At 41.1% G+C, this 72,089-nt stretch overlaps 2 protein-coding genes across 3 annotated transcripts; one reads left to right on the top strand and one right to left on the bottom strand.

Annotated features, from left to right (window-relative positions):
• Positions 1–2,497: 2,497 nt before the first annotated feature.
• GTPBP8 (GTP binding protein 8 (putative)) lies at positions 2,498–16,950 on the top strand. Its single transcript, XM_045851207.1, has 6 exons — positions 2,498–2,855; positions 7,543–7,641; positions 9,253–9,383; positions 10,282–10,381; positions 11,926–12,044; positions 15,211–16,950. The coding sequence occupies exons 1-6, from the start codon at positions 2,520–2,522 to the stop codon at positions 15,281–15,283; spliced, it is 858 nt and encodes a 285-aa protein (XP_045707163.1). The 5' UTR covers positions 2,498–2,519; the 3' UTR covers positions 15,284–16,950.
• A 220-nt stretch (positions 16,951–17,170) lies between these two features.
• NEPRO (nucleolus and neural progenitor protein) lies at positions 17,171–36,081 on the bottom strand. Of its 2 annotated transcripts, XM_045851205.1 has the most exons (9): positions 35,894–36,081; positions 30,987–31,141; positions 28,329–28,408; positions 27,832–27,963; positions 26,592–26,669; positions 24,902–25,263; positions 24,511–24,572; positions 21,956–22,215; positions 17,171–19,857 (listed from the first exon to the last, which is right to left on the bottom strand). In XM_045851205.1, the coding sequence occupies exons 1-9, from the start codon at positions 35,994–35,996 to the stop codon at positions 19,398–19,400; spliced, it is 1,692 nt and encodes a 563-aa protein (XP_045707161.1). In that variant the 5' UTR covers positions 35,997–36,081; the 3' UTR covers positions 17,171–19,397. The 2 variants fall into 2 exon arrangements, with proteins under 2 accessions (XP_045707161.1, XP_045707162.1); XM_045851206.1 differs by lacking the exon at positions 30,987–31,141 and having other exon boundaries at positions 35,894–36,024.
• Between the last annotated feature and the right edge of the window lie 36,008 nt (positions 36,082–72,089).

Raw genomic sequence — 72,089 nt, forward strand, 5'->3', positions numbered from 1 at the left:
AAAGTAGTGACCCAGTGTCTTCATTAAAGTATCCCAAAGTCCCTTAAGACACCCACAAACACACACAGTCCTTCCTTCCCCCCTTTGCCCAGTTGGGGGTACCATATCTCAGGAAAAGAAATAGAAGTCCATGGCTCAGGCAGCCCCCAGTTCTCCCCAGTAATCCATCTGAGCTGGTAGGCTGTCCTCAGTTCCTGGCACCATCAGCTGTGTTGCCAGGATCTCTGCTAAAGCCAGGTGGTGGTTGCCCTTACTAAAGCCGAAGGGGTCCCCACTCTGGCAAAGCCGCATGGTTCTCCCTTCAATGGCTGCTGAGTCTCCCTTTAAATCCCAGACCATCTTCCTCCGCAGCCCCATTTCCAACTCCTCCCACAATTGGCTACACTTGCCAGGACTCCCATATCCTTCCAGTTTTATTGGGCTGCCATAGTGAGTCTGGACAAGCGTGGGCCCATGTCATGGAGCCAATCTTCTCCAAGCTCCCACACAGGTGGTGTAACTCAGGGGAGTTGCCTCCCAGTTATATCTTGGGGGCAAGTCACTTCCATCCCCCTGGCTCACAGCATGGCCACAGCTATTTAACACATATATGCAACCAGTTAAAGGCTATAGATATGTTAAATGACCACACCAGAGGTTAGCTACAAGGCTGTTGCTATGCAAACTAACTCTCAAAGACCCTGCTCTAGGTGTCTCTTCCCCAGCTCCCGCCTGTGGGGGAATGGGTGAGGACATCCTAATATTTCCTGGACACCTTGAGTTCTGGACCCCATTCCAAATCCCTATTTGGGGCCCCCCTCTTGGCTGCACCCTGTTACAAGAATACATAAAAGACTGTTCAGTTTGGCTTCTTACAAATTAAAAATTGGTACAACCAAAAGTACTATTAAAAAGTCAAAAGATAAACAAGTTGGGGAAAATATCTGGAGATGAAAGATAAGAAGTCAATGTTTTCCATTCTCAATGATTCAAGTTATTATAAATCATTTTTGAGGTGAATAATCTAATAGAAAAACACTGTTTACAAAAAAAGAAATGCAAATGGCCAAAAATGTCAAATTATGTTCACCTTCCCTAATCATCACGAAAATATCAATTAAAACAAGAAATAAGATTCTTTATGTTAGATTAGTACGATTAGGCAACATGATAACACCCTCATCTTATAGCATCTGGGTACTGTAATAATTTATTATTAGGCAGTAATTTGGGACAATTCCTCTAAAGAATAAGTTTTCAATAGAGATATGAAAAATGTAAGTGCACATATCCTATGACCATCAAGTCCTCTTCAAGAAATTTATCCCACTCCCCTAAATGTGCAAAGGTATCTATTTATGAGTATTAATTGCAGCATTGTTCCTAATAACAAAGCCTAATTAGTGATCAATAGGACTATGGGAAAATAAACAGAATAATACACTTCCATTAAAAACAATCATGTAAGTCAGTACATACTGATATGGAAAGATTTCTAAATATACCATGCAGAACAGTATTTTGAGTTAAAGCACATAGACACAATGCATGTATCCAAAATATCTGGATGTTTACAATACAGTGTTTTATCATGGGGGATACTGGGGGCGGGGGCGGGGGGGGGGGGAAGGCTAACGCAAAGATAAGGTAGCCAGCAGGTCAAGCTACAATAGAAGTCATTGGTCCTTGTCATTGGTCCTGTACAAGAATCGCCCTGATTAGTCACTGGAATAACCTGGGGAATAGCTCGAGAGGCTGAGTTAAGATTGCTCTTCTGTTTTGTGCTGATGTTTCTGAAGATCTATATAATCTTTAAAGCAGGAATATCTTTTAGTTATTTATTTCATCATAACACCTGTGTCTCTCATTCCGGCGCTGATGAGTTTGAATTGCTTTGAGAATAAACTTTTGAAATAAGTTGTCCTTACGTAACTTCCATGAAATAACGAACAGAGTTGTTTCTGTGCAAAACTGTTTTTGCTTCTATTGTGTAAGAAATCTCTAAAACTCAATGACGGTTCCTGAAGCTACAGAGAAAGCATTTCTATAAACTGTCCCTTCTCTGTAAACCAGTTGCCATTCAACCACATTTCTCATCAGCTTTTTTCTGCATAAATGTCTTTCCTAGTGATGTGTACATCAACGTCAAAGATCCGTGAGACAACTATAAACTGTTCAGAGTATGCTGGCCTGAAATCCAGTCGAGCTTCACGTTTTCTCCTTCCCTTGAAACTTAGAGGCCACATAGGCAGGTATGCCTTTTGACCTCAGGAAATCAGTAAACAGCCTCCCCACAGCGACAAACAACTCAAAAGCCGTCATCAAGGGCAGAGTGTGGAAGGAATACAGCAGCGCGCCCCCCATCCTGTCCCCCACGTCCCCACCCGCTAGCCTCCGGCTCACTACAGGTGAGAACCTTAGAGTAGGAGCGGGAGAGCAAAGGAGACTACAATTCCCAGTAAGCTTAGAGGGAACGGGACCACGCACGCGCGGCCCAGAGGCTGGGAAAAAGGTCTTGCTGCAGCTTCTGAGAGAGAAAAATGGCAGCGCCCATGTTGCTACCTGGCCTGGGCAGGCTCTTTGAGATGCCAGCGGCGCTGGTGCACGTGAGCCGAGCTTACAGCAAGCCCCAGGCCTTCACGGAGGTTCTACAACTGCCAAAACGGCAATTGACGAAGTTTGTGTTCCCATTGCAGGAACTTCAGCGGCACCTCCTTTCCGACTCCACATCCGACCTTCACCTGAAGACCTTCGACCCGAGCCTGGAGGACCTCGCGAGGGCGGAGAGCTTCTTTACGGCCACTACGGGGAACCGCATCGAGTACCTCAGTTCCGCTGTGCGTCTGGACCACGCCCCGGACCTTCCCCGCCCTGAGGTGAGAGCGCTACTGCTGGCCAGCGGTGAGTGCTGGGGAAGGGGTTTTGCTTTCACCTATTTGTTGTCACAAAACGAGTGAGTTTTTCTAACTTATCACTAACTTAAGTAGAAAGTAAATCTAGTTTTAAGTATTTTGGTAATGAATATAGAAGACGTTACAAAGTTTAAAAATCTAAGGTAAGCATCCAAGATATTATGCTTTTATTTTTTTTCCTATTTAATTGACGTAGGGAAAACAAAGTGAAGACTATGAAAAGTATGATTTTCACAAACAATGTGATCTTTATCGATATGTAATTTTCACCGTATCTGAACTTCCTATGGTGTAAAAAGAATGATACATAGATGGCAGTAATGTAGATTTTTAAAAACTTTAGTGACATTCCATGATTGTACATTTTATGTATGTACAGCAGTTTACTAACATTTTGTTCTAAGACTCGTAAAAGAAACCTCAGCTCTTTACATACAGTAAGTTCTCACATATGATAGTTTCTTGGAAACTGGGACTGAAAGGGATATAACATAACCGAAATCAATTTTACCGAAGGCTAATTGATACCAACTAGTTAAGTTCCTATGGCTTTCTTGGTCCCCAAAACATCGCGTAACATCTAAATAAAGACCCCCCAAATTTATAATATTAAACATTGAAATGAATGTGAACTATACTTACATTTAAGATGAATAAAAACAAGTAAGGTAATTATTTTCCAATCCATTTATCCCAGTTTAGGGTATTGAGCTCTCCTGGCAGCTCAGAGCAGAAGGCAGGAACCAGCCCTGCACAGGAGCCATGCAGGGCCCACTCGCACACACCCACACTCACTCAGAGTGGGACTGTGGAGACTCGCAGGTCCACCTAACCATGCACAGCTTTGGGATGTGGAACTACCTGGAGAAAACCCACACATGGGGAGAACATGAAAACTCCACACAAACAATGGTCCTGGCTGTGAATTGATCCCCCACCCAACCCCCGCATCAATGTTATAACCAGACGACGTTGAACAAAAGGATGTTATTCAAGGACCTGCTGTTTTTGTAGTAATTGCTCCACTGCACTGAAAATTTTCCTCTACTATATTTAGAACTGCTGGAATTCAGAAACATATATATCATTTAGTGATTGTGACGTAGCATAACTTTTCGATTTAAGCTTTTAAATTACTGGACATTTTGTGTAATGTGTTTTTTAAAATTCAGTTTTATTATCTATAGATTATCATTGGATTTAATCTGGCAGAGCATTTGAAATTTATGCAGGCTTCAGATCAATTCATTTTGAAGGACTGACCCCAATTTTGCACAATATATAGCTTCCTGGCCCCTGCCTACTACATGCTACCTGATCATATTGATAACCAAAAATTTTCTTACAGATTTGCAAAACACGCCTCAATGAGTAGTACTGCCCTCATTTACAACCACTGGTTGGTATTGTACCACCTCCAATACCATGTTAAAAAGCAGAGGCATATGTATTGGCAATTATTACGAAGACTATTTTGTTGCTTTCTACACTGTAGAACAGCAATTTTTTTAATATATTTTATTGATTATGCTATTACAGTTGTCCCATTTTCCCCCTTCCACTCCCCTCCACCCTGCACTCCCCTCCCACCCACATTCCCCCCTTTAGTTCATGTCCATGGGTCATACATGTAAGTTCTTCGTCTTCTACATTTCCCATACTATTCTTACCCTTCCCCTGTCTATTTTCTACCTACCATCTATGCTACTTACTCTCCACACCTTTTCTCCCTCTCTCCTCCCCCCACTCCCCTGTTGCTAACCCTCCATGTGACCTCCATTTCTGTGGTTCTGTTCCTGTTCTAGTTGTTTGCTTAGTTTCTTTTGGTTTTGTTGTAGGTGTGGTTGTTAATAATTGTGAGTTTGCTGTCCTTTTACTATACATTTGTTTTATCTTCTTTTTCTTAGATAAGTCCCTTTAACATTTCATAAAATAAGGTCTTGGTGATGATGAACTCCTTTAACTTGACCTTCTCTGAGAAGCACTTTATTTCCCCTTCCATTCTAAATGAAAGCTTTGCTGGATGGATAGAGCAATCTTGGATGTAGGTCCTTGCTTTTCATGACTTGGAATACTTCTTTCCAGCCCCTTCTTGCCTGTAAGTTCTCTTGAGAAATCAGCTGACAGTCTTATGGAAACTCCTTTGTAGGTAACTGCCTCCTTATTTCTTGCTAAGGATTCTCTCCTTAATTTTAATCTTGGCTAATGTAATTATGATGTGCATTGGTGTGTTCCTTCTTGGGTCCAACTTCCTTGGGACTCTCTGAGCTTCCTGGACTTCCTGGAAGAAAGAAGCATTTCCTTTGCCAGATTGGAGAAGTTCTCCTTTATTATTTGTTCAAATAAGTTTTCAATTTCTTGCTCATCCTCTTCTCCTTCTGGTACCCCTATAATTCATATGTTGGAACGTTTCAAGATGTCCTGGAGGTTCCTAAGCCTCTCCTCATTTTTTTTGAATTCTTGTTTCTTCATTCTTTTCTGATTGGATGTTTCTTCCTTCTGGTCCACTCTATTGATTTGAGTGCCAGTTTCCTTCCCATCACTATTGGTTCCTTTGTACATTTTCCTTTATTTCACTTAGCATAGCCTTCATTTTTTCATCTAATTTGTGACCATATTCAACCAATTCTGTGAGCATCCTGATTATGTTTTTTTTTAAGGTTTTTTTTTAAGATTTTATTTATTTATTTTTAGAGAGGGAAGGGAGGGAGAAAGAGAGAGAGAGAGAAAGAGAGAGAAACATCAATGTGCGATTGCTGGGGGCCATGGCCTGCAACCCAGGCGTGTGCCCTGACTGGGAATTGAACCTGCGATGCTTTGATTCACAGCCCGCTTTCAATCCACTAAGCTACACCAGCCAGGGCTCTGATTACGTTTTTTGAACTGTGCCTCTGATAGGTTGGCTATCTCTTTACCACTTTGTTGTATTTTTTCTGGAGCTTTGATCTGTTCTTTCATTCGGGCCATTTTTTGTCTTGACACACCTGTTACGTAGTGAGGGGTGGAGCCTTAGGTGTTCACCAGGGCAGTGTAACCCACGTTGTTGGGTTATGACGCTGTATGTGGGAGAGGGGTCCAAGAGGGAACAATGATGCTTGCTCTGCTCTTTGCCAACTTTCAGTCACTTCCCCCGTCTTCCACAAGCAAACTGGGCCCTTCTGGTGCTGATTCCCATGTGGGTAGGTTTGTGTACGTTCTAGGACCCTGTGGGTCTCTCCAACGAACTTTTCTGTGAGGCTGGGAGTTCTCGCTCCCCCTTCGTTTCACCTGGTGTATCTGCATGGGAATTTGGGACCACCTGCTCCACCAGCTGCGGCCTTGCAGAGAGTCCTCTATGCTCTATTTCCCGCTGCCTGACTCTGCCTCTCCTACCAGTCTGGATGAACGTGTCTTCTTTAACTCCTTGGTTCAGACTTCCATACAGTTTGATTTTCTGTCAGTTCTGGTTGTTTTTTGTTTTTAAATTGTTGTTGTCCTTCTTTTGGTTGTGCGAGGAGGCATGGAATGTCTACCTATGCCTCCATTTTAGCCAGAAGTCACTAGAACAGCAATTTTCAACCACTGTAACCACAAGATGCACACTGGTATGCCACAAGAATTTTAAAGCATGCAAACCCTGACTTTTTACTCAGGGCCACTGACCTCTCTTCCCTTAGATTGTTAAAGAAAAAAATTACAACAGCCAACACAACAAGAGACATCCGATGTAAATGAATTATACCTATTTTTGTGTCAGATCAGCAAAAAAAATATTTTTGGTGTGCTGCAGAATTTTAGCAATTAGTTTATGTGTGCCATGAAATGAAAAAGTTTGAAAATCACCGCTATAGAGGACTAAAGGAGAAAAGTTCAATTGGAAGATGAGAGTTCAAGAAAAGGGAATAATCTCTTACAGTGTACTCTGCAAGTTTGTGGGGAAATGTGGGTCTAACTTAAAAAAGCAATTGTAAATATAGAATGCTTAATAAACATTGCAGATATTCTTAAGTACATGGTGTAATTAAAAGCACAGATTCTGAATATAGATGTCTTGAGTTCAAATTTTTAACTCCTTCACTTTCTAGCTGTTATTTAACCTCTTTCTACCTTATCATCTGTAAAATGGGGATAATAATATTGCCTATCTCATAGGGATGTTGTAAAAAGTAAATAAGGAAGTATATGTTAAATAGTTAGAATAGCACCTGGCACATTGAAATGATTCAGTAGGATAGTAGCTATATATTAGAATTTGAGGTTTGACTAAGTACAAGTCACTTTTCATGGCTAGGCAAGACCAAATAGTTTGACAGGTTTTTGCAGCTAATATATCATTAAATAAATAAACAAACAAATAAATAAGCTAGTACTCAATTATCTTTTTTCTTTTTAATTTTTATTGAATTTATTGGGGTGACATTGGTTAATAAAATTATAGGTTTCAGGTGTACAATTCTATAACACATCATCTGTATATTGTGTTGTGTATTCATCACCTAAAGTCATGTCCTTCCATCACTATCCCTTTTACCCTCTTCTAACTCCCCCTTCACCCTTTCCCTCTGGCAATCACCATACTGCTGTCTGTGTCTATGAGCTTATCAGGTTTTTTGGGTTTTGCTTAATGTCTTCACTTTTTTCACCCAATCCCCCTTCTTTTTTCTTTTATAAGGTGTGTTTTATAGGCAGAAGCAATGTTGGAAAATCCTCTCTAATAAAGGCTTTATTTTCACTGGCTCCAGAGGTTGAAGTCAGAGTCTCCAAAAAACCGGTATGTTAAAATAAAAAATCTGTATGAACTCTCTCTGAATTGACTAAGATGAATAATAAGTGCTGGGAAGTACAAGAAATCATAATTGCCAACTTCCTAGAAAAGTGATTTCTTTTAAACAAGTAGTAAAGGAATACATTTCATTAGTACCTGTGTATTTCTTTGATGAAAGGCAAAATACATTTAGATTTATTTTAGTAGTCTTGCCAGTATCTTGAGGAAATCTTCCTTGGTCTAAATTTTTTCCAAAGAGTTGTTCTGATGTTATTCTATAATTGCTTCTCCGAATGATCATCTTAGTTTTATACTGATTTCAGGGGAAACAGTTTTAAAGTATTTTTTTCCTCCTATAATCTTTTATACCTTGCTAATTGATACATATATACCAGTTTACCTGGGCCAAATTATGTGCTTATTATCCCAGCCAGTCTCCTGTAGTTGCTTTCTTTCATTTTCTAATTTTCTGTACTTCCTCCTCGATGATGCAGACTCCACCAATATCTAAGATACCTTCTTTTCAAAATTTGCCCACAGTTCCCCTCACCCTATTGCATATTCATGGCAAAACATTCCCACCAACCCAATGCTCACTGTCCCCTTTCCTTGCATTAGAATTCTTCTAGGAGGCTTCACTAGTCCTTTCTTGCTGTCCACTTCTTCATTTAGTTGATTCCCTGTCTCTGTCACTAATGATTGTTGTCATTCATTAATCCTCCTGCCCTTACCCCTGCCCTGCCTCACCAAGTAACCCAGCTAAACTCTCACTCCTAGGTAGCGTGGTTCCCTTCCTGCTTTGAGAGGATGATGCAAGGAATGTATTTTTGACATTCCTAATTCTAAAATCGTTTTCCTATAGATAGACACATAGCTGACTGGGAACCTAAGGACCATCTATAAAGTCTTTCCTCTGAAAATACTTGTTCCAAGTTCCAAACAACTGACTTTTTAAAAGTATTTATCTTAATCTTTCCTTGCCCGATTAGTGTCTATGGACACAAAATCATGAACAAACCACTTACCATCTGTACATCAATTTTGGTTGCACAGATATTTCATAATGCTGTACATACTTTTTAGAAATGGTTTTGAAAACCCATCTAATGAAACATGCAAGCCATGTTCATTTTAGGGATGCAGTAATCTAGGTATGATAAACTATCAGGCTTTGCACCTGGGTTGTATGACTATATGACTAACAGTAAGCATTTAGTTTAGCTTACCTGCTCCATAATTCATTTCTTCTTAGAAATATATTACTCATAAGAGAATATTGACTAGAATAGTCACACCATTTAGAACAGGTTAACTTTTTCACTGAGAGAGAACTAATGAAATAGGGAAGACTCCAAAATATTTTGCCTACATATTTCTAATATGGAATCTAAAGTTCTTAAGTCATATTTCTCTTAAAATTATGAATTGGAGAGAAGTAGTATCACTTAAGCCTATCTCCAGCCACTTCTGTCTTCTTTTCCTAGTCATTGTCAGCATAACTGGGATTATATACATAATACTTACACATGCTAATAAGTGTGCCTATACAGAAAATATTTTGAATTATGAAATATAAAGGACATATTTTAAGGAAGCTTTCATATTTCCATTTATCAGGGTCACACGAAGAAAATGAATTTTTTTAAAGTCGGAAGATATTTCACATTGGTGGACATGCCAGGTTATGGCTATAGAGCACCTGAAGATTTTGTTGATATGGTAGAGACCTATCTAAAAGAACGAAAGAAGTAAGGAAAAAAATTTTTATATTAGTTATACATTTAACCCAAAAGCCTATTTTTATTATTCTCATAATGTTTTACAACACAGTATTTAAAACCATGGTATTTTCTGCTTGCTTTGTTTTTCCCTGTAAGTTGGCTTTATCTTAAATTCAAGTGTTTTTCTAAATTGAGACTACAAATAGTACTTCAGCAGAGTTTAAAATTTTTTTATACCGGACTGTTAGATGGCGGCTAACTTTGGAAATGAGAACTGTTGGTTAATGTGGCATTTACCAAATTCAAATACACTTCTGTAAACTCCAATCATTCTTAAAGTACTCCTGACATCACATCCTCTGTAAATGTTATATATTTTTTTTGTCTCCCTAGGTAGTCAAATGGTAGCTGTATGTTTCAAGCTTTGCACAGATACAGAAACATTTGTTAAATTTTTGAAGTATAAAAAAGTGTTAGCAAGTATCTTTTTTATTGTGGCTTTATATAGAAACTAAGATGAAATATTTACACAAGGAAATACAAAATATAGTGTGTCTGGTTTGTGTTATCTGTTAGACTTAAAATGATATTTGTTAATTGATATTTTAATGAAAATATAGTTAATTGGGTCTATGTCTCTTTCTCCCACTAGAGTTCAAGCTCTTAGAGGAAGGGGCTCACTCACCTTTGTAACCAGTCCCAAGTACATTGTCACGTTCAACTCATGCTACTGAAATAAATGGATATTTAATGAACTTAGTTAACTATTGGACTGTAGTACGGACTTCCTGGTGAACTGAAAGTTCCTTCTTATCTAAAGAAATTTTTAAATTGTAGATTGAAAATTAGTCAAAGGAAAGTGAGGGTTGGGGAGAAATAAATGAATTTCATATTGCCTTTCATCTTTATTTCTGCATTCTTACAGTTTGGTGAGAACATTTTTGTTAGTGGATAGCGTTGTCGGAATTCAAAAAGCAGACAGTATTGCCGTAGAAATGTGTGAAGAGCTTGCGTTACCTTATGTGGTAAGTATTTCTTTTGAATTATGGTTGCAGTTAGAAATACCAGTTCTCTGTGTGTGTATCTGTCTTTTTAATGAATAAATAGGTCTTACCTCTTGAAGAGATAAAGGAACATCTTTTTAATTGTTTGGCCATTGATAAAATAAGTTCTGTGCTACTTTTCTCTAAGCTCTAAGTTTTCAAAATTATAGTCAAAGTAAAGTTTTTTAAGCTATTTATTTAGTGTTTATAGGTGCTTTTATGATTTTTTTAATGGCAATATCAACATTTGTCTAAAATGTGTTAGTAGCTCTTTAACAGCAGCTTAGCAGATAGTACTTATCAGTATGTAAATAAAACTGCAACTGAAAATTTGCTAAGCTAATTTGGAATTTTAGAACCATTATAAGAAGATAGTAGGCTCTAGCACATACAAGTAGGATTCTTATACTGTATTCTTAAAGAAAACAAAATTTCTTCTGGATATATTTTACTAGTGTTCTTTCTGTTATTTGCTCTAGAGTAGAATATAGATTAGTAGGTTGGTATCCACATTTATTTTGCCTTTTGAGTTTTCCAAATAAAATAGCACTCTTAAGGAAAAGTGGAGAACTCATTGACTATAATTTTGTTTTTAAAAAATGTCAGAAAACCGCTAAAATGTAGCAGTGGAGTGTAATGAAAATCAAACCATGTTACTAGTCAGCACCTTTTTTATGTTCTTAGAGTTATGGAGTTCTTAAGGTTTGCAAAGCCCTGTGAGGCATTAGTGATAACCTATAGTTATCAGGAGCCAAAGGGTTGATAAACATAGTCTACGTAGTACACATGCGATGAGTCAGGAAGTTTCATTTTATAGAAATTCCCAGGAAAATCTGATAGATCAAGGTTTTACTTTTTAATGGATTTTGTAATCAAGCCACACCTTGACCCTCCTCTGGAATGTCATTGTCTTTGAATAGGTAAATTTTAATCAGAGTAATTATTTACTAGTAAACCTAGAAAATTTGAGGCTTAACTTGGAGTATAACTGTGTATAACTTGGAATCATGGATACAACCTACAAACAGCCTGATTTCTAATTTTTCCTTTAGATTATTACATGTAAGATGGAACCATTTTGTTGATCAAAAATAATTATAAGTTGGCAATTTTATATGAATCAACGTAATCATGCTCATTTACATATTGAATATCTTCAACCACAAGACATATAGTGATCATATGAAACATTTGGTTTATGGTGGTTACAAATATGGCTCCAGGGTCCTTTTCACTGGTTTTGAATTCAAGATACTATAGTCCTGTGCAGTTCAAGCACCATTAAACAGCAAACACATAGTGCATGCTTTATACATTGTACACACAGGACTATACAATAACCTATTTAATCTTCACAGTAACTCATTTAGCACACATTGCTTTTATTTTATAGATGGGGAAACAAGTACAAAGAGATTAAGAAACTTAAAAGGTCCCCTAGTTATTGAGAATTTGTAGCTAAAATGTGTAAAACTATATATTAAAAATACTTTATTTCTAATGCTTAAATATTTGTTTTCTTGCAGATGGTATTAACAAAAATTGACAAATCTTCCACAGGACATCTTCTAAAACAAGTGCTTCAGATCCAGAAATTTGTTAACACTAAAACACAAGGATGTTTTCCTCAGTTGTTTCCTGTAAGGTAAGAGTTGAATTGTTTTCATAGCTTCGTGTACTGACCACCTTTATTATTATATCAGTATTTCTTATCACTTCTTGGCCTTTTGGCTAAGATCAAGTGCAAATCAGTATTCGTTAAATTGAGGTATCACTTAAATGAGGGAAATTTGGAAGACTATGTATGCACTTAGTTATGGTTTATTGGTACAACCCATCAGTACTTTTATTTTTCTCTTCCCTCTACTCTTGTTTCCTTCTGCAGATTTTGCTGTACCTTCGTTCTCTTTCCTCCTTAGCCTAGCTCAGCCCTACACCACAGCAGAAGTGAAAACTTTGTACTTTTTAGAATCAGCTAAATAACAACCACAATAAAGGTACTACCATCCCTTTCTCAGCTTCACAGAAAAACAATTTATCTTTATGGTAGAAAACTCATTCAGGCTGTGAGGGATAAAAATGTTCCTTTAAAAGGACCACATGTAAAGAAGAAGTACTTCATATAAATTAGAATTAAGCATTGGTAGCAGATGGAATGGTTATATCCTGAGCTGGCAGTTTTTCAGATATTAGATGTGGTTTAGCAATGAAGCATGAGTTTTTACTTTCAGTATATACCTTGGACACAGTAAGTACCTGTATTGTTGCAGAGACAGAGTGTACTCCCCTATGATTTTCTTATTCTAACTTCTTTGGGAAAAGCACTATGGGCGTTGCTATGAAAAATAATGAAACCAAGTAACAGATACGAAACTGTTCATTCTACATCCTACCAATGCAAATCACATTTAAATTGTTTGTAATTATGAACATGCCTGTCAAAATCCCTCTTCATCATTCCTACAAAATGCTCTTCTCCTTTTACTACTTTTCAAGATACAGAGTATGTATCCTGTTCATTTGTCTGTGTCCCATATATACAAGAAACTCCTGGGGGCAGGAACTAAATCCTTATTCTTCTTAGAGCCCTGAGCATTGTCATAGAAAAACAGATATTTCTTTTAACTATTTAATAATAAAGAAGTGATACTTCAACTAAAAGGCAATCAAACATAAGATGTGCAAATTATGCCTTAATAGCAGCATTTATTTAAAAAAAGTAAGTTTTAGTTGATTGGAAGCTTAGTTTGAATTAACAGTATAATAAGGCTAGGGGAGAACCGACAGTGTTTTCTTGAGCTACAAGTAATGGAATTAGTGTTTAAAACAAGGGAATAATCAAGCAGTAGTCATACACTGCTGAGCTGTATGTCACCAGACTAATCAAGTTAAGGTCCTGGCTCCACATTAAGAACAACTAGAGCTATCTGATGGTCTTAGGGGAGGTTATGTCACTGGATCATTCAAAGCACTTAACTGATTCTCACAGTAACATCCCTATTTCATGGTTACAAGTCAGAGACGTAAAGTGAGTTCAGAGAGGTATTGGCTGTGATAGAAAGAGCATGAGCCGTTGAGTCAGGCCATGGTTTTGTGTAGTTCTTCTACTTATAGTTTTTAAAGCAACTTACTTCATTTTCTGAGTCTTTTCTCACTAGTAAAAATGATTGTTAGAAGGATTAAATAAAATGTATTGTGACTGATGTACTCATAATATAATAAATGTTAGTTTCCTTCCTTGACAAAGGTCAGTCAGTAAATGGCAGGGTCAGGCCAACAATTCAGAATATCAGGTTCCTAGTATATCTTAGAGGCATTCCCTTCTTTAAATATGCCAGCATTCTCTGCTGCATAACCCTGGGAAGACTGCTGCTATGGACTACTCACCTTAAGTGACCATGGCAGTGTAGAAGCCACACAGCACTTAAAGGCTAAGAACTGAGACACAGGGGCCTGCTGACTTTCAAGAACACCAGTGTTCTCTCTACCACCGTGACCACATACAGGAAATCAGCAGGCTGTACTCTGTAGTTTTCAAAATCCAATTCAGAAAGTAGAGTTACATTAATCCTTGCTTTTACTAGCATCATTAAACCCCAGTCCATCCCTCCAGATGGAGTGTGGCCTATTCACAGAATTATTATAAAGTAAGTTAGCTTTTATTTCCTTCTCTTCCTGTATGATCTTGATAGGACAAAGGTAGAAATGTGAGTAGATATGTAGTCCAGAGAAGTTTGGCCTCTCAGCCTATAGGCAAAAGTTAAGTGCTAACCTTCATGTCTGAACTCTACCCAAGCTGGGTGGAGAAGTATAAATGGTGAAAGGCTTCTAAAGATTGATGCTGGGATCAGTCTGTTGTTATAAACTGTATAGGGTAAGTATGTAAGTAGGCACAGTATAATTGCTTCTGTGGTTTTCTATGTAGTGAAAATTTCCAAGCAAATAAGAACTGATCATGACGACAAAGAAAATTATGAGTTGACAGAAATATTGCAGATGAGTTCAAGGTGTCACAGTTTGTGTGTAGACTATCTAATCTGTAGCTCTCCTTTAAACTCTATATGTATAACTTCATTTATAGTCCAAGAATCATTATGGGCTATTCTCGAGCAAACAGGTTTGGTCAAAAAGTCCAAAATGCTGTACCTTATATCAAGGGAGTCAGCAATGCTATAGTTAATAATACTGTATTGCATATTTGAAAATTACTAAGAGAATAGATCTTGAAAATCCTCATCACAAGAAAAAAATGTGACTATGTACAGTGATGGATGTTAACTAGACTTTTGTAATCATTTTGCAATATATACACTCACTCATTGTGTTGTATACCTGAAACTGGTATGTTATATGTCAATTATTCCTCCATAAGAAAGTTAAAAACAACTTTTCAACTGGCAAAAAAAAAGTGGTAGATGTGGTGAGATTTTTAGAATCATGAAGGAAATAGAGCCGATAGCGCAGACCACTAGATTTAGAATACCACAAGTGGCCGAGAGAAGAAAGGAAAGGCAGGACAAATTAAGATGTTGTTTCATACATGGAACCCACAGCTCATAAACAATTTTTTTATTTTTTAATATATAATCTTTATTATATTTTTGTATTACCATTAGGTCCCTTTAAATCCCCTTCTCCCTGCAGTCACCACACTGTTGTCCATCCATGTCCATGAGTCTTTTTTTTTTTTTTTTGCTCAATCCCTCTACCACCTTTCCTCCCCCATGTACACAATTGTTTTTAATTAGGTGAATTCAGATGTTACTGCCTCTGAAGTACAGAAGAAAATTATTTTTCTTTTCTTTTCACAGTGCTGTGACCTATTCTGGAATCCATCTGTTGAGATGCTTTATAGCAAATATAACAGGACATCTTAAGACTTAATGGTGTCTAGTTGAGCTGAAGACTCAAAATTTTTTATGCCAACTGGAGCTAAACACCTAGAATTTCAGCATTGTTTTAAATGTTGCATGTCTATAATCTGCAGGGGATCAGTTCACCTCTTACCAAAGCAGGAATGAATTCTGTGCCTGGCAGGGGGGTGGTTTATAAATGATTGAATTATGCCTTCATTAGAACAGGTGCTAGCAGTTTTTCTTATTTTAACAAACTGACAAGAGCGGCATATAAAAGTCCATAAGGTGAAAACCTGTTTACTACTGTGTAGAGAAGGGTTTCCATGTTACTTATTGGGCTCTGTTTTTTAAAGAAAATGTCTATTATGCATATTTTTAAATATTAAAATGGAATAGGTCAAAAAGGGGTTAGCTTTCTGTTAAGGACTGATAGGTAAATCGAAGATAAATGCTCCTATTTGTATGCCTATAATTTATCTATTTTCTGAATCCTTATTTGAATTTTTAAATTATTATTGATAAAATTTTAGTCAGTGCATGCTGGAAATACCAGTAAATTCAGTCTGGGGTCAGTTACCTTCAGCTTCACAAGGGATTCAGAATCAGAAGACCAGAATTTAAGTTCCAGTTCTATTATTTTTTTTATATGCTGGACCTTGATTTCTTGAGCTCCATTTGTAACTCTAACCTCACAAGCTATGAAGATGAAAGCAGTGTATGCGAAAAGGACATTTTCATATTCTGCATATTCATAAAGGGAAACCAATCCAAGAATACAGCTAAATGCACAGGTAGATTTATCACAGAAAATATCTTATCATGGAGGAAGCAACATTTTCTCTAGTGAAAAACAAAAAAACAAAAATAATAGTTCTGAGAAAACTGGTTTGCAAAGCATGAGAATAAAGTTGATGGGACTATTTAGAATCAGTACATTAAGATTCACAATGGGAAGATAAAGCCTTAACTTTGAACTAAAGTTAATGGAAAAGATTTTTATGAAGATGCTACTGCCTTTTCATATAAGTGGCTTAGTTTTTCAAAGTGAAGCTGAATATTATAACGTTGTAGCAACAGCTCTGAATTAAAGAAATTAAGACTGTAAAAATTTTGTGGCTTTTTTAGAAAATTCAATTTGAATATATTTTCAGTTTTCTAATTGATAGCACTGGTCTTTTCTAACCATCAGCATTTTAAGCTTAAAAAACACACACACACACACAAAAAACACTTTATTTGATCATTTGCAAAGTAAAATATATGGTGACAACAGAATTACCTTTCTTAGAAGTCATCTTTCTGTTTGCCTGTGTTACTTTACCGCTTATCCTAGCCTTGGTTCTCCTAAAAGCATAGCTTGAGACTGGCATGCAATAGTTTATTTAGGATGTGATCCCAAGGAACAAGGATGATGGGGAAATGAAACAGAAGGAAGGAAAGCTCATCAAGGATGCACTGAGTTGGATACCACATAAGCACTAGTACTTGATTTTGAGGGACCTTCTGAGCAGCTTATGAAATGTGCTTCTGAATTGTCTTTGAAGGAGGAAAGGGTGACCCCACACCTCTTCCAAGTCAATGCGCCCAGGTGCCAAGAAGTTTCTGCAGCTTGGTCAAAAGCCAGGCAGCAGCCCTGGCTGGCATAGCTCAGTGGATTGAGCACGGGCTGGGAACCAAAGTGTCCCAGGTTCGATTCCTAGCTAGGGTCCATTCCTGGGTTGCAGGCCATAACCCCCAGCAACCGCACATTGATGTTTCTCGCGTGCTCGCTCTCGCTCTCTCTCGCGCTCTCTCTCTCTCTCTCTCTCTCTCTCTCTCTCTCTCTCTCTCTCTCTCTCTCTCCCCACCTCCCTTCCCTCCCTAAAAGTAAATAAATAAAATCTTTAAAAAAAGTGTCAAGATAATAATGGTAAAAGACAAGGTTGCATATGAAAATATTTATTAAAAAAAAAAAAAGCCAGGCAGCAGGAAGTGAGAGGTCCCTGGACCAGGAGGCAAGGTACAGTTGCCTGTCCTATTCCAAATAGGTTGCCATGGCAACAGCTGAAGTAGGATGGTCAGGGATTTCAGGACACATGGGAAGTCTCATCACCCTTCTCTTATGAATGACTTGAGTGTTCTAATGCCAGCAGATGTGATTAAATTGATATTCACTATGATGACACTAACTTCTGATCTAACTTACTAGGTAAGTTATGGTTTTATTTTATCCTTCACTTTAAAAAATTTAAAACATTTGAATTTAAATTGTTTGGAAGAGTAACTGATACAGAATACTACATTCCTTACACATACATATAAATTATCATTTTGTAGACATATCATATGAAGCTTTTTACTGTTTTTCCGAGAATTGTAAGGAGCACAAGATGAGAAAAGGAGATGAAAAAGCTTACTCCAAGGGAACATTAATGAGGCAGAAAAAAAAGCTAGCCTTTAGTTCAGTTAGGGCTTTATAGTTTTACGTCCTTAGACAACTCACTAAACCACTCTGGTTTTTCCAATGAGGGATCATTTCCCACTATAAAAGTTTGATTTTTGGCCACTTCAGGTGAAGGAACCTAGGCCCAGGGAAACACTAGAGCAGTGGAGTCATGGCTATTTCTAGATGTGTCATGAATAAGATTTCCTTGGTATTGCCTATGTTTGAAGGCAATACCAAGTAGCTACTGCCACTTGGTAGGAAGCTAGGAGAAATACAAACAATGAAAAGCCATTCAATATTAAGGACTCAAATCAGGGTGTTCCATCTTGGGGAAAGGGAGCTAAACCAGTGTTTATCCAACTACATTTCAGGCTACTTCTTGTATATCAAAATCTCCTGGGCACTTTATACCCAATTAAAATTGCAGACTTCTGGCTCTATTCCCTGGCTGTGTTTATGTCTTCAGAAGGGACTGGGAGTCTGCACTTCTAAACAGCCCACATGGTGATTCTCAGCCTAAAGTATGAGAACAACTGGTATAGATAAAGGGAAAATATGCAGAAAACAGGGAAAGAACAAGGCCAGGTAAAGGAGTGAAAGAAAATAGAAGAAAATGATAGGGTGGCTGAGGAAAAGAAGGATGCAGTACATATCAATGCATTATTTTTTTTATGTCTGTATGTAAATAAAACTTCAGGCTACGACCTACTTAACAGAGAAGCTTATTAACCTTTCTAGTAAGCTAGAACATTTGAAAAATTACTTCAAACTTCACATCATTTGAAAATCTGTTAAGATTCACCCTCTCAGAACACTTGAACAAGCAACATACAAATGTCAGGTGACAACACCAGTCCCAAATTATAAATTTATGTTTAGCCTCATTCCCTGGTCTATTTTGTGTTTCCTAGTTTTTATTTTTTTTTTCATTTAACTTTCTTACCTACTTCTACTTTGTTATCCTATTGTATTTCATGTGTAACCATGAGTCACCTCATATCCTTTTTGGAACCAGTCACTCATACCCTATAAATAAATAAACCAAAAAAATCCCACAAACTTTTGGAAATTTCCAAAAGCGTATTAATACGCTCTTATGTGAATTAAGGTGAATAGTGATAATGGTTGTGACCAGTCCCTGGTAATATATTAGTGGCAAAACTTTTGAGTTCCTTTGATGATCAATTCTAATACATCAACAAGACAGCACCACCCTTAGAAGCTACAGACCTTGTTGTCCAGAAGTGGACTTGCCTATAACCCAGCCAGTAAGGTCTGAGTGGCCTTTTAGGTGCTTCCTTGCTACTCCCCACTTCCACTCCCCATTTATCTTAAGGCACAGGGTAGGTTTTTACAAACCTAATTATTCAGGTCTTAATTTCCTGGTAAGGCATAAAATTATTCAGTTTTTCTGGGACCTGCCAGCTTCATGAAGGAATTGCATCTGCTTTTCAAGGGCAGGATATGGTAGATTTTTCATCTTAACACAGCATTTAGTCAAAGTCAGATTTGACTGTTTAGTAGTAAATGATTAAATGACACAAAACTACAAATGTTTATTGAACTGAAATGATCAGCTATGTAACGCTGCACTAAATCATTTCTTCTCTGAGTCCACGTGGTACTTTCAGATCTTTGCAGATCTCAGGAGTTTCACTTAAAATAGCAGAACACTGAACTAGTTTGCTCATCACTTAAAGGCCTCACTTATGAGCATCTAAACTCCCATTAAAGCAAAAATATCATCAATATCATCTGTCTCCTTCATGATTCCTGATGTATTTTTATTTACTTGCATCATTGTCCATGAGTCAGTCTCATTTTCATTCCTCCTTATTAGATTTTCGTGATTTTGTTTCTCCTTAGTTTGTAGGACAGGGTTGGAAACTCGGCTACTCAAGGTTTGCTTACTGTTAGGGTACAGATCAGTCCTATGACCTATACAATGTGAGAGTCTCTGTTTGCTGGTTACTGTAAAAGTCTGAGTCTGTTGGGCGGACTGCTGAATTTCCTTTAGAAGAGTTGACTGCAGCTTTCTCTGTGGTTTTCTCTGTCTCGGTAAAAATTTATTCTGTGATCTTCTTAGTCTCAGATGATGCTTTGAAGTTTTGCTACCTGAGCCACGAAGAAGGCATTTGCAAATAGATGTTTTTATGCACTCTAGTTTCTTGGGCAAACTTTAAAGGACAGAGAGAAAGGAAAAATCTGAGATTATTAAAATGAAGAAAAAACACTCTAAAAAACTTTTATCTTCTTTTTACCAACTTCCAACAGAAAATACACAATTTCTGTAAGTCCCATGCCTATGTACAACCCCAGAATCATGGTGAAAGATAAGGAAATAGGAGCTTCAACCCCAGCCTATTTTCACAGCACAGCTTCCCTCATTCAAGATGCAGGCAAATGTGCCCCCCTTACCCTCAAAGTAAAGTAGCTCCTACAACTGCCAAGCAAGGTAGTGCCAGAGCTTTTTCCTGACAATTGCTAATCTGTTCATAATGTAATTAATAGGAGTGGAACTGGAGAAAGGATGTACCTCAGATAGAAAAAGAAAATCTGTGAGAGTGTATTAGTCCATTTCTAGATACAGAACTTTGTGTTGTAGCAGGAAATAAACAAGGAAAAAGAAGTGAAGAGGGAGTTTATATAAGAATGAGAAGACAAACTGACACAAACAAACTGACAGCCTTGAGCTACACACTTTGATTCATTTATCGTCTTCAAGTTTGGGAATTCAGAACTCAAATAGCTGATTACTTTAGGTGTTTCACTTCTGAATAGGGTGCACTGCCACAAAGTACACTGGTACCTTTCAAACTGCCTCACTGTTTGTGCTAGATTTCAAAAAGATTAGCATGGGTCTTTACTTCCTACCCCAACACCCTCCCTCTTCCTTTCTAAACAAATACAGAACTTTGTGGAAGCCCATTATAATGCTAGAAATTCATGATCTGTTTCCAAATTCTTTCCTTGGCTTAATGTAAGTGGTTGTTTTTATGCGGGAAGAGGGTAGGTATATTTCCCAATTGAAATGAAAACAGAGGAATCAGAGGATCTGAACTGACTTCTAAGTCTCCAGCACTCTTAGCACAATCTTTCATTTCCTCATCTATGAAATGGTAATAATACTGCCTACCCCATAGTTACTGTGGACACTAAGTAGATTTAAAATGTACAAATACATTACTGAAACAGCGGAACAGGACAATATGAAAGACCATTATATTTTTGTGAGGAACAAAATAATGGTTTAACCAAATAAACACCCGTTGGTTACCCTCATTAACTTTTAATGCTTATCATCTCTGCCTCATTTACCCCTGACTTTAAACCCAGTTTTGAACAGAACAATTCTCTCCATCTCAGGCAGAGTTTCCACTCTGAGAAATCAGTCATCCCTTTGAGATGACTACAGGCCTTTTCAGGATTCCAGTGTAAATACCTGTCCAGCAACCCTGGCAGGTGTGGTTCTGTTGGTTGAGCATCATCACAAACCAAAAGGTCAGGGGCTCGATTCCCAGTCAGGGAACATGCCTGGGTTGCCAATTCAGTCAGTCCTTGGTCAGAGTGCATGTATTTTTTGAAGGATACATTAAAAACTGTTCAGAATGACTACCTCTGTGAAAGTGGAATAGGATCTTTATAGCCATTTGTGGCTGATATTGTTATCATGGGCATCTATAATTTTCTCAATAAAAATAAAACCCGAAAGTGTCTAACTTTGTGTGTTATTTCAAGTGTACTGGCTCACAATCAAATATGAGCATCCTGTTAATGAATGGAAGAACTCACAGGAAGGGGAGAAATCAACACATGGAGAGTCCAGCTCCTGTGAACAAAAGTTACCTGATCCTGACCTCAGAGTCTGGTGTGCACCCTTGTAGAAGGCAGGCACCTTCTGCTTCTCTCTCACACACTCATCCTGCTGCACTGAAGTTGTGGGCAGACTGGCCATCCTTCCTCCTAAAGCTAAAACGCTCTGAGAGTTCTGTTTTACACACAGTTGTATCCTCAGACCCTTCTAATGCTTCTGAGTGAATGGACAGAATGGTGAAGAGTATAAATGAATAAATCCAGTTAACCAAGTCTTCCTCCTAGTGATGTAACTCTGCCCAACGAAAGCTGCAGACAAAATTGCAGTTTGTGTAGATCCCCCTTTTAGCCGCCCTCGGGCTATTGGACATCCCACTGTAAAGAAAGCTGACTTGACTTGAATATATATTCTCTTCTAAAGGACAACAAAAAAAAGAAATATAAGTTTTGTAATATACCTACCTATAACCTTGGGCTTCCACATGTTTTAGGCGGTTACTTTTAAGAAGTTTGTTGCCCAGAAAGGAAGCCTGAGCCTTGAGTTTTTTGCTCCTGCACCACAGAATCGCCATTTGGATTTCTTCAGAAAGTTGTATGAAAGTCTCAGCCTCTTGGAGTCTTTGCACAAAACCTTCCGCACAAGGAGTTCCTATCACTCTCTGAGAAGAATGTTTGGTTGCTTTTAGGTGGGGCTGAGGACATTCACGCTCAAAGCTGGCCTCCTGAAATATGGAAAGGTAAGAAAAACATATCATGTGTTTCTTATAATAAATATATGACAGGAGAAAAAAATTGACTTACAGCTTACCAAAATTTGAAAATTTATCTTTAAAGAAAAACTTTAGTTCACTGTACTTTCCTTTTTGTCTTAAAAAACTTAACTTGTTATCCACTGCTCCTAACACAAGATGATTTCCCCCATGCTGTGCTGCAGTAGAAACCATCCATAGCCGAATTCAGTCATACACAGGAAACAACATAAATAATCCTAACACATATTTCTTTTACCCACACATAAGAAAAAAACTCCACATGATTAAAAATTTTAAATATTGGTCAAAGCCTAGCTGGTGGGGGAAAAAACACTGAAGAGTCTTTTCCTCTGCACTACTGGACAACCCCGACTTGTTCTCATTTCTGAACCTTCAGTCACCCTCCTGAATGATGGGTTACAAATGCTACTGAAACACATGAAGACAGGATGATTGCTCAACATATCTTAAAAATGCTTAACAGGGCCCCATTTCCATTTCTAATTGAACCATCTTTTCATGGGGCACCTATGTCTCTTCAATCCATCTCTGTATCAAGTCGTTTGAATTTTATCAACTTTTACTATTTATGAAAGTATGCCACCTACCAGGTGGGCTTCTATCCTTCAATCAAAGCTTACCTTTTTCCAAATTTCTTACCCTCAAGAACATGAAAAAGTAGTAAAAATATTAGAGACCTATCAGTGCTTTGTGTTGTTGACTGGTAAAGAAGTCTTACCTAAAAGCAAACTGCATATTAATGCTAATTGCTAAAAATGTGGCAGTAATAGTCATGAATAAGAAGGATGCTGACCAACCAGCTTCAAAACCTAGGAATAGGTGGATGGACTACGGAAGTTTCAAGGGTCACAGAGAGCCATAGTTCTTAAAGCAGCTGACAAAACTATTTTTGGGGGCTGATGCAAAGGGTAATGAACAAAGACTATGAACCAAGCTACCCGCATTCAAATCCCAGCTCTGCCCCGTATTTGCTGTGTAACCTGAGCAAGTTTCTTGTCCTTTCTATGCCTCTATTCTCTCACCTGGAATATGGAAACAATAATAGTACCTATCTCACAGAGCTTTTGTGAGGATTATATGAGTTAAAATGTTTGGAACAATGCCTGGCGAAGAGTAAATACAATGTAAGTACATATAAGCTACTTTATTATTATTGTTATTATTATTCCTCCTTCTGGAACTCACGAATTGAACATAATGTAAATGGAAGCTAGAAGCCTTATAAATGTCCAAGAAAGTACACTGACTTATGAGGAATGATTAAGATTATTAAATAGAGTGGAAGAAATAACCCATAAAGCAAACCAGAAAAAAACAATTTTGAAAAGACAGAGGGTAATATAAGTCAAGCAGTTACCAGATAAAGGAGAGCAACACTGACACACTTATCTGTTGTGAGGTCCAGAACAAACAGAAATTACAGACACTGACTAAGAAGGGGACTCAGGTTAAAACTTGAACCCTAATAGGAAGAAGGAAATAGAAGCCTCATGACAAAGGATGAAGATAATGATAATGACACTGAAAGTAGATAATAATATCTAACACCACTTACGTGCCACTGTACTTCTGACTCTGTGCTGAACACATTACATGCATTAAAACTGGCAAAACCCTACGAGGTACACACTATTGGAAAACAGAAGTATGGACAGATCAAGAAACTTACACGAGGTCACAAAGCGAGTACAGACCAAAGCCAGGACTCAAAGCATTTCTGACTGCAAGGCCCATACTCTTAAGCTACAGTACAATCTATACCTATGATGGATCCTAGAGTCACTTCAAAACTGTAGCAAAACTCTTAATAAAATATTTCTGAAGGATTCTATTAACTGAGTAACTGGATGCACTAAAATCCCTTGCAGTGCTTCCATTCAGAAACACAGACTAAGAACGACAATAATACTGAGCTTACTCAGGGCTACAGATAAAAACAAAAGTAAGATTCAGTCTCTATCCTTGGTAAGTGGCATCTTCTCTACAAATTTGCAGAAATCAAAAGCTATATTAAAATAAGCTAAACCTGGTAAGAACAGATACTACACTTGATCTTAGCCAAAAGGAGGGGAAAGTGGGGAAGGGATTTCAGGAACTATAAAGGACACATGGATATAACCAAGGGTGGGTAGAATCAGAGGAGGGAGATAAGGATGGCTGGGGAGGGGGGATTTTGGGGGGTGGAAATACAGACAACTGTACTTGAACAACAATAAATTTTAAAAAAGAGAAAATAAGCCAAACCTGAATAGCTTTGTGTTTCAGTTGTTTGCAGAAAGCCCTCACATCAAATCCAGATGACTTTTCTGTGGAGATAGAAAGATCAAATACAAAAACTTAGGCACACTATTTTCAGACTAACAAATTATTAAGTGCATGATGATATTTCTTGCCAAATTACTATAAAGGAAATAAAGAAAGCAAGCAAAGAACCATGGAACAACGGCAGAAACAAACAACTTTAAATGTTCAAACTTAGAAAACACACACAGGTATTACCATATCTCTCTGAAGATAATCAATGGAGAATCAATGTGAGTTAAAAGGTACAGGATTTCTTTCTACACAATCCATGATTATACTGTAATTTCAAGTTTTATTTTTTCTTAGTATGTGCTGTATCAAAGCATATTACCTTTGAGGATTTTCTTATTGTTTACTGGCTCTCCAAGATCCACATTATTCTGTAGATTGATCTTCATTTGTTTAGTTTTTTTTGAAATTCTAAGTAAAGTTTCTTCACTACACCTCAGGGATTGCTCTTTTGTTAAGAATAGTTTATTTAGCAATTTAGTTACTCCTTTAGCTGCAAAAGCTGCAGGCATATTTTTCTTAAAGACCTCAAAATAGGGCTGTCCTAAAAATCCAACAATATCAGAAGGAAAGATAAAATCTTTGAAGTAAGGCAATGGTTGAATCCTAGAGACCTCTTGAAGCAATCCAAACAATGGCTCATATAAAGAGATCAGCCTTTTTAAAACACCTTTATAGAGAACCCTAGGGAAAGAAACAGGAGCTCATGAATTAACCAGTAAGTACAATATACAGATTATATAATAAGCACAACAATTCAAAACTGAAAATAAATGCTTTTCAATCTGCCACTACAGATTTAAAAAACTACAGCACATATTTGCAAATAGCAAGATAAATCTAGAATTCACAGAAAAACCCAGTGCAAAAGAAAGTGTTACTTAAAACTAAAACACTAGTTTAGTTTAGTTTTAGTTTAAAACGCTAGTTTAGACAGAAAGCAGTCTCAGAGGATGTGTATCAAAACCCTAAGTTTGGTTTTATCTAGATGGTGAGATTTTAGGTAGTTTTCAGGCTATTCACATTTTTTTCTGGTTTTTAAAACTTGTTAAAATAAGCATGTATCACTGTAATCAGCAAAACTTTATGTTTGTTATTGAAAAGAAAAATGAATGTTTGACATTGAAAATGATGTTTAGTAATTTTAACATTGTTATCTCTAAGAATAAGCAGAATAAAAAACAGTACTGGAAATTGTACTTAAGATATACAGGTAAAGACATCAAAGCAAAGGTTTTAATCTGGACAATTCTGTTTGTTTTTAGTTTTAATTCAAACTAGAGATAAGCATCCCAACTGCCTAAAATGGCCAAAACTGGTATCTTTACAAATATGGGCAGATTCCGAGTCCAGTTGTACATACTGAGCATGCAAGTGAAGGTCTCTGGTTTGCAGCCAGTGCCACTGTTCTTTACACCCACTAACTACACCTCAAGAAGCAGTGGCGTCTTTCTAGACCCCATGCATTCCAGTCCTGAAGCAAAAGAGGGCTCTGTACACTCACAGTTCTTGTTCGCAAGACACAGAAATGGCTCTAATTCATTAAGCAGTAAAGATGTTTAGTAAAAAGGGGGAAAAAAAGCAGTGGTATTTCAGGTGGGGAAAAAAATTCTGGAGCACATAAGGAAGGTCATGACCATTAAGAAGTAGAAACCTAGAGGCAAAAAGAAGTAATACAGCCTGTCCAGGAATACTTTCATTTTAAATGGGCCAGTCACTATATGATTATGGCAACCACTTTTTAATTATTTGAGTTGCTAGTCCTAGGAATTCATATGCTTAGATGTTTAGCGTTGAAGAGTCTCTTGGTTTCAGATTTAAAGCCTAACCTGTTGACATAACCTTCAACATTTAGCTTCCAAATCCACTCCACATAAACTCTGATGAAATGACAGAGTTCCCGCAACTTCAGCATCCCATGGGAAAACAAATTTTAAAACCAATGAGAAACACAGGATGAGTTAAAGAAATAAAAAAGAAATTAAGGATTTCAAAGGTGTGTGTGTACGTACCATAATCTGCTCACCAACCCAACCATTACAAGGTTTAAAATAATGAATTCTTGCAAACCTAGGTGTTTCACAGTCAAGCTGGAAAATTAAGTTAAGTTGGAAAATAAAACCAAAGTAATTTAGATTTTGTAAGTTACACTTATGAAACAACTAGACTGGTAATAGAAAGAATGTTATTGAAGAATTACCATGTTTTTCAGACTATAAGATGCACCCCCCCCCCACGACCAATTTGGGAAGAAGATGAGGGTGCATCTTATACTCTGAGTGTAATTTATCTGGCTAGCTGTTTGGGGAGCGGGGACGGCAGTGGAGCCGGGTCACAGGTTATTAAATATTTTACCACATTTTTTGCTTCAAATTTTTTTTTTTCTATTTTCCTCCTCTAATACCGAAGTGTGTCTTATGGTCTGGTGCATCTTATAGTCCTAAAAATACAGTAATACCTTAAAACATATTCTATTTAACTCATGGAAATTTAAAAATAAAGTAATATACACTCTGCTAGAGCTCTCATTATTAAAAGTAGTTTCTAAGGTTTAGTTTCTTTTTTGTGGTTTTTTATTTTCACTTTTTTTCTTCTTTTTTTTTTTTTTGCTTTTTTTGTTTGTTGCTAAGGTTTGGTTTTTAAGATTAAGAATTTCTAATTGTCAGTGCCCTTAGGATAATATATACTAGAGAAAGTAATCTCTGGCAATGATTGCATCAGGTAATTCCTTGGAAAGAAGCAGAATCTTGGGCAGCGGGGTGTAAGGGGACTAAAAGGTAATATAAAAAACACAATAAAGATTGAATAAAATACAAAAAGAAAAAACAAGAAAAAATTTAAGAATCCCCACAGGGCCCTGGCCAGGTGGCTGAGTTGGTTGGGTGTAGTCTCGTACACCAAGGTGGCAGGTTTGATTCCTGGTCAGGACACATGCCTAGGTTGCGGGCGCATACAGGAGGCAACCAAGTGATGTGAGACATCAGTGTCTCTCTCCCTCTCTCCCCCTCCCTTTCCTCTCTCTAAAATCAATAAAACTTACCCTCAGGAAAGAGTTAAAAAAATTATTATTATATTAACAATATAATAATAATAATAATAACAATAACAATATATGTTTGTTATTATTATTATTATTCCCATTGGTTATAACTCCTATAGACCCCAACCCAAGCTTTCAAACAGAAATACTAAAGTTATCCACACAATTCCCATTGAGAAGATGGTACAGCATTTCAGTTGACTCAAGGATACAGAAATGTCTTGCAGCAACAGTCCAACAAACGAAGTAATAATTTACAGGCTCCCAAAATCTTCACCAGCACTAATTCTACCACTGGTTGGCTGGGGATGATACACACTTTGGTAGTTAAAGGCTGATTTTCACTTGAAAAAAAAATGAAAAGTACATTACTTTCATTATTAAATGTAGAGCACTTATATAGCAGTGTTCAAATGCAGAGCTGCTTTAAGCACAATTTGAGTTAGTCCCACTCAATAATGACTCACTAAAGTGTATAGACACTAATGTTTCAATATAATCTTATCATGTCCCAGATTTCAAGTCATGCCAGTCCCTCCCACAAGCCAACAAAGGGAGATTACCATAAATACCAGGTGCCCCTTATTAAAACAAAATTTGTAGAGCTAAAGTACAACTGGTTACATTTCAACACCAAGCAGGAAAAAAACCCAAAGGGAGATCACAGAGTCCCCACCACTAAGCTCATCACAGAGTAACAACCACTTACCTGGAAGAAAACAACTCAGACAGATCTTGAATTGAACCCTCCAAGTTCATGTTTTTCAAACGTTTTAAACATTGTTCAACCTGAAAGGGGAAGAGCAGGTCACACTCCTGTGTATACAGCACAGGCAAGGCCCCTGGTGGGACCAGCAAAGCTGGAAGTTCCATGACAGCAATATATCTTGTCTACTTCGCCTACCACTGTAATTCAGTACTGAGTACTGGGAAGGCATTTAATAGCACTTTTTTATCCAAAAGAAAAAAATAGTGAGGACCACTCATTAAACAAAACGTGGTAAGAATTCCGTAGTCCTCACACAATACCACACCAAGGGCATCGTGCATGGGGCGGCATCCAGACTGAAGGATGTCAGAATCTGGATGGTCACTGATACTGGTAGAGGTGGTATCTTATCAGAGCTGCATATGTGCTACTAAAAACTCCATCCAAGTTACAGATTCTCTCTTGACAGGATGGTTTCCAGAGCAAGGAGGCAACAATCCCTAAATTCTCTGGGGTCAGCTCTTGATCATTTTCTTAATTCTGGATACCATGCTTTGAGAGAAGTATTGACAAACCAAGACAGTAAAGCTACTAGAAAACATGGCTCAAAAAACTATGGTTCAAAAAAGGGGAGGGGGCAGATTTTTGAGTTTAGCAAGGAAGAGAGAACGTGGAGGACCATGAGAACAGTCCTTATATACTCTTAAGTATTGTCACACAGAAGAAGAATCAAGACTATTTTCTATGCTCCATTGGGGGAACATTAGAGTGAAGCTAACTGTGGTACCTAGCTTTTGAAGGTAGAAAAAAGAAATCTTAAAGTAGATGCAAGTTCTTTGTAAATTGAAATGTTAAGCAGATGTAAGGCAGTAGCAGTAATAGTAACAGTAGTTGCAGCAGCAGCAGGGGGCATGTTCCCTGTTCTAAGGGATGGAGGGGAACGTAAAACAGGTACACAGATAGCTGTACTGCTACACAGACTGTGCCAAATGCCGTAAGACAAGCACAAACAGGAAGCCCAGAGAGCCAAGAATCACAAAAATAGAAGGAGTTTAACTTCACTAATCAGAAAAATACAACTTAAAATGAGATTACCATGATAAATACTCAACTTACCCCTTGGGAAGAAGTTATTACTTCTGGGAAGCCTTGAAATGGGACTTAGAGGAGAAGGCCTTTAGCAGAGAGAGAGGGAAGGACTAAACACACAGGACCAGGTAAGCAAAGGCTCAGGTGAGGGAAAGGACAAGGTGAGGACTCGTGAAGAATTCAGGTGCCTGGAGTGTAAAATAGCTGAAGGCGAGAGAGAACCAGGAAAACTGAAGCAGACAGACCATGGAGGATCTTGTAAGTCAAACTAAGACGTTTCGTCTTCATACATAAGGCGATGGAGAACCACTAAAATTCAAAGCTGTGTTTTAGGATGATTAATCTGATTTGCTTTATAGAATTTGTGAAGATGAAGTAAAGATTAGTTAGAATAGCAAGATGATTAAAACTGACAAGGTCAAAAAAAGATGCAGCCAGAACTAAAGACTGGGCTAGATGCAGAGATAGTTTGGAATGATCGATTGACTAGACGGCAGAGCTACACAAAAGGAAGAAGCAGAGAAAAAGCAACACCAAATTCTTCTGACTGGATAATATTCACAACTTGGAATCCAGGCAGAGAAATGTGTTCAATCTGGAATTAAAGACTCAGAAAGAGATAAAAGTTGCCAAGACAGAAAACTAAGGAAAAGACCATGATCCCAAATCTTTCTTTGATGAAGAAATCATCTTTTTTACCTTAAGGGAGTAGAAAATTAACCAGAGAACATGAGTCTGTAAGTTTAGAGACTGTGTTTTTTTACCCTGTATACCAAGGATCAAGCACAGTGTCTGACACATAGAAAGTTACAAAAAATACTTGCAGAACAGGAGTCAATGAATGAGAATATAAAGAACCCAGCTTAGGAGGCTGTAGCCTTTGATGTAGCTCCAAAACTGGCGGGCCCAATTTTGTCTTAAACTCCAAAAATTACATGAAACCACTTTATACAGGCTGTTATATACCCTTTTACTCTAATATATTGCCAATTAGATTATTTGTTCCACAATAAATAAACAACTTGGTTCTTTTTAGGATTTTAGAATTTTGACCATGCCCAGGATATTATTTCTTTTCAAAAATTATTTATTTATTTATTTATTTATTTATTTATTTATTTTAGAGAGGTGAAAGGGAGGGAGAAAAAGAGGGAGAGAAACATCAGTGTGTGGTTGCCTTTCACATGCTCCCTACTTGGGAACCTGGCCCACAACTCTGGCATGTGCCCTGACTGGGAGTCGAACTGGCAACTCCTTGGTTCACAGCCCGAGCTCAATCCACTGAGCTACACAAGCCAAGGCAGGAAATTATTTCTTAATTTAACACTTTGTCTTGATCAAATCACTATATCCTAGAACTAGGCAAAATCACTGTAACTTATTATAGATTGTGTAAATGAAAAAAACTTCTCATAAAAATTACACACTAGAATCAAAACTGGGAAAGAATTAAAGTTCTTATAAGTCACAAGTAATTCACTCAGTTCCCATAAATAACAAAATATTAAGTAGTGTGATCTCTATCTTCATCAAGTAAACACATTGAGTCTCAAGCACAGGGCATCCTACCTGTTTCAGGGCCAAGTGAGGCTTGTGGCGGCCCATTCTGTAGTGATTGCTGTAAAGGACTGCACATAACACACCTGTTTCCGCATCTAAGGTCTGGCTCTTCAGTGACAGCATAACCAGAGAGCACTCTCTGATTACAGCTGCGACACAAAGGCCTAAAGCAGAGAACTTTAATAAGGCTTAATGTTCATTAAGTGTATTATAGAAAAATACACTGAAAGAAGCATCTTTGCTTTTTTGTTTTATAGCAGCAATTTTCAACTTTTTTAATCTCATGGCACCCATAAACTAATTACTAAAATTACGCAGCTTACCAAAATATATATATTTTTGTGGATCTGACAAAAAATAGATATAATGTTGATTCATTCACGCCAGACAGCTATTGTTGTGTTGGCTTTTTATTTTTTTATTTGACGATCTAAGGGAGAAGAGGTCAGTGCCCCTGACTGACTAGTCAGGTATTGCATGTTTTAAAAATTCTTGCAGCACACCAGTGTGCCTGCCACAGCACACTGGCTGAAAATTGCTATTTTAAAGAAATCAAGAAAAAATAACCAGCCTTAACTGTAAAGGTATAATTAATGATTTAATTATGTGAGAAGTTGGAAAATGGTGACAGATGATATAAAGTCTGGAAATCAAGAGAATGTTAAACAAGTATGAGTATCTTTGCATCACATTTCTATGATTTTAATCTTTCACAGGAATGCTTTTCAGTCAGTCATTGGTGCACTCTTAACATCTTAAATACCTTTTAACATCTTAAATACCTTGATGGTGAGGCACATGTTGTATACTCCTCTGAATCCCCCATTTTGTTATGCACAAAAGCAAGACGCAATGGATAAATTCATGCTCTTAAAAGTCAAAGACACTGTACTTGGATACCACTTCAAGATAAGAATATATTAAGAGAAACTACCATGGAAACTGGAAATTACCTGATGAATGCCTGACTGAATACGGGCTCAGCAGAAAAAGGTAACTGCTTGCAAGTCAGAAAAGCTGTGTTCTGGCCCTGGCCAGGTGGTACAGTTGATTGGACTACCCATACACCAAAAGGTTGCAGGTTCAGTTCCTGATCAGCACACATATCCAGGATTTGGGTTCTATCCCTGGCTGGGGCACAGAGCAGAGATAACCAATCACTGTTTCTCTCTCTCTCTAAAATCAATAAACATGGCCCTGGCTGGTGTAGTTCAGTGGATTGAGTGCAGGCTACGAACCAAAGGGTCACCAATTCGATTCCCAGTCAGGGCACATGCCTGGGTTGAGAGCCAAGTCCCCAGCAGGAGGCGCACAAGAGGCAACCACACATTGATAATTCTCTCCCTCTCATTCTCCTTCTCTTCCCCTCTCTCTAAAAATGAATAAAATCTTTAAAAAATAAAATTTAAAAAGTTAAAAAAAGAAAAAATAAAATCACTAAACATGTCCTAGGGTGAGGATTAAAAAAAATACTAAAAAAGAAAAAAAAAAACCTATGTTCTGTATGGCTCTGAGGACAGCACTTCCATCCTGGGTGGAAATAACACAAAGGCAGATTTCTACACACTTGCTTTTGTCCCAACTACATGAGACCAGAATGGGTTGCCTTGGGGATGGGGAGTGAGTTGATGCATTTCCACACCTGATAGGAATCCCATTAAGGGATTTCTGAATGGAGGAAGAAGGAAGATATTCTGTAAACTGCATAGGACGGATGGATGTGAAGGAGGATGTAATAATTAGATGGATTAAAAGCATTTGATATTAATAATAGCAACTATCATTTAAGGGTTTATTTACCATATCAGGCACTGTTCCAAATGCTTTACCTATGACATTAACTCTTTCATTCCTCAAAATAGGCCAAAGAGGCAAGTAATGTTTTTATCCTCACATGAAAATGAGTTGAGGCACAAAAAGGATAGATCAGCAATTTTCAACTAGTGTGTCAGAACTTTTTTAGTTTTATTTTATTGTTTATGCTGTACAGCTGTCCCCACTTTTTCCCCTTTTGCCCACCTTCACCCAGCCCCCCACTCCCTCAGGCAATCCCCATGCCATTGTCCTTGTCTACGGGCCATGCATAGATGTTCTTTAGCTAATCAATTCCTTCACCATCTTTTATCCAGTCTCCCCACACACCCCTCAAAGGCTGTTAGTCTGATCTATGTATCTATGCTTCTGTTTCTATTTTGTTCATTACTTTCTTAGTTTATTTTGTTCATTAGAGTCCACATGTAAGTGAGATCATATGGTATTTTTCTTTCACTGACTGGCTTATTTCACTTAGCATAATAGTCTCCAGGTCCATCCATACTGCCAAGAAAGGTTAAGAGGTCCTTCTTTTTTACTGCTGTGTAGTATTCCATTGTATAAATGTATCACAGCTTTTTCACCCACTCATCTCCCGATGGGCATTTATGCTGTTTCCAGATCTGGGCTATTGTAAATAACACTGCTATGAACACAGCAGTGCCTATATTCTTTTGTACTGATGTTTCACAATTCTTAGGATAGATTCCCAGAAGTGGAATTGCTGGGTCAAAAGGCAGGTCCATTTTTAATTTTTTGAGGAAACTCCATACTGTTTTCCACAGTGGCTGCACCAGTCTGCATTCCAATAGTGTACCACAGTTCCCTTTTCTCCACATCCTCGGGGCAAGAAATTTTAAAACATGTAATACCTGATTGTTGGGAACCGCCCTGACTGGTATCAGAAGCTGAAACCCCCGCCTAGGCTAAGGCTAAGGGAATACCCTTGGAACTGTAAGCCAGCAAGGAGACAGAAGCTTATCTTCCTGGCAGGAATGCTGCTTCTGCTGCTTTATTCATGACTGAACCCCCAAAAAGCTTGGTCGGTTAGCCAAAGACGGGTAAGATTCCCCACAGGGGGAACGACCTAAGACAGGCACGATCCCTTTGGGAGGCCCCCCAAAAGAAGGACTTGGGAGGCTGCAGCAAAAGGGGGTGATGGACCCTCACTCCTCAGCTTTGACATAGCCTGAGTTCTCATCTTCTGGGAAAAAACCTCCTTGTCTCCCAGTTGCCTTAGTTCCCTTGCTCCACCTAAACCTGAAACAATGACAGGGTGGTGCAGCTCTGTACTGAGAAGTGCAGATTCCCCGGGGGTGATCAGGCCTAAGAAAGAACATGTAAATTACTGTGAAACCTTCTTTGTTTAGAATGCTCTCAGTTGAATGAGAAGGGTCTTAGGAGGAAGTTATTTTGTTTCTCAGTCTTACAGCTCTTTGACCCCCAACTCAATAGACCGGCAGAGTTTCTTGTTTTCTATGGTTCCTTACTTCCCCCCTAATGAGTACTGTACTTTACCTGAATTATTATGCAGAATGAGCCCAATAAAAGCAGGTATGGACTGTAAATCGGCGCGCTCCCCACTAAGGGGGGTGGCCATTTCGTCCCTACTTCCCCACAGAAACTAGTCTGTCTCTGTGCATGTTGTTTTATCTCGCGTATTGTTGAGCCATCCACAGCGTTCCACGGTCACTGCTGGCCGGGGACCCACGCACAAAACCTGATAATTTAGTCAGGGGCACTGACCTCTTTTCCCTTATACAGTTAAATAAAAAAATCACAAAAGCCAACACAACAGTAGCTGTCCAGTGCGAATGAATCAAAATTATACCTATTTTTTTGCCAGATCAGCTAAAAAAATATATTTTTGGTGTGCCACAGAATTTCTGTAATTAGTTTATGTGTGCCACGAGATGAAAAAGGTTGAAAATCACTAGACAATAACAATTCCCAGCAAAGGGAAGAGACACAATTCAAACTTAGGCAATCTGGCTGCTACGCCCTATTGCCTAAAAATGTCAACACCATCATATACTGGTAAAATACTTTAAGAGCACTCTCCCCTTTACTAGACATGGGGTGATCACTTCATAAGTTACATAAATGTCTAATCATTTATGGTACAACTGAAACTAATATAACATAGCACGTCAACTGTAATTGAAAATTCAAAAGAAAATGTTAAACTAATCTGCTATTACGTATTCTGCCAAGTACTTTTTCCAAGTTCGTTTTTTTAATTATAAATATTGATGTTTGCATCTTAAATTTTAAACTGTGTGGTCAAAAATAAATGCTTGTTTATGTCTATTCTAAATATAGTCAGTGACCATAATTTTAAAACCAATAGCGGGGCACACTGTATGCCAAAGACTATTATGCAATCGTTCATTTTGCATGCATTGCTTGAGTGCCTACTGTGTGCCAGGCACTGTACTAATTTCTGGGTATATAATGATGAACTAGAATCACACAGAGTGATCACAGAGCAGAATATTTAAAATTGAAGCTACCTCAGAAAATCTAGATTGACTGTTGTAAGTATACATCGTAACTTGTTGGATATTACCAATAAAAATATAAAATAAAGATGAGCGTCATAAGATGCTCCCAACAACGGGTGATGAGTAGGGAGGACTAACCCCATTTTACAAATGAGGAACCAGAGGCCCAGAAAGATCGCGGTTTAAGTCCAGAGTGCCTAAGTGGCCCCCTCCGGCCGCTCGCAGGCAGAGATCGGAAGAAGACCGAAGGTAAAGCGGGCTCCTGGTGGCCCTTGGGAGGGAGCACAGGGTTCCCACACAGCACTCTTCCATGACGCCAGCCGAGTCCGCCTCTCTCCTCCCCCTCTGCACGGGGCTGGGCCTTGGGACTGGCTAGCTCCAGCCCGGCTCTGAGGTAGCCACAGCTGGTCACAAAGAGGCTGCGAAACCATAAGCCGCCCAAGACTCCTAGGCAAACTCTGAGCCTAACACTCGCTGCAAGGAACCCGCACCCCACCCCAGCGCCCTCGGCCCCGGAAGTCCCGCCCTCCGCGCACGTGCGCCGCCGGGGCCCAACACCACCCCCAAAACGTCGGTCGGTTCGCAGAGTGCCTCACTCACCCAAGGACTCGCTGGAGTCCTGTACTCTCACTGCGCTGCTGCTCCCCGCTTTGGGGATTCTCACGCGGTTCCAAGGCTCCAGGCCCGGCAGCACCGCAGCCATCCTGCGAGACAGGGAGGGGCCAGGAAAGGCGGAGCTGGGCGGGACCGGTCGTGCCACCGAAGGAGGAGAGAGGAGACGAGACCGAGTGTATGGGGTGGGGGGGAGAAAGAGAGCTGAAGGGCTGGGGCGGGGCCAGAGGCGGGGCGCGGGGAAGGGGCGGGGCCCTCACGGAGTCGAGGAGCAAACCCAGTGAACTAGAAAGGACCGCGGTAGTCTCCATAAACCTGGACGCGTTATTTGGAAAAGTTTGGGGGAGGAAGCCCTATCCTGAAACTACCCAATCAAACTCTTGGAGATAGGGTGAGGAAATCTGCAATTTTTTATGCTTACCTACAGGGGTTATTAAGGCACAACCAAGTTTGTAACTGCGATAGTTGAAGGCATTTTACGGATGTGGAAACTGAGGCCGAGAGTTGAATTTGTGTATGCATCCCCCAACTCTGCCTCAGGCCTTAGGGGGAAAGGACGAAATGAAATAAAGAGGATTATGCAAAGTGTAGAATTCGTAACACAGGAGTGATGTACTTTGAGATAGTCAAGGCTCCTGTGTCTTGAGCAATAGCAAAACCGCACAATCACATCAAAGAAACTTGGAAGTTGGCTGACTATCAATTCCATCCTCAATATCCAAGACTAGACATTATTCCAAGCTCTGCTGATCCTTACCTCATTATTATCCTTTAAATAGTTCATTTATCTTCAACCACACTGATACCACCTTACTTAAGTAGTTAAGACTCCTACAGTAATGTATTAGAGAGGCAGTTTGTGGGTTTCAAAGACACTGCCAAGGTTCTAATTAAAGCTCTGCCCGTTTACTGGCTCTGTGATCTCAGAAAAGTTACTTAATTCCTCCAAACCTTAGTATTCCTATAGTAAAATGAAAATAATAATAGTCTCTGCCTCACAGACTTGTAAATGCTTTAGAACAGTGCCTAGCACAGAAACATTTGCCAGAATTAATATTGTTGATATTAGTTCTAATGTTTAATACAAGTAGGCTTGCCTTACTGGACCACTCCCCATGCCCCATGTGCACCTTGCACTCACTAACTTCTCTACCTGGACCATCCTTCTGGAACACAATCTCCCTTCCTCAGCTCTGGTGTCATCTCCTCTGGGTAATTCTTCCTGAACATTTCTTCCCCACTCCATATCTTGTAATAGAGACCTCTTTATGTACTACAGTGTCTTGTGTTGACCTCTGTATTAGCTTCCTATTGCTGCTATAACGAATTACTACAAATGTCATTTACAACAATACAGTCATATGACTGTACTGCAGGTCAGAAGTCCAAAATCAACCTCACTGGACCAGAGCCAACAGGGCTGGTTCTTTCTGGAGGCTCTAGTGGAGAATTCACTTCCTTGCTTTGTCTAGCTTCTAGAGACCACCTGCATTTCTTGGTTCATGTCTCCATCCTCCATTTTCAAACTCCGTAGCATAGCATCTTCCAGTCTCCTTCCACCCTCTGTCTCATCCTGCTGCCTGCCTCCCTCTTAAAAGGACCCTAGGGATTATGTTGAACCCATCAGAATAATGGGATAATCTCCCCATCTCAGAATCTTTAACTTAATCATATCTACAAAATCTGTTTTGTAATGTAAAGTAATATATTCACAGATTCTGGGGATTACGATGTGGACATTATTGGGGGGGCATTATTCAGCCCACCACAGACTCGCACAATTTTCCGCATTTTATTGTGTTAATTTCAATGTCTCCTTCTCCAGTGGCCTGTGAGTTTACTGAAGGCAATATTATCAGCATAGGATACTGACCTCTGTATCTCAATGCTTTGCTCAGAGCCTGGAAAAGCTCAAGTGTAGTAGGACCTCAGTAAATTTAACAGCTTTATTGAGGTATAATTAATATACAAAGAACAGCACATATTGAATGTGTATAATTTCCTGAGTTTATCAATATTCACTGGCTGAGTAAGAGACTAAATGATGCTTGAATAGAGTTTTTGAAGGTTGAATAGGATTTTCCTGGGCACATAAGAGAAGGACACCGCTGGCAGAGAGGTATTAATCAACATGGGCTGAACGACGCACCAGTGCTGGGTCAGTATTGCTGGAGCATGCTGTGTGCTGAGGGGTGAAGCTGGGAGTAGTGGTGTCTGATCATGGGCAGAATTCGGATTTTCCCCTGAAGACTGTGGTTCCTGAACCTGGCTGATCAGAATTTCCTGGATAGCTTTTAAAAATAGAGTTTCTCAGACCCCACTTTGGAAATTCATATTCAGTAGGTCTGAGTAGAGCTCTAATCTGTGTCATTTAAAAGGTTCTTGTAATGGTGGGCAGGGCTGGGGAGCCCTTGGTGTAGGTGATGAAGGAGTCACTGAGTCTTAGGCAGGGCAATTTCAGTCACCTTGCATCAGAGGACGAGCACACTGGAGAACAGATTTTAAAAAGATGGGACTAGCCCTGGCTGGTGTGGCTCAGTGGACTGAGCGCCAGACTGTGGATTGAAAGGTCACCAGTTTGATTCCCAGTTAGGGCATATGCCTGGCAGTGTGGGCCGTCAAAGTTTCTCTCCCTCTTTCTCCATCCCTTCTGCCACTCTCTAAAAATAAATACATAAAATCTTTAAAAAATAAAGAGATGAGGCTGGAGGTAAGGTAGTGTGATGCAAAACATCATAAGAGCCTAAATTTAAACAATATCACTGAAGATGGACAGTATGACTTATTTAGATGTCTAGTGTTTAGATATTTAGGTATCTAGTATGACTTCCAGATTTTACCTTGAGTTTAAGAGATAGCATTCAAAAGAACAGATTTAGGCATGGATAATGAGATAACTTTTTTTTTCTATTTATTTGTTTTTATAGAGGGAAGGGAGGGAGATAGAGAGAGAGAGAAACATCAATGTGCAGTTGCTGGGGGTTATGGCCTGCAACCCAGGCATGTACTCTGGCTGGGAATCGAACCTGCGACACTTTGGTTCGCAGCCCGTGCTCAATCCACTGAGCTACGCCAGCCAGGGAAGATAACTTTTGATATACTGAGTTTGAGATTTCCTGTGGGCTGTCTACAAGAATGTGTTTGATTCACCAGATAAACAGATGGAACTATAGTTCAAAGGGTAATTACAAAGAGAGGAAGTAGAGGTGGTGAATATAGGATGTTTTAAAAGCTTCAGTAAGGACGGAAAACAGTTTATATGGTAATAATGAGATGCAGGATCAAGCAGAGTATGGAGGATATTGTTTTGTTTTGTTCTGATTTTAAGGATAGTATATCAGTCAGGGTTCTACCAGTCAAACAGAACCAGTAGAAGAGATAGATCGATAGATAACAGATAGATGATGTTAAGGGATATATTGAAAGAAATTGGCTTACACGATTGTGGGGATTGGAGGATAGTGGAGTCTCAGACCCATAGGGCAGGCAATCGGGAAGAGCAGGCTGGGAACTCTCAGGCGTGGGCTGATGCTGCTGTCCACGGTGGGATTTCTTCTTCTTCCTCCCTGTCCTCAGTCTTCAGGCTTTTAACACTGTTTAGACCGGGCTCACCCAAATTACCTCAGATAATCTCTTTCACATCGAGTCGACTTATTGTAGCTCATAATCACCTCTACAGAATACCTTTACAGCAACACCTAGACCGCATTTCAATCGAATAACTGAGTACTAGAGCCTAGCGAAACCGACACATAAAACTGACCAGCAGACAGGAGATTGTTTGATCACACATACAGGCTAAGGGAAAAGAGTCAGAACAGTGAGAGAAGATGGGCATACTAAAGAGATAAAGGGGAGGGAATTGATGCAGCAAGACTCAGTATTTATTCAATAAACTATTTGAGCATCAGCTATTTGCCAGGCGCCATACTGGGTCCCAGAGGAGATGAGCAGAGATGGAATGTAGTGCTCAGAAGGAGGGGTTGTCTTAAACTTCAAAAAGCCTTTCCTTTCTCTGAGCCAGAAGAATGTTAAAGATGACCTTAGATGTGGATGCCTGGGGTGGGGTCATGCATAGGTGAGGGAGCCCCCAAAAAGAGCCTCTGTTTTGTCAGTGGAGGTGGATCTGTGACCATTGCCAAGAGTGGAGGGCAGGGAGATGGGGTTCTGGTGAGCAGTGGATATTCGAAATCAGAGCTTTCTTGAACTGAGGGATGTGGAAGAGGCATGGGCTACATGCATTAGAGGGAAAGTCAGGCTTTAGGGCCATGCTCTAAAATGTCCTGGTCTGCAAAGAAAGACTGCCACAGACACAAGTGACCATTAAATATATGAAACCTTGTCTTTCTCATCAATGACTTAAGAAATACAGGTTAAAATAATTTTGAGGTGCTGTCAAATATACAAAGAGAAAAAAGTATGTCCCACGTTACTAGGCTTTAGACACAATTTTAGGTAAGAAGTGATCTTTTGTCGTTATCATCACAAAAAGAGAATATGATACTATATTCATACCGTGAATCAGTTGTTTTCTAATATTTTGGCAGTAGACTTCTTTTTCCCCATAAAGTCTTACACAGAAATCAAAAACATAAAACAAAACAAAACAACCAGTGTAAGCAGAGTTGCCGTGGGTAAAGGTGGATGTAGAACATGGGGCGCTCCCACTGAGGCCTCCTGCCCAGGTTCCTGGAGGCGGCACATAAAACTCTCCCTAGGGATAGTTTGGAACCCACTGTTGTAAATAAGTAAGTATGTGTTGACATGAGCAATTTTTGGTGATACAGTAAAGCATTTTTTAAAACTGTATGGACAATGTGATTCCATGAAAAACATACATATCTACACACTGAGAAAAAGTCTGGAAGGATCTAAATTTAAGTGTTAACAATGATTATCTTTCCAGCAGTAGGATGGATCTGTTTTTTTCTAAGAGCTTATTTGTATTTTCTATTTAAAGAAAAAAAATATGTATTGCCATTGTAATAAGAAAAAAATATTTTTATGTCAAAATAGTGTCTACCAAAGTCTTAGGTTTGTGTGTGTGTGTGTGTGTGTGTGTGTACACCAACATATTAAACAACAAGTACTTTTGGCCCATCTAGCTGTGGAGTCTGAGCTTCAATCCCACCCTTGTGTATTTTTGTGATTCTGTGCCTGGGCCTTTGCAAAACCACATCGTCTTTGACAACTGGTAGTTATACCAATATGGACCACTAGAGGGTGGCTGGAAGGCAAAGAGAGGAGAGAAAGCATTTGTTCCTTCTAGTTTGCTCCCTTATTAGGAGTGTCTAGCCCGACAGCAGCTCTTCATCTCAGGTACTGGCAGCTGGTTCTAGTCCCTAACTCCTTCTGACACACTCGCAGAGCTATTTTAGCCCTCCTAGGTATTAGCAGCAACTGGATGGTGTTCTGCCCTCAAAAATCTGGGTCCCAATTCTGCAGATCCCTTCCTCTGAAAGTCTAAATTCTGGTAGCCCCAAACTCTGTTCCCTGTTTCCCTGGCTCCAGGGGTTATATGTAACTCTTTTCAGCAGTTGTCTCTGTGTTACCTCAGTGCCATGTGTGCTTTTCAGTTCTTAAACATCTATTTAACCAATTCCTTATATTAATTTTTCTCTGGTGAGATAGTATGATTTTGCTATACTAATGGACTCTGATACAATACTTGGGGAAGTAGTCCTGGGAAACAGCCCTTCAAAATGAGATTCTGAGGTTGGTTTGGCCTGAGCTTTGAAGACAGCAGTGATCTCCTTTTCAAGGGGAATGGGATATGGGAAATCACGCTATGCTGTGACATAGTGCTTGATCACCTGAGTTTGAGGGTGACAAAATGCTTTCTGAAGCCCAGGAGAGACCAGATGACTACCACACTGACAGAAGTAGCAATGATACTTCTGAGAGCACATGGAGTGCCTACGAATAGCGACAAGCTCAGATCTTTAACTCTTAGCTCAAGTCATAGAGAATCAGAGAGCTTTTATGGTAGTTCTAAAATAATTACTTATTTCTTATAGCTATAGGGCTGACCTTGACCCAAAATTTAATTCTGTGGGTTGCAGAATTCCAACCTAAACTGAATCCATAAATCACAAGTCTTGTATGTGAAAGTTCAGGCATTGATTGATATAAGGAATCAGAAACTTGGAATACGAATTAATCTAGCTTGACTTGAGAAAAGTTGAAAATCTCACAGCAGCCTGCCTACTTGTACCTGAGGAGACTTGTGTGAAGGCCCTGTAATAACCTCAGAACCCACCCGAGCCACGTCTCAAAACCTCTAGAGCTGCAACTTGAGTCAGATCTCAGTTTGCTCAAGGGAGACAAGTACAATGACATGAAGATAGTTTATGTTCTAAAATGCTGTTAATTTTTATTGACAGAAACTGAAGTAATCATGGGTCTTAAGGTTATTAGACTAAAGACGACAGAATATTTTTTTAAAAAGCTGGATTAGACCAAATCTGTATCTATGGGTAATCATGTGAGTTACTAGAGGCTCTTGCAGTTAGAAGTGTGTCTAACGGTTTTCTTCGTTGATTGACACTTGAACTCAGCTATAGCCTATATTCACTGAAGGTAAGACACTAGCATTTTCTGGGCGTAATGTAGAAGAAGGAACCCAAAGGCTCAGGGAGGTTGGAATGATGGAGTGAATATACACTCTGCGATCTGCACACCTATCCACCTACCTACCCCTAACTGTGTCCTCCAAGAGGTCACTCCCTCCACTGAGGCACTGAGAAATACATTAATGAGGGGCCACCTGTATCCTCACAAAGTTCTACGATGCTATCCTCTGTAGGCTAGGGTGATGAAAGCAAATACCAACCATTGAAATTGGCTCACTGATTTCAGTGGAGATGATGGGATTCCAGAAGGACAAAAGCAAGCGACAGCAAATAACTATGAGAGACAAGATTGGTGGGTTTCCTATAATAGGCAATGGGGACAAAATGGTAACCAATTATTTTGGCTAACATGGATCTTTAGTAGTAGCTAGTTGATCACAGTATCTATAGCACTTGAGAAACTGCAGACCATTAAAATATTACTTCATCATTATAACAGGAGCCAGAAACCTAATTTGAGCACCAAAATGGATAGACGTGACTTCTTACTCAATCTCTAGACTTGAACAACATAGACTCCTTTAACAGGTAAGAAGGATGCTCATCACTGTCATTTACAGTAACAGAATTTTGGGAACATGTGCTATCCATGTATGAGTCATCTGTTGCTTGTTAACCATGAACAACTTAGTGCCTTAAAACAATCGCTGTAGTGTTTACAGGTGTGAGGTCAGGAATGCAGGCAGGGCTCTGCAGGGATGACTTGTTTCCCCTCCACATGATGCTGGCTGGGAGCGTGGCTGGATCTAGAGGACCCAAGATGGCCTCACTCACAAGTCTTGCATTCCCTGTCCACCCCCCAGGGTGACTCAGATGGCTGGGGGTGAGCTGGGAGGGTCGGATCTCTCTCTCTCATGGCATTAGCTGGGCTCACACCTGTCTGGGCCTTGGTTCTCCTTTACATGGCTTCTCTCTCCATGCGATATGTCTTCCTCCAGGCCCTGTCTCCCCACATAGACACACTCATCCATAGAATAACCTGAACCTCTTTACACAGCAGCTGGGATCCACCCTGAGCAAAACCAGATGCTACAAGGCCTCTTAGAGTCTGGGCCCCGAAGTCCCTGAATGCCACTTCCATCACATCCTGTGGTCTGAACAAATCATAAGAGTAGCCCAGACTTGAGGAGTGGGGAAACAGACTCTAGATCTTGTTGGAAAAAAGCAGTAAAGACACTTTGTGAGAGAGTGGGCACAGGAAGCCATGTTTCATTCACTGGGGGCCATTTACAACAACCTACTAGGGTCTAATAAATGTTTCTTTAAAAAATTATGGTACATCTGTGGGATGAAAAATAGGGTAGACAAAACTACTATAGCAAGCACACCCAAAAATATATAATGCTACAAACATAGTAGGTGTTTATTCTCACCCACATAATGTTCAATATATGATTATTGAAAATTTTAGGGTCCTTCCATTCTGTGACTTTGAATTTCCCTAGGCCCTTGTTATCACCTGCATCTTGCTAGAAGGAAGGGAAATAAAAAACATAAAGGAAATACACCTGCTTCTTAAAAGCAGTGGCTCAAGAATAGCAAGTATCACATTCACTCACATTTCATTGGCTACACCCAACTGCAAGGGAAGCCTGGAAACATGGACTAGTGCATGCCCCAGAGGGAGAAATGGGTTTCGGTGAACAGCTAGAAAGATTGTGCCACTGTCATATTTTAAAGATAATGTAATAATAGAGGGGAAAGCTCACGTTGTAGTGAGTGGGCAAAAGAGATTATAAAACATTACATACAGCATGACTCCAAGTCAGGGAAAGGCAAAGAAAGATGTCTACCTGAAGTGAAAATGATGCCAACATGTTAATAATAATTATTTCTGGTTGGTAAAAATAAAGAAGAATTTTATGTTCTATTTTCATTTTCAGATTGTGTTCAATGAACACACATTACCTCTGTAACATGATAAATATGTTACATGTTACATATTTTTAACATATTTTTTATTTTTTCAATTACAGTCTACATTCACTACTATTCTGTATTAGTTTCAGGTGCACAGCACAGTGGTGAGACAATCATACACTTCACAAAGCGCCCCCCCCCCGCCCCGTGTGTCCGGCGCCCACCTGGCACCACACTCAGACACAGTTACCACAATGTCACGAACGATGCCCCGCACACTGTGCTTTACATCCCACGACTGTTTTGTGATGGTTGGTCTGCATTGAACAACCCCTTCGCCTTTCCATCCAGTCTTCCACCCCCCTCCCGGCAACTGGATAAATGATATTTTTAAGTGTTCAAATTATAGCTAATATCTAAATTATAAACAAACCCCTCTTTCAGCAAGGATCATTGCCAAGAATCAGCCTTCTATCTCAACTTCTAGAACCTCACAGAAATGAAAAGAAAAATGCCCGCTGATAGCATTCCTTTTGCTGCTCTATTTTCTGAAGTCTTTAGAGGCCAGCACACAGTTTCAATACAGACAATCCCTAATTTAGAAAAACATTTCTAAGTCCTTGTTTGAAGCTGGATGCATTCTCCCATAAAATTCTTGTAGAGGATGATGATTAGAATCCTGACCCAGCCCACCAAGCCCACTTTACTGCAACCATACCTGACATACCTACCACTGGTGCCATAGAGGCCAACTACGGACCCCGGGATGATGGCAAAAAAAGTGTTCTTTCCATAATCAGGATTAAGATAGTAGGAGCACATCTTTCTTCAACTCATGTTGCCCTCACCACAAGCAGCTCTGGCAGCCAGAGTAGGAGCTTATACCCTGCCATGTCCCTAGAACCAGTTTTCCACCATGTGGACAGTGGGAGCTGGGACTCTCTCAGCAATGAGCCCCTGATGTGGTGGGAGAGCGGAGTGGAGGGGAAGGCTGAATTCTCATCCTGGGGTTCCCCTACAGTGTGATCACAGGAGACTCAGGATTCAGGGGGGGATGTAGTGGTGGGATATTAGATTAGGACAGTGAGGAAAATGCTGGGGACCCCTAGACTGGGGAGGGGACACTTTCCCCACTCACTTGCCCCCTCACTGAAGTAGAATCTTGAGTACTTCCACCCCTCCCCAGCCCAAGTCCTCTGTCATCCTGTCATCACAACCACTTCATTGTCCCCATTTACCGTAACCCTCTTGCCTGCCTCCCTTCAGTCGTGCACTCTTGAGTCACATCCCAAATCTTGTTGTTGTCCAAAATTCTTCCACCTCGGAAATCGTAAGTTCAGGCCTTTCCCTTCCTGAAAATAGCTTCCTATCTTTTCAACTTTCTTACTCAGGTTACTCCTTACAAATATGTTCCTAAACCTCACTGAATCACAAGCCCTTAACCCCCTCTTCTTTCCCCGCCAGTACCCCTCCACCTTCACCCTTACTTCTATGTAGCTTAAATTCTCCCAATCCACCTTGCCAGTGTTCTCAATCTCCTCACCTCATTGTACTCCCATCAATGTGTGCCTGGCAAATACCCATCCCTATATTAATTCTACTCGCTGAATTTTCTGTGTTACAGAAAAATACGAAAGTCCTTAGACAAGAACTCTCTCAACTTCCTCACAGCACACCTACAATCCTTGTCCCCCTACCCATCCTGTCTTCCATTCCTCCAGTTACGGTGGATAAGGTGATCCACCCCTCCATAGACCACCCCTCCATCTGTGTGCTGTGTCCCAACTTCTTATGCCTTCTCACACACCACAGACAATAAATGAATCCCTTCCTCCCAAACATCAACAATATACTCTTCTCTACTGGCCCTTTTCCATCAGCATTGAAACATAAACAACTCTCTTCCATCTTGGGCAGAACAAACTCCTCCTGCCACTTCAGGGTTTCTCTCTCCTTTCTCTTCCCCAAGGGGAAAGGAGTGAGAGATTAATTCCATAGCCAATACCCTTGAAAGTCTAACTCCTTCTTCCCCACCTACTCAATTGTCAGCCTTTTGCAGTTCAATTTCTAACTTACTATTAAAATTATCGTATCAATCAGCATGCCAGCAGGAAGCTGAATCCATCTGAGATGGTTCAAAAGGAGGGATTACTTCCAGTGATGTAAGCAAAAACCTGTGATGGTGATGCTCTGAAACAGCAGGGCAGGGGGAACCCATTATCATTGCTGGGATTGAAGAGACAGAGAAGGAACTAGAATAGTGAGAACTGGAACCAGGGAGAAGAGGACTGACTCCTGGTGGGAACCGAACTCACAGTGGAAAGCACCTACTTCCCAAGACCAGACACCAAAGCATGGAGGGAATGGGGAAAATATCTTGCCCTCTTCTGCCTTCTGACCTGCCATTGGCTCCCATTGGCCAAGCTCATTTAGAAGGCAGAGGGCAGGGAGCCCAATGTGAGAATGGCTCACACTCCTGGGACAGAAAGGGGAGAAAACAGCAGATAAACAGAATAACCAGCACATTCACCCACAGCCTCTCTTTCATAAAATCCAGTGTCCTGCTTTAACACCGTTGACCACTGCCTCCCTGAAACAGTCACCTCTTTCCGTGGCCTCTGTGACACCACATTCTGCTGCTCTTCCTTTTCCTTTAGAAAGCTCCTGCTCACTCCTTTGCCAGCTCCTCCTCCTCTGCCTATTCCTTAAACGTGGTGTTTCTCAGCCACTCCCAGGGCTACACCCATGCATGGGAAACTCCCAGTCTCCAGCCCCACTCGGATTTCTCCCCCGAGCTTCAGACTTCAGAGTGGATAACCAGAACATGCGTCTGCATCATCACCTGGTGACCCCAAAGCACCTCAAACTCAGCATGTCCTAAACACTGAATTCACTTCCCACACTTCTCCTGAAAACTGGCACCTCTTTGTGTCTCACTGAATAATCTTTCTGTTCATCCAACATTGTAAGCCATGCTCTTTGCTGCTGATTGAATGACTTCTAAAATGGAAACTATGATCTTTTTACTCCTTTGCTGTCAATGGCTTATTACTTTCATAATCAAGCCTGAACTTCACACTCCGCTCTTTCCAGCCTCCCTTGAATTAAGGGTGACCGTGTAAAAGACTGCTTCTAGCCAGTGATGCCCCTCCCAGACCAGTGCTTTAAAGGGCAGCAGTGCCTCCTCCACACTCTCTTTCCCCTTCCGCAGTCAGGATGAAGCCCTAGGCAACAGCGGGGCCACAGGTTGGAATCATGGCCTGAAGGAGAGCCATGGCCCACCAGGAGCACCTGCTCAGACATTTAGGAAAGCTGGGAATATAGTTCCGTCAAAACTTGAAGTGCAAAGAGGTTACATGGCAAGTATTTAATGGAGACCAGATTTGAATCCAGACTACCTTACACCAAAAGTCAATAACCCCTGGTATTGTTTTTCTTATTACACATTAAACATTGTTATTCTGTTGCTTAATTGGTTGTCTCCATTCCGTAAAAGCTTTTTCAAGAAAAAGGATCAGGTAATCGTTGCCTTTCCACATCTAGCAGAATATCTGGCACACAAGACATACACATCAAATGAACAGCACTGGACTGAAGGCAAAGATAGGGACAGGGAGAAGGAATAAAGTGGTTACCCCTCCTCTCTTGTTTGCCGCTATTGGTCGGGAGAGAGGAGTATTCTGAGGAGAGGAGCAGAAATCCTTTCATATGTAAAAGTCAGAGGTCAATCAAGAATGGACAGTATCTAAACTGTTACTCTCACATTTCACAAGTCACCTGAATGGGTGAAAGTCATTTCTGTGACAATTACTATCTTTCTGCAACTTATTTCCCTAAGAAAAATTATTCCTTTAGAAGAAATTTCCAAATATCTGCCACGTACAATAATTTTATGTCCATATCATATTCACCCTTTAACTCTTACTTTGGGTGCCTCTCATTTCACCTGCGCCCACAGCTGCCGCTGACCTCTTCCACCTCCGCACCCCGCCGCACTGAATCCCTGCCTCTTCTCTGATGCTGACCGCACGCTGCCTTGTCCTTGGAATACCTGTGCTCAGTTCTGTGAACACCTTCATGCAGGAGTGTGTATCCTTCCTCCTGCTGGCACACAGGTGCTCAGTAAATACTTCTTGAATAAGTGATGAATGAATTAACTCATGAATAAAAATGTCAGGTAACAACCTGACACTAAGAACCAGGGACTAGCCAGGTACTAAGAATTTATTTCTCAATTCAAAAGACATGATAGCTCTGGGAGTGACTGGAACACAGCCAAAAGGTCAGTCATTCTCAAATGCGTAGTGTGTTAATAATCCAAAAAATTTTCTTTATTCCAAAAATTATTCAGTCATAGATTTTAATTACAAAGGTGAGCTTCTACATGACAATAGTTCTTGAGAATTTTGGCATTTTTTGAAAGCATACTTTCTTTTAAAATGTATTTTTTATGCAAAAGTCTTAGGAGACAGTCTCTCACTGGCATTAAGGGACTTTCAAAAGACATCAAACTAACACATATTTTGGGTTGGATTTTTATTTGAATGTGTAGGTATAAATCCTAGTTTAAGATCTAGAGTATATAAGAATTAAAATTTTCCTGGGTCAAATGCTGATTTTCAACTCTTAGAAATATGTAGAGATAACCCCTTGAAATATTATAATTATCTCAAGATACATAAAATTATGGTTAAAGAAAAGGAATAGTTTAGAATGGAAAAGAAGCGTTCCCAGCAAACAAATAAAAAGGAGGTGGAATTAAAATTCCCCGTTAGAAATGAGATTCTCATACAGCAATAGTTCATATTTTACTCGCTTAATATATCTTTCTGGTATAGCGTTTAGATTCATATTGTAGTGTAACAATAGCTGTAAGAGTAATTTTCCCCTGTGGACCTTTTGACTTACACCTCAGCAGCATTTGCTCAGGGAAAGTCCTGTAACGGCTTCCTCAATGCCCATCTTGTCCACCAGAGGGCGGCAAGAGGCTGTACGCAGACAACTCTCTCGCTCGTTCTGCCTCCGGTTACAAACCGGGCCAGGAACCTAATCTACATTCCAGCCCGCCACCGGAATCCCAGCTCTGCAACCTCAGACAGAATGGAGACAACGTCTTTATCCCAGGCGGTAGAGATTCAGATAAACAAACCTCACAGGCAAAGTAGATGCACGATTCAAGGTCTGGCCCCTGAGGTGGAAGCAGGTCACAGGACCCAAAGGCCTAACTTTGGCCAGGCGTGACTTAACTCGAGTTTATCTTCGAGGAGCGGAGTCTTGACTAGGGGAATGACTAGGCTTTTTTAAAAAAAACAAATTGATAATCAGATGATTGGATGTATTTTTTCTACACTGAAGACAAAATGTCGAGAACTGGCCTTGGAGAAAATGGAATCGTTATTTCTACTCTTTGACAGCCTTGAGGCAAAATTTCCAAGTCAAATGAATAAGGTATGCAGGGATTTGGTTGCTTGTTTTGCTTTCTTTCCTCTTGCCAGTTACCTCCTGAGAGCTGGGCAAGGATCAGTAAGATCCCTCTGCCGTGGCTGCCAGCATGTCTGTGCCTGATTTGGCGAATTTCTGAAAAGGCACCGGGGCCTCTAGCGGAACATAACACCCTAGTGCCGTGCCAAGGGGCGCAGCCAAGCCGAACTTCAGCGTCTTGCCGGGGCGAGCTCTGAGCTGCGGCCATCTTTTCGGCCCAGAAAGTTGCTACAGGACTCTTTCAAGTGTTTGCTTTTGCAACTAAACTGGTTCAAGAAAGAAATTTTTAATTAGGAGATGGTCTCTGTCCACCCAACATTTCCAAGAGACCCACCATCTGTGCCCCCGGATCTACTCACAAAAACAAGCATGCACACACGCCGAAAAAGCAGCAAGTTCTCCTGGGCATCAGGCTCCTGGAAGGAGCACCAGTGTCTGTGGCAGTCTGTTCCCGCAAACTCTGCTGCAGGAGGTGCTGGCACAGCAAGGGTTTTGCCCTGGGAGTGTGTGAGAAAACATGATCAGGACAATAAGCAGATGTTTTCAAATACTTACAAAGTACTCAAGTGTAGCAAAGCTATGATGCATGGAGGCACATCTAATTCAAGTCAATTCCAGGAAAAAAAATAAGGATATTGAAATTAGCCATAGCATCTAGTTGTCAGATAAAAGGATTGTTTAGTTCCTTGTCCTAACAAGAAATTGTTTTGTTACTCATTCTGTCCTAAGTGCCTAGAACAGTCCAGATGCTCAATTAATATTTATCAAATGAAGAAAATATTTAAGCCCTGGCCAGTGTGGCTGGAGGGTCCTCCCTTAACCAAAGGGTTGTGGGTCCAATTTCAGATTCAGGCATGTGAAGGAGGCAACCAATCGATTTTTTTCTCATTCCTCTCACCCATCCTCTCTCCCTTTTTCTTTCTCTAAAAGCAGTGAAAAAAAAATATCCTCCGTAGGATAAAAAAAGCATCTTAAGAAATGTACCATATTGCAGACCAATATCTCTTAGTAAGTGGACTTCAACCCCCACCCTGCCCCCTGCCCCGGCACTAAAGCAGATCACATCACGATTGCTTCAGCTGAGTGCTAGCTGAAGTCGTCTTCCTGGGCCAAGGGGCTATGCTGTGTGCATCTTGAACAGTCGTCCCCAGAGAGGCAAGCTGCTCACCCCAGAGACGCATGAGGGACAGATACCAACTGAATAAATGGAAGATCCCCATTTCACACTTTTTTCAGAGTAGGCCTGCCAGATTTAGCAAATAAAAATATAGGCTGCTCAGTTAAATTTGAATTTCAAATAAATGAATTTAGCATAGCTCCTGGTTGCATACTTTTACTTTAAAAAATTTATTATTTATCTGAAATTCAAAATGAACCGGACAACCTGTATTTTTTTTAATTTACTCCTCACTTAAGGAGATGATTATTGACTTTAGAGGGAGCAGAGCAGGGCAGGGGGTGGAGAGAGAAAATCTGGATTGGTTGACTGGCCAAGCAGGGGATCAAACTTGCAGCCCAGGTAGGTGCCCTGACCAGGTAGAAGTGGCACCCATGAACCTTTGGTTCAGCAGCCTGGCCAGGGCAGAGCATCTTGCGTTTTATCTGGCAACCCTAATCTTCTAGGCATATGCTTTTCTCAGTAAAAAGCTGGGAGAAATGTCCAACTTAAATTGTAACCTTTTTCTTTGGACACATAGGTTATATCCTTTTAACACAGTGTTTGAATATCATCACAGTAAGGTGAGTAATTCCACTTAATTCCTTTAGGCGTGTTATAAAAACTTCCAGTATTTCGAAGTGTTCCCTGAACTCAAAGCTTTGAAAACCACTAGTAGATAGTCTTTGGTAATCGGTCTTCTTCGAGCAGAACGAAGGGTCTGCCGCATGATCTTCTTCGCCCCCTGGACTTGGGGAAATGATTTCTGGGCAGATACTTCTGTTCAGATGGTTGAGAGTATCCTTAGGAGGTCCCGTGTTTCTAAGCCATTTCCAGCCAGTTATCTGCCTCCCAGTCATCAAACGAACACAACACCCAGTTCTGGGGATAGGGCAGGGGCTCATTACACAACAGTGTTGTGGGGGAAGCACCAAACTACGTGATGACAACATGAATACAGCTTAGAAAAGGGATCCCCAGGCTTCTGGTCCCGAACACCCAGTTTTAGTCCTGGACTAGAGGCAGTCTTTCCCGAGAACCCACACCTACTGTAATTCTGAGCAGGTGGTCAGCTCCTGGTTGCAGTCTGAGAGGGACCCGTCTGCCTTCACCCAGAGCTCAGCCCTCATACTTCACGGGCCAGCTCAGCCGGAAGGTGCAGTGGACGACCCTGGGTGCCTTGGGTGGAGGGCGGGGTGGGGCAGGAATGGGAGGGATGGCAGAAAGCAGAGGGATCTAGGGAGGTAATATAAATGGATTCCTTTCCATAAGAAAATCTTTGTTCAAATGACCTCAAAGCTTCAGTTACGTAGCTTTTCAAGAAATTGCTCTTTTGTCATTTGTAAGCATTGTCACTTTTTATTGAGCTATAATATAAATGAATGCCATTGAGTAAAATGAAGCCAATTAAACTGGTAAAAAAAAAACCTGTACCTTTCTAGAAAGATTCATTATGTTATATATCATTTAAGACCTTTCACAAATTAACACCAATCAAGCTCCCCAAGCTCATCCCCTGCGACTTATTTCTAGGACTGCTGTACCCTCCCCCAAGGTTTTTAAACCTCAGCAATATTGACACTTTTTAAAAGATTTTATTTATTTATTTTCAGGGAGGGGAAAGGAGGGAGAAAGAGAGGGAGAGAAACATCAATGCGTGGTTGCCTCTCACACACCCTCTACTGAGGGACCTGGTCTGCAGCCCACGCTTGTGTCCTGATGGGGAATCAAACCGGTGACTCTTTGGTTCACAGGCCAGCCCTCAATCCACTGAACCACACCAGCCAGGGCAGCACTAGTGACATTTAGGGGGGAGGGATTGAGGGGGTTTTTGTTTATATTTTATTTATTTATTTTTAGAGAGAGGGGAAGGGAGGGAGAAAGAGAGACAAACATCAATGTGTGGTTTCTTCTCACCTGGCCCCCACTGGGGACCTGACCCGCAACCCAGACATGTGCCCTAACTGGGAATCAAACTGGCGACCCTTTGGTTTGCAGCACACACTGAATCCACGGAGCTATGCCAGCCAGTGCACTATTGACATTTTGAATGGGGTAACTCTTTGTTGTAAGGGGCTGTCCTGTGTAAGGTATTTAGCATCATCCCTGGCTTCTTACCCACTAGATGCCAGTAGCACCTCCTCAAGTTCATGACAATCAAACAATGTCTTAGAGACATTATAAAAAGTCCCTTGGGAGACAAAAATCACCCCAGTAAGGACCACCAGGGTATAACCCCCTCAGCTGAGAACCACTGCTCTGGCTCATGAGACCACTTGCCTCTATGAACACATTCCACTCACTGTCCCCCAGCGCACACATGCCTTCTCCCTGTTTCCTTTCACTGAAACACCTACTTTCCCCTCTGTCATTGGCAAACTTATACTCATTCTTAAGCCTAAATCAAATGCTACTATCTATATAGTTCCCCTTCTAATCCATGCCAACTTAATTTCCTGTCTTTCCTCTGGCTGCCACAGGCACGGTGCACATCCGTACTTGCACTAACAGTGTTCACCACGTGGCAGTGCGATCATTCCCCACTCCCGGTAGACCACAGGACCCTTGAGAGCAAGGTCTGTGCATCCGCACTGCCTTACCCAGCATGGTCTTGGGTGAGGGTGTGTGTGTCCCAACAGACACACACCGCATTCAAGTGGGTGCTTTTATTGAAGCATTAGCCCAAGTCCTAAAGTATGTCACCAGCTTTATATTTCCTGAAGGAATATGAGGGCTTTCATGCTTATCAAGTAGATTGAATTAGACCAGACCCCACTAGATTTCCATGCTTCAGCAAATCTGGATGACTCACCATTTTCCAAATGTGCATAGTATTTTCCTATCTTTACACCGTTGTTGGATTTGTTGTCTTCCCCTAAAAAGTTCTTTTCTCACTGCTCCCTGTCAAAGCCCTCTGCAAACACCACCTCTGTTTTCACAGCTCTAGACGCACACACACTGTGATCTCTTCCTCCTGTAAGTGCCACGGCTTTTTCCTGCTACATTCTAGCTCTCCTCATTGTCCGTCATATCCCGATGGTCTTCTCTTAAAGCTGGATTCCACTTCTTAAAGGCAAATACTCTGTCCTCCTCGTTTTCTTTCAGCAGCTCCTCATCAAGTGATTTGCACATTCTAGACTTCCACCAAGAGGTCATTGAATTGAATAGAAGATTCAGAGGTGGTTTTAAAAACACTCAGTTAATATCCAAGACAAATGTGAATAAAGTCAGGAAGGAAGGGGATTGTGATATCAGCAGAGTGAAGCTTTAAAAAGATTAATTTATTCAGGTTGGAGAAGAATGGAATTTCATTATTAGGCAACCACAGTAGCACAAGGGCAAGGCAAAACCATGGCTTGGATAACAGCAAAGATTGCAGGAATCATTGCAAATGACACCAAGCAAGATGTGGTACCTAACTGGGCATGGGAAAGGGAGAGAGGAGCAGGAATGAATAATGTCACTCAGACCATGATTGCGGGTACTGGGATGCCGACAGTGTCACTCACAGAACTGTCGGGATTTGGGGAGGAAGGCCATGAGCCCAGCAGTTGAGGCATCAGTGAACCACACCAATAAAAATATCACAGAGCCTGTTGGAAAGACATGAACGAGGCTTAGAGAAGTGGAAGAACCCAAAGACAGGGGCTGGGAGTCGGTGATACAGCTGAGGCCAGGGAGCAATCTGTGATGGCTGAGGGATGGGATCTGGGAGGAGGGAGAGAAGAGGGGCTGCTCTGGGAGGCAAGGAGGCAAACAGAGGAGAGGGAGGGGCGGGAAGTACAACTCCGGGAGAGAATAGCATTCCAAGGATTTTAATGGAGCTGAAGTGGATGAGAATGTGGGTTGGAGATGGGCCTGTGGATCCTCTGTCTCACAGGTCTGCTGACTTTAGAACAAGAAGATTTAATGTGTGTGTGTGTGAGGGGGTGGGGGGGCGGCGCGAGGGTTGGGGGAGGTTGCCGAAGGCCAGACTGCTAGAAGGTAAGGAGTGAGGGAGCCGGGGAAATGCCACACCTGGAAACCAGTTTCCTCGACAAGCCAGCGTGTCAGTGAACTGAAAGAGGAGCAGAGCCGCCCGAGCGTGAGGGGATGGCAGGTTCACAAAGGTTTTGTTTGTTTTCAGGCTGAACTTGTTTGTTGACAGAGGGAAAGGAACTGGAAAGTAGGGGATTTTGCAGCTATGAGAGAAAAACTTTATAAGCAAGTCTTGCAGGAGGTAAGACTTACTTGTAAAGTCTTTCTCATCTTCTAGAAAAAGAGGGTAGACTGTGCACCAAGGCCTGCCGGTTTGTGAAGCTGGAGATACAGGAGGACGGCCCTGACACATGTTTCAGGGAAGTGAAGAGACACTTTAAAGACGGCAAAGCAGCCGTGGGGTTCCGGGTTCCTTTCAGACGGACATATCTTTTCCTGGAAACTCCTACTCACCCTTCAGGACCCAGCTCCGATGTTCCCTTCTCTGTCTCACGCAGCTAGAAACTGAACTCGTGGGAATCATTCTCTCTCCCCCGCAACCCTCAATCCTTATAAAAATATTTACCTTGTTGTATTTCAAGTTTTATTTTCATTCATTTGTCTCTCCTACTTGTTCTTGAACCTCTCAAAGGCCATAATTCACCTCCATATTCCCGGTGCCTGGCAACCTGACACGGTCAGCGTGTGTGAGTGCTCAGAAGTGATGAGTGAATGAATGAAGGAGTGGATACCAGGTGGGGCGCAAGTAGGTTTCCAGTTGTGAGTACAGTTTGTTTATTCTTGGGTTATGATTTATTAAGTATTGTATCATTTTCCATACAAAAAACTGCAGACCTACTTTTGCCACACCCTGCATGTGAATGAGTGGTAACTCCCTACCCCGCCCCACCCCCGGTGGAAGCTGGCTGGGGCAGAGAGAGCCCCGAGGAGAGGCCATCTCTGCCTGCACGTGCGGGGAAACAACTGCATACGTGGGTACACGTAAACCAAAAGCCAACGAGACCAACAGTAGCCATGAAATAAATGGGGAACTCAAATGGCTGTTCTCAAAACCCATGAGCAGCCCTGAATAGCAAGGGAAAGAGTGGGAGGATGGGGAACTGAGTGAAAAAAGTAACCGGCCCAAGAGATAATTTCCAGTTGGGAATGGACTGGCTTCCTAAATCATAGAGCGCGTGGTCCAGAAAGCAGAGCCCACAGATGCTGTTACTGTAAAAAAACACTCGTGACCTTTTTTTTTTGGCAAAAAGAAAGTCTGTTTTGAATCTGTCTCCCCAGCAGCGCACAACCTCGCCTTGAAAAGCAGCAGCTCCATGCTTCTGCTTTCAGAAGGACTTCAGTGCGGTGTGACTCCTCGGTACCGGGCAACACCGGTCACGCTGCGTCCTCAGTCCCACCAGTGCTCAGTGAAGTGGGCATAATGATCGATCCCTCTTTTAGATGCACGAGGAAATGGAGGCGACGAGCAGTTAAGCGAGTAACCCAAGGTCACACACTAGCACACAGGGTCACGACCACAGACCAAGTCTTTCCGATGGCAGGCCCTACGCTTCCCACCATGTTAACAGATCCTCCATTAAATGGAATGAGCAAAGGTGGTTGAGAGTGGCAGGCGCGGACCCCAGGCTGGCTTCAGGGGCTGCTGTCTGGTAAGGCACCCGGGGCCGGGGGCTTAGGAGGGCTCTTTGTTCAATGTTGAGTCGTTGCTGCCTTGAAATTCTGAAGAATTTTTAACAAGGAGCCCTGCATTTTTATTTTGCACTCGACCACATAAATTATAGGTAGACAGTCCTGCACAGAATTGGAGAATATTTGAGTCAGAATAACTGAGCGGTCATCGGCTCCACCCCACCCATTCTAGAGAGGAGGAAACAGCCCCAGAGAGGCGAGCGGGCCTGCCTCCCGTCCCCCTGCAGTTGCAGTCGTTTGGAGGAGCAGCAGAAGGACCCCTGTTGGCCAGGCTCTTCCTCCCTTAGCACAGCGCCTTTCAAGTTAGAGAAGGGAGCGTTCCCCCCACCGCCGCCCCCCTGCAGGAGCTTATCTCTAGCCAAAATATCATTTGTGGCTGAGACGGGTCAACTCATTTCACTCCTGGGCAAATGGCCTTGGGTTTTTCATGAAAAACCAAATGCACATAAACCTGACTGTGATTCCAACAAAACCACAATGTCTACACTGTGGTAAAGGAAACCTTTAGCTTAGTCTCTCACCTAACACCCCTTCCCCAGTTCCAGCCTCCTGAACATGTAATTCTTATACAGGGAGAGGCTGGCTCAGTCAAGGCCAGGCTGGGGGCATTGCAAGGGCAACCAGAGGTCAGCCAAGCTCAAGGCTAAGGCCAGGGCTCCTACCAAAGTTGAGCCAGAGAAGAAGGAGCATGTTGGCACTGCTATTCTCCCTGGACATAGATGCCCCGTTTCTCCAAAATTGAATGCACACGCAGCCCCACCAGCAGGACCTGCAGAGTCCCACTCAGGCAAAGACAGAAGGAACCAAGCATTGCGAGGTTTGTGTGCACCTCCTTTCTGCCCTCACATTTGGAAGCTCCAATAATGAGGATGCAGCATTCTGACTTCCAGCTCCGAGAGCATGCATCTGCCTCTGACACACCAGAGCCTGTGGCTCAGTCAGGGGACAGCCAGTGCTGAGGAGTGTTTGACTGTTTTGAAGGTCACGTGTGTCCCCACAGCCCAAAGGAGAAGAGGTGTGGAGACACCTGCAGATCCTGAGGGAATGCAGTTACCTCACTGAAGAGCCTTTCCAGGTTTCTGGATTTGTGTGCAGGTTGTGCCTTGAAGGCACACCATGAACAGTTTCCCTTTTCAGTCAGAACAAACACGGTATATGGCAACCCTGCAGCGGTCACAACTTAGTGATGTGGCACCAACCCGATGACCATTGTTCTCATGTCACAGATGATGCACATAAGTCATCATCTAACATAGAAGCACCACAGGGCCAGGGGATCTTACCTCTTGTTCACTGATGTGTCCCAAGAACCTGAACAGGGCCTGGCACATAGTAGATGCTCATTAAACATCTGCTGTGTGAATGAATGCTACTTATGGTTTTGAAGGATCTTTAAGATATCAGTATGACTGATAACATGACAACCAAAGAGGGGCATCTCAGGGACTCTGAGGAGGTAGAGTGGTCCACAATGTCTTCTGTGTGTTTGATCCAAGTAATGACAAGTAAAGTTGGGGGAATACTACTAGTTATTATTTTATTCCTGATATGATCCCCCTGTGGCTCTACATATTTAGGCTAATTCTAGTAACTCTGGCATGCAAGCATGTATGCACACATATTTGTATATATGTATAAACACATAGAAAAGTATATATTTTTATTTGCTTATACATATATGTCTCTATGTTTGTGTGTGGATATAGATATATATGTGTACATCTATCTATCTATATATATATGGAGAAAGAGAGCGCTGTTTTCCTGACATCCTGACCCATGACCCGTGAACACTTTGTGCCCACCTCCACGAGACAGGAGCACTCCTCTGTGGAACCGTGACACTACCTCCCCAACCTGAAAGTCAACATCAACACAACACCAACTTCCAGATGACCTCATTTAAATGTCCCCAGCTGTCCCAGCAATGCCCCTTGCTCCTCATTCTTCTGCAGGAACACCCTTGTGTCGTCATCCTCCCTCATTCTGCAGGAGCTCCCCCTTCCCTTCCCTGGCTCTGTGTCCTTGACAGGCTTCGAGAATGCAGACTTTCATCCACCAGGATGACCCTTGACTTGGATCAGCCAGAGGTTTCCTCAGACTCAAGCCTTGCATTCTCAGCAGGAACGCTGGAGAAACGATGCTGTGCTCTTCTCCATGCAGCACGTTAGGAGGCTGTATTTCCTGTCACTACTGAGGATGTCAGCCTGGTCACCCGGCCACATTTATGTCTGCCAAGTTCTACACTCTGGGGTCGCCATTGTCCCCTTGTAGTTGCTTAGCATTTCGTGGGGAGATATTCTAGTAAATACACCGATATACTCTTCTTCATCAAATCTCCACACTTAGTCATCATCCTGCTCTAAAGGAGAACATTTTCTTCTCCTTCATTTGTTTATTTATACAGTTATTTATATCGGAGTGGACTTGTTCATTCTATTACATTCACCAACTTTCCATCCAGTTGTTTTTGTTACTTATTTTGATGCTTACATTTTCCTGTACTCGGCCAGTCAGAGTTCCTTCATGCTGACTTGCATGTCTCATTGACATGTCCCTGTTATTTTTTGCATATTTACTTTCTGTCACAAGATGATTCGGGGTCCTCTTGTCCTTACCCTGCCTTCCCCTCCAATCAGCCATTCCTCTGAGGAGACTTTGCTCCTTTCAATAGAGGACAAATTTAGAAACCAAGATCTGTGGACTTGCTGCGCTCATTGCGACATATATCTAAAAATGTATGAGTTTATGCCAACACTTCTAACTTCAATTCAATACCTTGGGATCTTTCTAGCTTTCTTTATTTTCATGTTTGAAAATCTTGTCTCAGAAGGTGAGAAATGTGGACCTGATCATCTTCCATGTATTTGCTCAATCAATTAGCTCATTTGCTGAAGGTAACCCAGCCTGAACCTGCCTCCTTCCTGTCACCTCTGCATCCCCACTTCTTTATTCCCCAGCCGTCAGACTGCCTCCCCTATCATCATAGCGCCCCTGCCCCTCACTGCCTTGCTTCACTGGGGAAAGATGAGAAGGGAGGGGAATGGACTGATATTTTAAAAGGCTTCCCAAGGGAGTCTAAGTGGGCAGGCAGGCTGGCACATCACTGTACTAGACAGCAAGAAGGCAGCATTCACATCTAAACCAGAGCCCCAAATTATCAAACTCACCACATGACATTCTGCTGGAAATATCCCTTTTTTAATTGAGCATTCAATGCCTCACTGAATGGGTGTGGCTGGAAGGCTCCTGGAAGGGGAGGGGAGTCATAAAACTCGAGAAGCAAGATAAACGGTCAGACAGCAATAGGGGACGGCAAGAGAAATCACATCGTTTCCTTTCACCTGGCCCTGACTGTGTCCTCTCAGAATGATCTCATGTGCTCCTTGGGGAGGACACATTCATTTGTTAAAGTCTTCACACTATTTGTAATGGTCTCATTTTTCACTTCAGAAAATGGATTGTATTTCTGAGAATGAGGACAGCTACTGGACACAGTTTCGTCCTTTGCCCCTCTCGGCCAGTGCACCTCAGCCTTGACGTATGTCTGCACGTGGCTGTTTCAGCCCCGGGCCCCCACCCAGCAACCTCACTGCCTGCTTTATTTAGTCTCTTCTGTGGAGTCTGGCATGAATCATAGACCCAACGCCACACTCCACAGGCCCAAACTGCCAGGGCAGAGCAGGGGGAGCCCACCTGAGCCAAAATCATTGCACTTTCTCCAGCTCCACACTAATGAAGAAATCTGTCATATTTATTCTGGACAAGAAATCGAAATCAAGTTAATAGGAAAGGAAGATGAATGATTGAATTCTGTTATTGCCTTTCCTGGCTTCTCACATTGCTGAGAAAGTCATAAAACCTTATTTGTGCTGTTCATTTTCATGGCATTTTCATGCTTACATTATGGCTGAAAGAAAAGTCAAGGCTGGCTCCAGATAAAGCGTCTCTGTGGGGAAAAGGAACGCTGTCCCAGAGCCTCGACAGGCGTGGCCCTGCACAGCAGGCTTTGCACAACAGAGCTAGGCAAAAGGTAACCAAAAAGAACTAAAAGAAGAGTTCTACAGATGGAGGTTCTTTAATTCATTAAGGCTCTCTGTGGTCAATAGCTGGTTTGCTATTAGTAGGATGGTCTCTAAAATCTTCCTCTGACCTAACAGTCAATTCCCAGAGATCGCCGTGGATGGCATTTCCAGAGGGAGACTTTGAGTAAATCACAGATTGGCATGGACCACAGGAAAACTCCTGTGTGAGACAGAGACAGAGTTCTGCTTACATTTAGATATAGGAGAACCTTCTCTTTTCTAAGATACTAACAGATAAGCTTAAAGGTGATTTTGCTTTCATGGGCGTATATGTGTTTATTAACAATCAAAGTACCAGGAGAGGAAGGGAAACAAAATAAAAACAAACTGGACTAATTTGTAACCTGGAAAGAATATCACAATACATAAAATGGATTAGGGCCAGGGGCGAAGGCCAGGTTGGAAAATTATTACAATTATTTTTAACAGGAAAGATTATGAAGGCTGTCTTAGTCTGTTCTGGCTGCTGCAATGGAACACCAGAGACTGGGTGGATTATAAGCAATATAAATCTATTTCTTATAGTTCTGGAGGAACTGGAGACCAAAATCAAGGTGCCAGCAGACCTGGTGCCTTGTGAGGGTCCCCTTCCTGACTTACAGACAGCTATCTTCTCAGTGTGTCCTCACAGGACAGAAAGGTGTGAGAAAGTTTTCTGGGGTCTCTTTTAAAAGCACACTGATCTAATCACAAGGACTCCACCCTTATGACCCATCACCTTCCGTCTGCCACAGCAGCAAATACTATCACATTGGGGATTGGGCTTCAACATATGAATTTTGAAAGAATACAGACCTTCAGTCTGCAGTAGAAGGCAAGGAAGGTTGTACTATTCATGGCGTGAAGACGCTTAGTCAATCAAGGGCTTCACTTGTGTTCTGACTGTGTGCACTGTGCTATGTTGACACCAGGACTGTTGAAACAAATAGGTGTAGTTCCTACTTGTAATCTATGCAAGTCAATGGTGTGCTGGCATTGGCTCACACCGGCCCATGAGAACAGTGTCTTAACTATTCAGGAGATTCTCGAGCAGGTTGTTAAACTATGGTTAGCTTGAAATCAGCCACAAAAGTCATAACTATACTGAAAATAGATGGATGCTGCAACTTAGGACTTTGCCCCAGCTTACCAGGGCATCACTGCCAGTTACCCTCTCCCAAGGCTGGGAGGAACATGAGGGCTGACGTGAAAAAGAATGGGGAGGCACCTACAAGGCCAGTATCCATAAGAAGGCAAAGCCATCTAGTGTCTTGGGGAGGCTTCTGTTGAAAATAGGACTTGGGTAAAGGGGAGGAAAGAAACACCTGTGGTTTTTCTTAGCCAATCTTAATCATTGTCCCCACCTCATTCCCAACCAGGACCATCCCATCAGCCTACCCATCAATCTTCTCAGTTTCTAGGGAGAGGCACAGAGGAACACAAAGAAATCAGAAGGTAAGAATGCAGCCGAAGCAGACACTGCATCAGCTTTTAGAGATGCAAGGGACATTGCCAATTACCCAACCTGATTCTTTGCTTAGAGTTGTGGAAACAGATCCTAAGAGGTAAAATGACACCAAGGCCATGCAGCCAGTTAACAACCAGCCAGGGCCAGAAACCAGGTCTCACTCCTTATCCCCACTATGTACCAGGCACCGTGATGGATCCAATTCCTTGTTCTTCCTACTGCTCTGTCCAATATGACTCACTTATGTGGAGGGAGAGGCAGGGTGGAATTCAAGGAAGAACTGAAGCTCATCAATCCCTCCCTGCCACTCAGTACATTGACTATGTATTATTTCAAAAGGAATTCAGTTTATTAATTCCAACTTTGAAGGGCCTGCCAGCTTAGAAAATAATGTGTGGTTGAAGAGCTGATAATGAAGGAGCTGTGTATGTACCATCTGGTGTATTTGGAAAAAGGAGTCTTTTGTCCTAAATTGAGTTCCAAGTCATAATTTCTTAAATCACAACTTTTACTCCCTATGTAACTGCCCAAATTGATGGTGATTTCAATTTTTTTCCAGATGGAAAAGGTTGATGTCATCCCAAGCCTTGCTTCTGCAAGAGTCATTTATTCTTCCTGACATCATGGGGCAGCTGCAGCGGGGGTGTCAGAGGTGGAATGAGTTCCTGAAGCCAAACAGGCCCCTCTGGAGCTATTTCTTCTCCGTCAGGGTCGCACCTCTCAGACTCTTGGTGAGGGGTGGGGGGAGACCTGTGCTGCAATGACACCAGCTGAACCTCCTCAGGGAGTCGAAGATTTGGTTCTTCACTTGCCATCCAACCCCTGTCATCAGCATTAAACTCACACCATGTTTTAAGAAGAGAGGTTCTTATTAAGCCAGTCTAAATAAAGCCTTTGTGAGAGAATGGTTCCCACTGGTGCCCTGGGAGCTGAAGAGAATGTATACTTCATGGGTCCTCTGCCGAACTGATGGCAGTGAACGTTCCAAATGAAGTTCAGGAGAATCCCGTCCACCTTTAGCAATGTGGGCTTTCCTTGGTGAGAGGGTTACAGAGGTTTTCTTTAATGAGTCATTTTCGGGGGCTAGTCTGGGAGAAGAAGGGTTATATCAGACCAATCTTCAAAATTCTTACTTTGTGTCTAATAATTAATTGCATTACTGAGATAACTTAAAAGACCAACTCATCAGCCCTGACCAATGTGGCTCAGTTGGTTGGGCACCCTCCTACAAACCAAAAGGTCACTGGTTCGATTCCTGGTCAGGGCACATGACTGGGTCGGGCATGTACAGGACGCAACCGATTGAGGTTTCTCTCTCACATCGATGTTTCTCTTCCTTCCTCTTTTCTCCTCTCTCTGGAATCAATAACAGAAAAAAAATTTAGTAAATATCAGCCCATCATCTAGGTATGCGTACTGAGTGGACAGTGGTCCTGCATAGTTGGGAGTACACTAGAACTGTGGAGACACAGAGCAAAGCAAAACGGTAAACACTTACTAGGTAGCAGTCCTCTCACGCTCACTCAGCTACCAGGAGGACAGCAGCCCCGTCGAGGTGAAGCGCACCATTGCATGGCAGGCAGTCTTCACAGCGGTGCTGCTGGTGGGAAGGTGGCCAGCCATCCCGGGCTCCCCAGGGCTGTGAGACTTCCTGGCATGCAGAATTTTAGCTTGAAAATCAGAATAGTTTCAGGTGAACCAGGAAGAAAGGGCAACACCATTAAACTCCAGTGCTGCCTGTCCCCCAATTCAGTGACTGCAAAACTGACAGTCAAGAAGTTTAAAAACATGCTCAGGATCATGTGCTATTTGACTTCAAAGACAGGACTCTCCTTCCAATAGCCCTTAAGGAGATTTACAAACAGAGGAAGGTAAGAAAATATCAAATGAGTAGATGTTTCCTTGCAGTCCTCCATCCAGGAGGTCTATTTAACAAGGAAACAGGGTTAAAAACCAGGTATGGATGTAAAAGATTTTCTCAATTTCTTTGAGAAGGAAGTATGGAAAACTCACATCCTAGAGCATCTCCCATATTTCACAGAAGTAACGATTCTGATCACAAAGACTCGGCTGTGAACGCAGTCACATCCACTCCCGTGCGCTGGGAGAGTCCCCGCTTACTCCTGTTTTCCTGGTGGAGAACTGAGAGTGCTCCCTCCACTCTCAAAAAGTTATGATTTGGATAATAAATTACATGATTCTTCCAGCCAAGAGGCTTGCCACTGCACAGTAGAAGAAGAATGTGACATATTGGAATGAACACAGAGCCCGCTCTTTCTGACTGAGGAGTTGAAGGAAGAGACAAACAAGTGAGAAAGAAACAAAGGTGGGTGGAGGAAGGTTCCAGGCAGCTGAATTCTGAAGGCAGCTGACCCCATCTAGGACAGTCACTTTTAAAATATGCAAAACTCTCTGAGAAGGTTGTTGAATCATTAGGAGCTTCAAATCAGCCATCGTAGACGTAACACCACAGACATCGGCAAACACAAACTGGAGCCTTTTTCCTTCTCACAGATCCAAATGGCCAGTACACTGGAACTCACATCCTCTCTGTTGCTCTCTATCACATATGTACACAGACTATGAGCTGAAATGCCAGGGGCACATTAGAAGGACCCAGTGTAGTTAAGTGAATTCTGAGGAGAGGAATCTTTACTCTGGTTACTCAGCTGGGGCTCCAGAAGGAGCCTGCATCCGATGCTGCCCTTGATCAGCATGGACTCTGTTACTTTAATGCAAACCCAGGGGTATGGTGTAGCCAAACAGAGAAAGGCATGTAAATTTAACTTTCCTAAGCCACCTTTAGTTACGCATGGCATAAAGAACCTAAACCTGGCTGAGGATCTTTCTGGAGAACTTGCCAAAGAGGGCCTGCCAACCTGCGGTGGAGTGACATTCAGTAGAGGGAACCACCTGGACCAAGATCAATGTAGGTCCTAGCTCAATTCCAGAGGGGTCCTCAGTCAGAGGAGGCAAGACTGCCAGGGATGGTTACTATCCCCAAGCAAGCCAAAAGGGACATTTTCCTCAGCAAGCATTATGCCAGCCACTGCCTTTAGCCAGGAATGCTGGCAGGACTGACCAGGTAGATAGAGGACACCACTGTGGGGCCTGGAAGAACAGACAGCACATAGCACCATCACCTGATGAACATTTGCTCTCCTCAGTTTATGTATAATTTTGTTTCCTGGCTCTTGGGCCTCATGACTTCAGGCCCAATGTCAGATACTGAAGATTAAATAAATTAGCCTTAAATAGATTGCTTAACCAGCTCCCATGACCAGCCCGAGCAGAAGTCCCTTACTCAGTCTCTCGTGGCTCTGCTTCTCTGATAAACCCTGACTGATAGAGAAACTAGTGCTGGAAGTGGTTTCAGAGAAGCAGAGCCTTAAAAATAGTTCTCTGAACTGGCTTTGGGCTTTCTGAAATTGTTACTTTGCTCTGATTAAATTTAAAGGCATTACTCTCTTTCCAGTGGTAAAGGGGACACCAGTAGTCCATGGCATGCTGAGGCAAAACTTCATTACACATGTCACCTGTGATCATTTGCTAGTAGAAATCAAGGCTTCTCTATGACAAAACACCTGTTGTCCTAGAACATTTTAGTAAAACAAAGAAGTGTAAAAGAGCTACTCGGATCCTTCTTAGTATGCTGGGCAAATTGATAGAAAGAAAATGGTGAGATCAAGGCTTTAAATTCCCAGCTCATGTTTTAATGGGACATGTAGGCAAATAGTGGCCTTAAACCCTTAAATGCTGCTGAATCTCCTTTGCTAGGAGGATCATTCCTTCCTCTCCTCTCAGTGGAGGTTAGCCTCCCCTCCCCTGAAGAACTGAAATTGACCAATCTTGAGGTGGTTGCCTTGCAGGAGACAGCTGATCTTACTTCCAGATCTACCCTCATGCACTCTCCCTGCTTCTAGACCTACAGCCAAACTCAAGTCCTGGAGGGCCAGAGTTGATGATCCATAAGAAGGTGCAATACACACACACAAATTTCACAATTTTGCCCATTTTTACTGATAGAATACTGGGGAAATATATAGGAATGAATCATAGCAGTGATGGATCAGGATGAAAGGAAAATAATCTTGGACATGGCCTAATTCATTGATACAGGTGCCCTAGATTGAACTTCTGGAGTAAAAGTATCAGCTCGAGAGCTTCTGAGAATGGCCCTAATATTGGTTAGTTGGCTGAATACTAGAAGCAAATGTGGCCTATCCTAAATAAAATTCCAGAACTTCTTGATCTACTGCAAGAGCACCCTTTCACAGGGTCTAAAAGATCAAAACTATTTTCATGACACTTTTCACTATGTCAATAGTTCCACTGATGGCGCAAAAGCGATCGGGGGAAAGCTGCTCCTGCATTGGCAAGACAAGGAGAGGGCACCAAACTCTGTTAGTCATTGCTGTAGACTTCACTGCCACCCACTCACAACAGAAAGGAGGATGTCAGTTGTGTTTAAGAACATCCTGATGAAGCAGCAAAAATATTAATTATCCTACATTTCAACCTTCAAATACACATCTATTGACGATTTTTGTAATGAAATGGGAATTACGTCAGAAACCCTTCTGCCTCACGCTCAAGTGTGTCCGGCGTCTTGAGAAAGAGCACTTGTGTGACTGAGCTGAGAGCTGAACTAGCCAGTTTTTTTTTCTCACAAACTGCCGTAATTGACTTGAAAAAAATGACAGATAGACAAACTATGTTCCTTTTGTTTTGACATTTTTATATCGCTTCAATGAAAACAACTGACAGCATTTGGCGTTGGAAAACTTGTATCTGCTACTGTAAGTTTGACACCTTTTCAATTTCTCATATTAACAAGTGTGATTTTTAGTATTCTGTAATAAAGTGTGTCAACAGTTGGAAGATCTGCATAAGTCAGTGAACCAATATTTTGCTAATGTTCAATGTATGACATCACAGTATCATAGAAGATCCATTCAAATTTCAAGATCAGGCAGTGGATTTTAACAGAGTCAAAACATTTTCACTGATATATTTTAAACTTCATATTGTAACCTTTAAGGAAGTGCCATTTATCAAGTTTTGGCATTTTATCAAAAGAATATTTTTTAACTTCTCAGTTTTAATTTCTAATACATAAAAACAATAGATATAATCCAAATAAACAACAACTCTATCGAATTCTCCATAATTTCTAAGAATGCCAAGGAGTCTGACACCTAAAAGTTTTAGACAGACTGCATCATAGGAAGGTATTCAAAGGCTTAATCACATCTGAATGCTAAGTTGATTTGCCTTGTAAGACCTGCCCCCTCCAACTATGTTCCCCAAGAGAGTCCAGAGGACACTGCTTTTACTGAGGATGTAAGAAACATAGGAGCTCCATGAAGGGAGGGGCTCCAGCATTCTTGATCTGCCCTGATTGCCATATGACTGGTAGCCCTGAATTCAGTGGGGAGGAGGGGATCAGGGTTGGCAGGGATGGCTGGGATGGCAGATAATCAGCAGAGACAAGGTAGATATGGTTACCATACTGAGCAATGGAACCATACACAATAAACAGAATGGTTTAAACCCCAGAGATCACTGGTGCTGGCTAGGTAATCTTGGTGTTCCTAGAACTGTGTAGAAGGACAGTCTACTAAAGTCTTATATGACTTGTGAAAGCAAAAAAGCTCTAGGTTTGCTCAACAGTGTTGACCGGAATCACCAAAATAGAGACTTGTGGCCCCTCAACCAAGTCCTAGACTCGAGCCAGTTCACAGATACAGAGCCCCTCAAATGAAGTGGCAGCTGAGCACTCTTCAGGAAACCCAAAATGTATATTGTAAATATCTTCCTAGACTTCCTCATGAGAAGCTTATACCCAGGCTCTGCAGGGACTTGAAACTTCCTACTTGGTCACTGTTTCTTCATCTAAATCCTTCCTGTCTAACTCATTATTGCTTCAAGATGCCACTCGGGCCAAGAAAGAGCACAAATCCCCACAAACACCGAGTGCCATAGCATGGCCAAGCTTCATGCTGGAACAACACTGCACCATGAGCATACTTCAGTTTATCTCTGCCTCATCTTCCCTACATTCTCTACTATATACTCTCCCTGTTTTCTTTTACTTCTGCCCTATCTCCATCCTCACAGTCTTTGTCTGTTAGCCAGTCAGTGGCAGCTTCGCCCCAGGTGAGAGGGGAGTTTTCTTTATTTGGCATCGAGAAGATGCAGGCAATGCACCTCAACCATAATGTCATGTCTATATCAGGCTCAACATCACCGCCCAAAATAAAGCTACTTCACCCAAAGAATTCTACATCGTAAGAACCTTCCAAGATATGCAGGACTTGAAGGCCTTGCTGTAGTCTTCCTAAAGGGCTGGCACCACATCTCACTCATGGAGAAGCACTCTATAGAAGGAGCTTGGGAAATGTGTTCTGAATGTTCATTCTTGACCTTGATGGATGTGAGTTGAGGAGAACAGTGCCCAGAGCACCAAAACAGCACATCTTAGCAACTGGAGAATTCCAACCCCATACCTCACATGAGAAGATATAGTATATGTGTTTCTAGAGCAGCTAGGTAAGTGGCTAAAATATATAATGACAGTAAACTGAAATTTTGATCCCACCCACTGGGACCCTCAATACAAGTCCATTGTAATGTGTTTTCTATGTAGCTGAGAACATAGCCCTTTAAGGATCAAATTTTTCCATTGAACTGTTTTGAAATTAATATATAGATATATTCATTTTCATATATATTTTCTATATTTTTTCATTTGTTATACATATATATTTATGTAAGAAGTCTGTCCAGAAAAAGTCCAACCATTGTTAATATAATGAGAATGGCTTGTGCAACATTGAGGTAACCTGACAGCCAAGGAGAGTGAACTGGAATGTGAATGCGTGAACAATGACGACTTCACTGTGCTAGTCAGTGGGGGCAGTAGATGCCTTTGAGTGAGCATGTGTCCTGTGTGGTGTCCCATTCAAAATGACTGAGTGAGTACAGCAATGAATCTGCATCAGATTTTGCATCAAGCTTGAACATTCCTCGATGGAAATTATTCAGATGATTCAGAAGGCCACAGCTACGGACAACTGGTGATCGGCAGCTTCATCACAACAACATATTCCCTCATGCATCACATCTCATGCAGAGGTTTTTGGTGAAACATCAAATCACCCAGATAGCTCTCCTACAGCCCAGATTTGGTGCCCTGTGACTTCTGGCTTTTCCCAAACCCAAAATCACCTTTGAAAGGGAAGAGATTTCAGACCATCAGTAAGATTCAGGAAAATATGACGGGACCGCCAATGGTAATTGGGAGAACTGTGTGAGGTCCCAAGGTGCCTCCTTTGAAGTGGACTATAGTATTATTGTCCTATGTACAATGTTTCTTGTGTCTTCATCAATAATGTATGTATTTTTCATAGTGTGTAACTGGATACTTTCTGGACAGACCTCATATGTATAGTATATGTTTATACATATGTGTTTATATGTGTATAGTAAATGAAAATTATACACACACACAGTCATGCACGTCTTAATGACAAAGTTGCATTCTCAGAAATGTGTTATCAGGCAACTTCATTGGGCAACATCACAACGTGCATTACACAAACCTAGATGGCATAGATTACTACCGTAATTGTATGCACTATACTTTTATACAACTGGCAGTGCTGTAGTATTTTTTGCCACTGTACTGCCACAAATACATAGTAAATGTGTTGCACTATGACATTACCATGGCTACATTGTCACTGGGAAAGAGGAATTTTTTAGCTACACTATAATCTTATGAGACCACCATTGCATGTACAGCCTGTCCTTGACTGAAATATCAGTATGTGGTATATAACTGTGTGTATGTGTATCCAGCTGCCTTCTTAACCAAAGCCTATTAAACATAATTCTCTATGTTTTGGACATCAAATTATGAAAATAAAATATGGTTTCACATAATAATTGAGTTTCTGTAGCAATTGGATATTTCTAAAATTAGTTAAGAATAAGATTCTATCTCGAAGATGAAATCCATTGGTAGGCACTGAAATTAGATAAATGTCTCCCTAATCCTTCAAGTTCAGGTCAGCTATTTAAGAATATGTCTATTCTATGGCTACTTCATGTCAGGCACTGTGCCAAAGGCTGGGAACAGAAGGAGCATGCAACCTAAAGAGCTCTCAGTTCATGTGGAAGTTCCTTTAAGAGACAGAGGGTGAGAAGGAGCCTTGGGAGCCTTCCCCTCCACAGTCAGTTTGCCCTCTACATCATCCAGTTCGAACTGTGACCAAGTATTTTTTCCAAGTTTCTTTTTTCTTTGCTCTGTTTTCCTTGGAGAAAAAGGTTTTGTGTCAGCAGCAGCAGCAGCAGCAGCAGCAACTCTTTCAATGTGTTGAGTACTTATGCTAATCAGTGATCTGGCACTAGTTTACTGATTCTTTGGTCTGATTATTTATTATTTATAGAGTGTGGTAAGTGCAGATGACATTTGCAAAGCAAGGAACTCTAAGAAGGAAACCCCAGCCTCAAGGCGTTGACTGTCTGATTTAGACATAAACAAAACACTGAATAAACAGTGAGACATGTAGCTGAGTTGATGTGGCTGGAAAGAAGGAAAAAACTGGAAGACCAAGAAAAGAGAAGTGAATTTTATGGGGGGATTTGATGAAGGAAAAAAAGAGCATGGAAAATGTGAGCTATTTCAAGAGGCTTACAAGAAAGGTTACCAAACCAAGGAGTTAAAAAGGGGGAAAAAGAGCATTGCGGAGAGCGTCCAAGGGAAGAAAAAACGCAATGAGAGTCCTTGCTTCAGTCTGTTGATTGGAGAGGAGAGACAGGGATATCCAAGTGAAGAAAACTTAATGATTGTGGATGAAGGTGAAAAGATCATGGCTTAACATTTCATTTCTGGAGAGGAAGAGAAAAAGCTGGCATTGGAAGTGTGAGAAGACCAGAAAGAAGTCTGAATGAGGAGAGGAAAAGAAGCTGATAAGGTTTTAACATGGTTCAAGGGAACCCGCCACTTTTCTCAATGGGGCCATTTGCACCTGATTTTACATTTTTAGGTTCAGAAATTTCCCCTTATTGATTCACCCAGAGATGATCATGCATTCAATATCTTATTCAAACTAATGAAATTCACAAGGCTATTATATAAATAGGAATTTAGATGCATTTGACTCCGAGTAGATAACATAGGTTGAAAGTAACTGGGTGTAAAAGATAAACCATGCAAGCAGTAGGCATAAGAATGGTGGAATGGCTATATGAATATCAGATAGAATAGACTTCATGACAAAGAGTATTTCCAGAGAAAAAGAGGAACATTTCTTAGTGACAAATGAGTTTATTCATCAGGAAGACATAAAATAAGTGAGTAAGCACCTTATAACAGAACTTCAAAACACGCAAAGCAAAAATGGACAGAATTAAAGGGAGAATGTCTATAGTCACAGTGGAGAATTTAATAGCCTTCTCTCAGCAGTTGATAGAACTAGAAAAAAAATTAGTAAAGACAGGTGGTTTGAAAAACACTGTGGACCACCTGACCTGACTAATATTTCAGAGCACTTCACCCAACACTACTTATACAACACACACTTTTTTCTAACAATAGGTGATATTTCTGACTCTCAAATTTATGCATGTTGAGTGAATAAATTATGCCCACTGAATGGTGGAACATTTCAATGTCACTAAATCTTAAGTTCATGCATCAAAATAGATTACAGTTTACCATAGATTTGTTGCAGTCTTCCTGAATTTTAAGTACTGCTTCTAGGTTCCTTAGTAAACTTGAGAAATACTTTACCCTAACAAACCTACAGATTTTCTTAGAGGATGAATTATTTTCAGAGGATGTGTTGCC

The sequence above is a fragment of the Phyllostomus hastatus genome, unplaced genomic scaffold (genome assembly GCF_019186645.2).
Source record: "Phyllostomus hastatus isolate PE091 unplaced genomic scaffold, TTU_PhHast_1.1 phas_contig_86, whole genome shotgun sequence".
Classification (NCBI taxonomy): Eukaryota; Metazoa; Chordata; class Mammalia; order Chiroptera; family Phyllostomidae; genus Phyllostomus; species Phyllostomus hastatus.

Bases quoted from the DNA above. Each gene is read 5' to 3' on its own strand.
- NEPRO (XM_045851205.1), bottom strand. From the start codon at position 35,996: ATGGCTGCGGTGCTGCCGGGCCTGGAGCCTTGGAACCGCGTGAGAATC. The intron at 26,670-27,831 runs GTATCCTTGAGT...TTAATTTTCCAG, and splicing joins TGTTGCTGCAAGACATTTCT to CTTGACTGTGAAACACCTAG. The intron at 19,858-21,955 runs GTAGGTATATTA...TGTCCTTTAAAG, and splicing joins GTGGAAGCCCAAGGTTATAG to TTTGCCCAAGAAACTAGAGT.
- GTPBP8 (XM_045851207.1), top strand. From the start codon at position 2,520: ATGGCAGCGCCCATGTTGCTACCTGGCCTGGGCAGGCTCTTTGAGATG. The intron at 7,642-9,252 runs GTATGTTAAAAT...TCCATTTATCAG, and splicing joins TCAGAGTCTCCAAAAAACCG to GGTCACACGAAGAAAATGAA. The intron at 12,045-15,210 runs GTAAGAGTTGAA...TTCTTTTCACAG, and splicing joins CCTCAGTTGTTTCCTGTAAG to TGCTGTGACCTATTCTGGAA.